This window comes from Calypte anna, chromosome 4B (genome assembly GCF_003957555.1).
Source record: "Calypte anna isolate BGI_N300 chromosome 4B, bCalAnn1_v1.p, whole genome shotgun sequence".
Lineage (NCBI taxonomy): Eukaryota > Metazoa > Chordata > Aves > Apodiformes > Trochilidae > Calypte > Calypte anna.
Window position 1 is genome coordinate 17,688,769 of NC_044249.1, and position 72,089 is coordinate 17,760,857.

The 72,089-nt window shown below is 36.5% G+C and overlaps 3 protein-coding genes across 3 annotated transcripts; all 3 read left to right on the forward strand.

Annotated features, from left to right (window-relative positions):
- The first annotated feature begins 19,889 nt into the window (after positions 1-19,889).
- On the forward strand, positions 19,890-25,019 carry SPON2 (spondin 2). Its single transcript, XM_008501856.2, has 6 exons — positions 19,890-20,057; positions 20,863-21,088; positions 21,586-21,809; positions 22,076-22,267; positions 22,438-22,615; positions 24,137-25,019. Exons 1-6 carry the CDS (start codon positions 19,890-19,892, stop codon positions 24,313-24,315), a joined length of 1,167 nt encoding a protein of 388 aa, XP_008500078.2. The 3' UTR covers positions 24,316-25,019.
- Positions 25,020-28,542: 3,523 nt separating this feature from the next.
- Positions 28,543-33,303, forward strand: LOC103535757 (transmembrane emp24 domain-containing protein 11). Its single transcript, XM_008501857.2, has 5 exons — positions 28,543-28,695; positions 29,568-29,668; positions 30,298-30,423; positions 32,150-32,296; positions 33,134-33,303. The coding sequence occupies exons 1-5, from the start codon at positions 28,566-28,568 to the stop codon at positions 33,281-33,283; spliced, it is 654 nt and encodes a 217-aa protein (XP_008500079.1). The 5' UTR covers positions 28,543-28,565; the 3' UTR covers positions 33,284-33,303.
- A 2,610-nt stretch (positions 33,304-35,913) lies between these two features.
- RNF212 (ring finger protein 212) lies at positions 35,914-53,215 on the forward strand. Its single transcript, XM_008501859.2, has 12 exons — positions 35,914-36,025; positions 38,123-38,184; positions 42,000-42,074; positions 44,809-44,865; positions 45,595-45,653; positions 47,325-47,389; positions 47,479-47,548; positions 48,380-48,425; positions 49,704-49,767; positions 50,932-51,004; positions 51,884-52,080; positions 53,178-53,215. The coding sequence occupies exons 1-12, from the start codon at positions 35,914-35,916 to the stop codon at positions 53,213-53,215; spliced, it is 918 nt and encodes a 305-aa protein (XP_008500081.2).
- Positions 53,216-72,089: the final 18,874 nt, after the last annotated feature.

Here is a 72,089-nt window from a genome sequence, read left to right on the forward strand (position 1 = left end):
CTACACATATATATCTAGAGGAACATGTGTGCATGTGTGCAGAGTTATCATGGAGCAATAAAATAGTTTGGGTCGGGAGAAACTTTAAAGCTCATCCAGTTCCACCCCCCCTGCATGGGCAGGGACACCTCCCACCAGCCCAGGTTGCTCCAAGCCCCATCCTACCTGGCCTTGAACACTTCCAGGGATGATGCATCCACAAATTCCCTGGGCAACCTGTGCCAGTGTCTCACCACTCTCATAGTGAAAAATTTCTTCCTAATGTTTAGTCTAAATCTACCCTCTTCCAGTTTAAAGCCACTGCCCCACATCTTATTGATGAACAACCCCAAATCTCTCTGCCTGTCTTCATAGGAGAGGTGCCAACAAATGAACTTATGTGGCCCTCCTCTGGACATACTCCAACAGCTCCATAGAGTTATGGAATACATGCTTCATAACAGATTTAGTACTATTTTCTACATTATTTTGTTTGTAACTAAGTGTTTAATCACCATTTTATGAGCAACCACTAAGTATTATACAAAAAATGTTGTTACTTTGGTCACAATAACACAAGGAACTTCTGGAATAAAAAATAACTTAGACTGGAGATTGGAGAAGCTGCATGAAAATCCAAAAGACTGACTCCACTTAATGTCAGTTTGACTACATCAGCAGTGAATTTTCTTTGAAAGAAACTTACATTTCTATATCTATGTCCCTTTGCAATGCCTCCCACTACCTTTAGTTTTGATTAATCCAAATTATTATATCCCATGTATCCCATGTGTGCTTTTTGCCTCCCCGTTGCTCATTCCTTTTCCCTAAAGATAGATAATGAACATAAAATTATTTCTCATACAGAATGAAAACATTAACAGCCTTGTTGAGCTTTTGTATTAAAAAACTTTAAAATAAGTTTTTAAAGCAGAGACAAATATAATAATGGATTCCAATATGCATCAGTTGCTTATTCAGAATACTAAGAAATTACTTATACAAATGTCTTCATTATTGTAATGGGAAACCATAATCTCCTACATTAATAAACAGTTAAAAGTCATTGGAAACTCAGAAATCCATGAATATATAAAGAAGGTCCTTTTGTTTATGCATGTGAATATCCCTTCAGCCTAGGAACACCAGGCAGTCTGAAAGGACCATAAATTTAATTCAAGCTTTTCTTGCTTTTCCCATTTCTGCCTCAAAAACCTCATATTGAAATGCTCATGTGAATTCCCTTCTCCTAGTGATTGTAACTTTTCCTAAAGGTCCAATACCTTTCCATCTACTCTGTAAATTACAACTCCCTTGTAATGAGTTAGTGTTCTAATGAAGACTCACTGGCAATACAGAGTATTTTAATCGAGAGATTACTCTAAATTAAGTTCTAACCATCTGTTCCATTCTCATTTATGACTCTAAAAAGAACATATTTTAAAATTACATCATTTAAAAATAATGTAAATGATTGAAGTCTGCAGCAAGGCTTCAGCATAATTGTTCATTCAGTGCAGCATACTTATGGTAATAGTAATGTTTCTTTTTTGCTCCAGGCATATATGAAGGAGAAAGTGGTTAATGCTTGATACAATAAATTTGCAGTTATTATGACGCATTAAGTGTGTCAAAAAAGATATTTTACTCCTAGAGAGTTACACTGCATGGAAATCTCTGCATTGGAGCATCCTGATGGGATACCTGGAGGCAAAGCCTTAGCTAATTCTACAACTTGTAGGGGGTTAAGGATATCAGAGACATTAAATGCTGACAACTGTAGTTTTAATATGCTGGGGAAATGGAGCTATTCCATATCACTTTCTGTATTTGTTAACAGTTATGCCACCACTAGGGATCCCGACAGGATTTATAGAGAAAGAACATGCTGGTAGCTATTTAGAGGGAAAACAGTAATTTTTTTTCTCCTGCAGTCACATTCAGTAGTAAATTGTGCTATAGATTGATAGAGCAGCAAGGAAGAGAATAGGAAAGACATGGTGGTCCTAAAGGATGCAACTGAAAGTCCAAGTAAATCCCTTTTCCTCCCGTTGCCTCTCTGCTCCACGCATGTCCTCTGTATATAAAAATATTGTGTTAAATACATACACTGATCTCATAGTTGTGATAACTTCATTAGTGTTGATTTTGACTTCAAAATAAGCATCAGCAATCTAAAAACATTTATCTCTGACTTGATGTGACCCATTGCCTGAGGAGGTGAGCTGGGGAAATGGCTGGGACAAGAATTACCACACATCTCTTCCCCTGCAGGGCTGGGGAGGTTTCTGATGTTACTGAAACATAAACCAAGATCAGCTAAAACTAAGAGCTGAATCTGACTTGCAGTTTGGGACCATATTCAGCTAATAGATGGCATAAGACTCACTAGCTTGCAGTTTAAAAAAATAGCAATTATGCCAGGGCTCAATAATGAGGCTGCCTCTGGAGACAGCGAGATGTGAGACAAGGTTGTTTCCTCTGTGTGTTTTTTAACAGGATGGATTTTCTTCTGGAAGTGTCACTTTCTATGGAGTCAGGCAGTTGTCTGAAGCAGGCCAGGCAGATGCTACACTGCTGAAAAGCTGAAGTTAGACCAGAAGAACACCAAAGTTAGCATTTCCTCATAGCACTCCATCTAATGTCTCTTCAGTCATTTATAGAATGACATGGATAATTATAAAGGGAACATCTGCTGATGCCTTTAGGAGGTATTAAGTTTGGAATGACTAATTTAGTCATATAGTTAACAGAATTATGGTTTATTTAGCAGAATAGGTAAAAAAAAAAAAGAAAAACTATGGAGATGCTGATGATAACTGTGAAGGCCAGTAATAGAAATCCAAATGTATCACTTTAGTAAATTACATATCTAAGACTTTCATTCCAAAGTAAGTGCTTCTTAAAACCAGATGCAATAATAATATCCCTCTGCAATATTTAATGTGTGCTTGTAATAGATAGGAAAAAAAAAAGATATTACATCTTTTGTTACCACTAAGCATCAAGGTCAGAGTAAACAAGGGTTTCAGACTTAATTATATATAAAATAATTCTGCTTAATTCCTGTGCAAATGTGTCTGCCTTTTGGAGCTTTATTAGAAGGCAGCATTTTGATATTGCTCATCTTTTTTTCATTTGTCAGGAGATATAATTTTTAAAATATGCTTTCTTTTGTAACCTTGTAAATAATAGGAACAAAACTCAGCTCTGTTTTGGCTGAGGGTGTATGGGAAGGATAATAATAGGATGCATGTGGCTACTTCTCACAGTGTAGCATAATGAAACTAACATAGATGTTGCTTCTCTAGAATATTAATCACTAGAATTACAAGATATACTAATACAGTATTTTACCCTATCTAAAAAAACCTTATTGACCTTTTGCTTTTTAAATAATAACATTTGTGTTCCCAGTATATTTGGAATGTATTTTTTTCCAGTTGCTTACTTACTGTTTAAAGTATGATTTCATTCCATCCAAATTTATAAACTAACCTTGTAACACCAAGCACTCTGCACTATATTCTTTTCCTTTCAATTTTCCACCCCAGGATTTGTAGTATTTTGTTTCGCCAGGCTTTTAAAATTTATTTTATTTCATGTGTTTTAATTAGGAAAAAATACTAAGAAATGAATCTTACATTTGGGAAAAAAAAGGCAGAAACCTCCCTTACCCTGAATTTTCAGAACTTTCCTATTGATTCCCCTCTCTCCCTTCCCCCATCTATTTTCACTTTGCAAATCAACTTTATGTTCAGTCTCATAGAACTCCCACTTTGGGTGGATTTCTGGCTGGTGCTTGTTCCACTCATCCCAGGAGAAATAGATTCATGAGCAAAGGTGAGGAGTTGAAAGCTGATGATAAAACAATGTTCTTATATTATTCCATAATTTATATTCTGGATATTACTGCTACCTAGATGGAACCTTTTCCTACATATGTGTCTGTTTTTGAAAGAATTGCATGGTGGATTTTTTCCTCTGTGGTAGATAAGCTTCTGCTAGTAAAGTTCTTTATCATAGAGGCTTTCCTGTGTTGGCCTTGCTCTAATTTTCTTCCTGTCCAAATTTTCCATTTGTATTTAGGAGGTGATAATTTTGGGGCCATAGTGGCTATTACTGTTGCTTTCTCTGCCCTTTGAGAGCTCAAACTATGAAATGAAGCCAAAGCTGCAGCTGCAGAAGCAAACATGCACATTTTTGGGTTTTTTTTGTTTTAATGGGAAACATCTTGTTGTTTTCCCCTTCCCCACAGTAAAACTGGCATGAGATGAAAAATATTTTCTGTAAGTTAGGTTCTTACTCTTCAGTTTTGTATCAGTATTTGTAATTGATAGTGATATTATACAGGAGCATCACCTTGAAATAAAATTTTGGTACTATTTAATGTAATACTTTTATATTATCAAGGTTTAAATTCAGTGTGCTGTTGCATCAGCTTCATGTGCTTTTTTAGTTTTATTATTTCTAACATTATCCATTGAAAGAGTAATGATTTATTACGTGTGGAAATTCCAGAGTACCCTTTTTTGCTTTGACAGCTGTATTTATCCCAGTGAGTTAATTAATGGGAATCCCAGTTGTTAAGATGATTTTCTGATGTGTTGACAACACCCAAAGAAACAACTGACAGCTACACACTTCTGTTGCAGAAGAAAAAAATGGTTTCTTTCCCTTTTCTCCCCTGCCCCTCTGTTACAGAATATAGGGATTTTCCACTGAAGAGAAGAAATAATCCAGGCAAATCTTTCACTTTTACTTTAAAATCCATTTTGGTTCCTTCTTAAGATTTGTCTGTAATATTGCTAAGTTGGTTCCAGAAAAAATAATTCTATTATTTTCTTAGCTATGTGAACTACTTCCTACAGTGAAAAAAGCAGTATGATTGAAGTGATTAATTTTCTTTCATAGTCTCCTTTGTACAGCAATCTGTGATCTGAGATGTAGGAATCTTTAATCTAGCAGTAAAAGGCTTACCAAGATATTCCTGTGGCTGAAAGCAGAAGTCAGAAACATTTAAACTGGCAATTAAATGCAACTTTTAAAACCAAGATGAATCTGACCTTATTTTTGAGCATCTCAGTACATTGAGGGCAATTAAAATTGGCATTTCTTCTTATGGAGAGTGACATATTCATCATCTTTTGGAATATTGAAATGAAAAGTAGATGTCTGTGAAAAAAAAGGGCTCTGTAACCCAGTCAAAAGGTAAGACTGATAATGGTGATTTGTGGTAAAAAGAAAAAATAGTATTTTCTAAATATGAAACAGCAAGAAATTCTTTGTTGCTTGTAATTTAGAAGTTGGATAATATGATTATAGTAGATTCTTGTCCACGGTCTGTGGATCTACAAAATCTGTTCAAATAATACACAAGATGAGCACAAGCAGGAGATAACCCATTCTGAAATGAAGAATTCCATTAGGGAAGCAGTCTGGTTTGGCAATTAGTGCATTGATTCACAAGTCAGAAATTCTGCATTCTATTCCCATATCTGACATTGATTAGCAAGTCACATTAGGACTTTTGGTAATAAGTCAGATATGCAGCTGATCATCTAATTAAGATCATCATGCTATTAGCATAACTCCATTTGCAAATCATGCATGCAGATCTTTAGGCCTTTGTTTAACCTTGATCTGTGATATGAAAGCAATCCATGTTCTGCCTCTTATTTCATTATTTGAACAGCTCACAATGTTTAATACATTTATCCTCATGAGACTTTGTCACACAGAGTATTACTAGGAGTAGCAGTATTTATCCTTATTTTAAGAAGTGCAGCACAGATACATATATCTCTGATTTTCAAAGATACTTAGGTATTTAAAGATGCAGATAATCAGTTAATGAATTATATTCCCCAAGAAGATAAAAACATTAAGTCCTATATACATTTCAGTGAAACCTTAAGGGCCTAAATCACCTCAGAATTTGATTCTGCAACATGAGGGCCTAGGAAGTCAAAGCCAGTTGGAAGGTGTCCATCATAGGAAGTAGCACAGTATATAAGCAGATATAGAAATAATTTAAGCAGATTAATAAACATAAGCAGATTAATAAAATGAAAGAGTCTGTACTAAGGATCTGTTTGTCAGAGATTCCATGAGGCTTTGATGCTGGGCTAGTTCCAGTCATGCTCTGATCTGAATTCTTCCTCCATGTCACCTCCTCCTCACTTTTATTCCAAAATGCAGCTTGTGTGGGGATCCAGAACCAGCCCATAATATGAATGAAAGCACTATGAAATGGGAATAATCATGAAAATTGGTTCAGAAGATTTCATCTGAACTTAGATGTTGATGGACCCTCCCTCTGTGGTTTGTAGAATGAAAGCAAGCTAGGAAGTTGATGAGTAATTGGAGTTCTCTCTGCAAAGGTGAAGAATATTTATGCCCTTGCTTGAAAAGTTGGCATTAATAAGAAGATTTGATCATCTGTAAAGTGTGGTAAAATAGGTTTGAAGCAGCCAACAGAAAAGCTGAACACAAACAGTTAAAACTATACTTGAGAAGGGATATATTTGATTTATGGAAGGTTAGCCAGCTTAACAAAACAAAATACTTAGCACCTGTCCAACTTTGAAAATATTGCTGCATTCTGGGATTATTTTAGTAAATATTCCAAATCTCTGTTGGCCAAGTTTATGAGAGAGAACAATAATTTTCCATCTACAGCACTGCTCTCACATTTTTATGATTTTTCCATATGATGAGAAAATGTAAGAAAAAATGTCAGTAGTAGTAAGTATCTGAGTAAACTGAAAAACATTTATGTAATTAAAAGACTTCTATGGAATAAGGAGAAAGAGAGATTAAAATTTCAAAGAACGAATTTGACTGAGAGATCAAGCCTGGTAAATATTTCAGTTTCTCCTGAAATTACTAAATTAGCCAACTGCTGTGTCATTCTTTAGAATAAATTAATTCTGTCACTCTTACATATACCAGAGAAATGTCATGGCCATATGATAGGTGCTCTGTGAGGTGATATTTCTAACCTAAGTATTTTAATTTTTCTAAAATATGAAACAAAATTTAATCACTCTACATATGAAAAAAAACCCAAAGCAAAGCAAACCATGTGACAACTGCAGATGATTTCCTCTCTTTTTTTCTTGTGCTTTGCTAATGCTGACATACTTAAGCAATAAATACACATGAGCATTACACAAGAGAGGTCAGTAAAAGAATGCTGGAAAAAAAACGTTCATTGTTACCCTAATAGCCTTTTCATGCCCTGAAATATTACATCAGATTTAAAAATACAGGATAGAAACAACAGATATTGTAAACACCCAAATGAACTGCATAGAGCCAGAGGTTAGTAGCACAACATGAAAAATCTACATGGATTTTAGACCAAAATATGACTTATTTGTACCAGGATTTTCTGTGTGTATGCGTTTACTTATTTATTTTCTGGGACTTCAGTTATGATGTAACTACATCAGTTTCTAGCATTTTCTTGCTATGTTCCATATCCTTTTCTTCATGTGTCAGTGAAAACTCAGAGCCTTGATGACATGTATCAAATACTATGGATGACTCAAGAGAGACTTTTTTCATTCCAGAAAATTAAGCTGCTTCCATAGGTTTTCCACATGTTACTGCCAAAAGGATTTGTGCTATCCTAATACCTCCCCTCAGAGCCTGCTGGACCAAGGGGGTAATTCTTATAAAAATATCCTTCTTTCAGTACTGCATATGCAGAATGCTTCAGCTGTCCTTTTAGTTTAAGAACCACTATGCTTATAAGATAATTCCATTTACATTATTAGTATAGCTTGAAAGGTAATTTACAAAGTCCAAATCTAACAGTCTACATCACCCTGTTTAAGAAAATATTTTAAACTAAGATATATATATATTTTCCCTTTTTAACTGGTGAGAATACTCACAGTTTACATTTATTAATGGTATAGCATTTCTTAGAATTTATTCTCAGGGTGTAACTTCACCTTTGGTTTTAAATTTGTGAAGACTTCTAGATTCAGCAGCAAGATTTTTTTTTATTTTATTTTTTTTTCAATCATGGTCTGTCAATTTGTTAGTGTTAGCCATGTTGCCTCTTCTGCTATGCAACAAAAGATCATCTCTAAATATAGAGATGCAATTTTAAAATTTAAAAGAGCACATAATTTTTGTGTTCTTCTACCACAGACTTCTCTTGTAGCTTCTCTAGAGAAATGCTGCCTCCCTTTTCTGGACACTGAACAGGGGGTATAAAAGGTGGGACATACTCTATGTTCAGCAGTCTGATCTCTGAAACCTCTGTCTTGGATTTCCCTCTAGAAATGGGAAGCTAGGAAGTGAACTGAAGATCTCTACAGATCTTAGAAACTTATGAGGATTTTTTTACCTTTAAGAAATAGTCTGTGTTCAGAAATGTATGGAGTTTATGAATGGCTATTATAATGCAAAAGTTGGAATGGGAAATCTGTTTCATGAAAGGCTAATAAACCTGGTATCTCTTAAATGCTCTCAATGGTTTCATAATTGTAGTACCATACCAGGTTTTGATGAAAAATTACTACCAATGGAATATGGAAAATCTCTATAGGAAAATGCAGTGATCCTTGACTTTTTGGGTATGAACATGAACGACTTGGTGACTGTAATCATATTTACAACAATAGATAAAAAAAAGTTCAGTGGGATGGGTTTTCAAGATAGCTTCAGGCAGAATTTACATCTGAAGGAAACATCAGCAAAGAAAAAGCCATTCTATGAGAAAGTGCTGTGAGGACATGATGAATCTGATTTGTTGGTTGAGTTTATAGACAACAAAAAAACCATGACAAGATGAAATGGTGAGTAGGGTTTTGACTGATGTCTACACAGATGATGGTGAATCCCAACACTGGCAATGTCTTTCACAGTTATCAAAGATGAAGCTGGTAAACTGCAGAAAAAAAAAGGGGTTGGAATCCCTCACATTTGAGTAGATGAGCCTAAATGATAGGTTTTTTTTTAAATCTAAAAGAGTCATTTAAGGTTTTTGAAAGGAAGAGCTACAAAAAAGGTGAGGTATGGTTGTGAGAGAGGCATTTGTGTTACCAAAATGGTTCACTTCCCTTTTCTTGTTTATTTTCTCCCCCAGCATCCCACAGTGGCACATCCCAGAGACTACTCCTGCTTCATGTCAGAACTTCAGCTCACAATCTAAGTCTTCATTTTCCTGCCTCAGGTGAGACCTAAGGGTGCACACCTGATCCTGAAAACTGAAAAAGCCTTTGCAGCTCAGGTGGTGGCAATTTCTCCAGTTTCTACTGCTTTTTGCCTTCATGGCAGGTGAAAAAATGGAGTTTTTTTGTTTATGGCTTAGTCTCTGTTTTATGGTTGTTAGTTGTTTTCTTTTTCTTCTTGTTTTTTTTAAAAGGGGGTGACACAACTGCAGTGAGCAAGGCTGCTCGTTCTTTTCTTTGCTGTAGCAGGCAGTGTCAGGTGGGCAAAAGGGGAGAAAAAGGAGATGACAACATCTGTATGCAGACCAAAGGCTCCTGACACAGCACATGGTTTGCTTCTTCCTAAGGAGCAGAGCCAGAGCCAGGCCTCAAAGGTCAAGGAGAGGATGCATTCCTAGGGACCTAGAGGGAGACTTTGTGAAGGTTACAGCAACCCGGGAAGGCAGTGCAAATTGCTGGACTCCAGAGCATCTGGAAGGACAGGCTCCTTCTGAAAGATGACAGAAACCAGGAAGATTTGCTTTTTGTTTATCTACACAATCCAGAAAATCTGCATTTGCTCTATTTCAAGGGGTTGTCTGTGCTCTAAGAATTAATGTAGTGTTTTGAGGTATGCTCATCCTACAGGTAAGATGGGTAAGTACTACTTCAAGGATCAGACCTCCTCAGAATCACATCAAAACGTCATAGAAGCAAGGTTTTTATATATAATCTTTCTGGGATGAAGGGCCTCTCTTCCTTATTTGGGACAGATTTCAGAAGTACTAGTAAATTATCCCTGCTGTAATTTATTTGGCCAGTCCTGCTGGTAGAATAGCAACAAATAGCTGCTATAATGGAATAGAAACCATGGAAAAACAAGCTTGCTGTTTAAACTCTTGAAGACAATCTAATTAATGATGACAACTGGTCTCTAGTTAGTACAAGATTTAAGAGCATACCCTAGTAGCTTTGTTTCCCTCAATTTTTGCCTGCCTTTCTATCTCTAAAAGCTAAAATGAAATATTTCTGTTTTCCAAGAAAACATTTATGAAAAGTATATTTTCTATTCTGTTTAAGACATAATTTGCTTATAAAATATGTGGTTCAACTTTACTAATTCATAGAGCTGTGGGACCCCATACAATCAGTCATCTGCTGTCCTACATCCTCAAGCACTCTTAGTACAACCCAGGAAAATAAATGTGTAAGGTATAGGACCAAACTATACACAGAAGACATTGATCCCTCTGTAAACTGAGCATAAAGCATCATCCTTTTTTGAACTGTCTTCCCTTCCTGTTCTAAGTGGCAGTGTCACCAAATGTGAAACTTCATCCCAAATGCCACATGCTTTGTAGAAGTGTTGTAACCTCAATCCTATCTGCATTGCCTTTCCTGTGCACAATCTGCACCATACTTGGCTTTGGTAATATCTGTTATTTTACACTAATTTGCTAAGATGTTAATGGACTGGTGTTAGAGAGTAATAGTTGGCAATAATTCTGAATTGTTCCATTTGCCATATGTGATGAGATGTTGTTGTGGTATTCAACCAAAAAAGTGTGTAATCATTTGCTAGTGTGAAATGATGGTGATGGTTGTTTGAGGTTTGTGATACAACACTTTTGTCTTGGGTTAGTAGGCAGAGTAAACCAAAAAGCAGAGAACAGAACTGCTCTCTGTTACCACCCTCCACCCTACCATGGGAAGATAAAAGGGGAAAAGGAAAGAGAGACCTAAATGTTGGAACTTTAAACTGGAACAGATTTACTGGAGCAGGAAAGGATAGTAACACATGGGAGGAGGAAAAAATATATACAAATGTATACAAAACAAGATCTTGATGCTCACAGAGACAAGTGTCCCTGGGGCAGGGAAGTGTCCTTGCGAAAGGGCTCCATGTCTCTTCTGGTCAGATCCTGCAGAGCATGTGGGGAGCTGATGAAGAAGCAGGACCCAAGATCTCTGGGTGCAGCAAATCAGCAAGGAAGAAGGGAGCAGGAAGGGGAAGACTTCCTGCACTCCTGGTTTTTTATAGGGTATAGCAGGAAGTGGAAGGCAATACTGATCCATCTCTGTTCTGCACACATCCGGATCCCTCAGGATCCTGAAGACCCTCTCTCTAGGTCCTTGTACTGGTACCATAAAATTAGCCTGAGACCCCTGAAACCACAACACATGTGCAGAAATTACTTCAGAAATTACTATGCAGTTCACATCATATTTTATAAACTGCTTTTTTTCCCAGAAATTTATTATATTCTTCTATTATTGTGGGAAAGAAAGCAGGTCAGGCATCTATAAAGGTAGATGCTTGTGCTAAATGTTGGGAAGTATCTAGTTACCTGCAGATGCAATAAAGTGGTTGTTTGTATTTATATCAGTTTTTGTAACACTGGGATAATTATTAAAAGACAAATATTGATATTGCTGCTGGAGATGGTCCAAAGTTTGGCAGATTGATGCTTCTGGGATTTTTCACTGTCGGCATCATGGTATCAATGACTATTTTACTCACAAATAGTAAGCTCCTTACACAACCTCATTTGCCAAAAGTTACTCAGCCAGAAGACATGTCAAAATCACTATTAAGATAAAGACATATGTTTCTGCATTAGAACAGCAGGGAAATTCAACACTGACGTAGTTTTTAAAACAGTGAACATGAAGTTAGGAGAGGCAACAGAAAAGAAATGGATAAACAGAGCACTGGTAACTATCAAAGGGCTGTTAAAAGGAGAAGACCCAGAGAAGCACTTCTGGAGTTCCAGAAAAGACAGGATATCCACATCTGAAAAAAAGGTAAAAGCCTTTTGATTTCTATCATACTGCAGTGGGCTATAAACATACAGCATTTGAGCAAATAGGGTACCATTGGTAAATTTGACAATACTAAGTCAGCAGAGTGGCTGACAAGACAAATGACAAATCTGCTGCCCAGGAAAATTATCAGAATCTTGAGGAGAAAGCCAACACCAAAAGCAAGGAGTCCATAGAACACCAAGCATCAACTCAGGATGGGAAGTGACTGGCTTAATAGCAGCACTATTGAAAAGGACCTGGGGTTTACTGTGGATGCCAAGCTGAATGAGAGCAAGCAGTGTTGTTATCGTCCTGAGGAAAGCTTTCTGGGCAGCACTAAGAGCTGCAAGGCCATCAGACTGAAGGAAGTTCTTATGCCCTGTACACATTGCTGGTGAGGCAACACTGAGTACTGGATCCATTTCTGAGATTCCCAGATCAAAGGGGATATTGAGAGACTGGAGAGGGTTCAGCAGAGGACACGTTAGATTAAATTATGTGATGTATGAGGAGAGTCTGATGGATTTGAGCTTGTTTAGTCTCATGAAGAGAAGGTCAAGGGTAATCTACTATCTGCCTGCAGTCACTTGAGGAATGCTTCCTGTCAAAGACAGCAAAGCCAAAACTCCTCTTGGTAATGGCAGAGGGGACAACAGGCACAGAGTGCACAAGGAGTGTGGTGTGGCACTGAACTGGTTACCCATGGAGGGGTGGAAATCTCCAACCTTGGTGCTTTTCATGACTCAGACACTCAAAGACAGAGCTGGCCTGACCCAGTTAGGTGACAGCTCTTGCTTTGGACAAGAGATCTCCAGAGCTCCCTCCCAAATGGTGTTCCTGTGAATCCTATGAGTCTATAAAATCAAGTTAAAACCTAAGGTTTGCAAGGTACTTAGTAATAAATTAGATCATTAAAGATTATTTGGCCTGTTATTTAGATGAGTAAATCAATGCTTTTTAAATTTGTGATTTTGATTTTTCTGGCTTTTTTCTGTTATATCAATTCTAGTGACAAAAATTTGTCATAGAGTAATGATCATACTGGGCTATTGCTGCTCATACAGCAAACTAAATGTGGGAGCTGAGAAAGACATGAATGGAATTGATCACTAAAGTCTTCCTCCAATTCTGTGCTTATTTACCTTTAGTTTTAAGGGAAACTGTAATACTCTAATGTAGTGAGAGAATTTTTTTTCCCTTCTAATAATACATTTTATTCATAATTACAGCAAGTTGTCCAAACAACTGCTAGAACTGTTTCTCAGAACCCATAACTGAATATATTCAGTAAGCTGCACTGTAACTTTGAAGAGCAGGTTAGGAAAAGAAGTGTCTTTTCTTAATTAAATCTGCAAATAGAATCCAGGGTGATTGATTAAAATGTGTCTGGGCAGTGTTTTTTCTATTGACAAAAGAAATTACCATATGAGTTTCACCTATTTTAAAATAATAGGTCAGATACTTATTTTGGCCTAATCATAGACTTTTTCTGTGGGTTCTAATTTATATTTGTACCAGTGCTTCAGAATTAAAAATCTATTAAAGTATTTTTAGCAATACAGAGCCTCATAGAAGGATACTTGACATTGATTTGGCTTTAGAAGTAAATGAAGTAAGTGAGCAGTTCAGCTTTCTGAAATATAAAATGATATAAATTTATCCTTAATTTGTAGTTAATGCAGAATATAATGGAGAGATCTTTAATTTGTAATCTCTTTGTTGTGTTCACTTTTCACTGAAATAATTCATAACTAAAATTTACACTCAGGAATTTAGGATTACTAATAATGCAGGGATCTGAAACAGCAGAAACAAGTACAAGAAATGATACAACCCATTATTTAAACAGCAGCTTTCTGCAGTTTCAAAATGGCATTTTTTTTTATAATCTCACTTTCTGTAAATATTCTGTAAATATTTCACTTTCTGGCAAATATAGTGATTTAGAAAAATTTGTTCTTTGAGTTCACATTCCCCTGAGTTTTGTTGAGAATCAAAGGGAGAATAAAACATTTTACTTCCTACATTATTTCTGGAGAAGAGCAAGGTTTTTGTCGTAGACAAGAGGTACTGTCCCATGGTCAGAAATAATAATGTCTTATACATTATAATCTTGTTTCTGCTGCTTTGTACTGCTTTTAAGACCTTTTGTGATCTGGGACATTTATGTCATGAAAGCTACTCTTTTTTCTGCTGTCACAGTTGCTTGTGCTGTTGAAAGTTTCTTTCTGTGCATATTTATAGCCAAGTTATAAAACAATTATTTATACATCCAGCACGATGCCTCTGTGATAACCTTACAGTTTCAAATGATTCAGATGGGGATGACTGACTATTTAATTTCTTCAGCACAATGATAGAAGTATTGTTAATTAAGAATATCCATTCAATAGTGTTGACTTCCCAACACTTATAAAAATACTGGTAATATTATTTATTTTGAGGAGGATCACAAAAGACTTGAAGTTTCCCATAATAGACTCTGTGTTCAGTTCTCTACAGTATTATTTCTGTTTCATCCAGAGATTCTCCACAAGCACGTGAACATTTCTCTGGGAGCTGCTGTCACTGGAAAATGTGCAGAGAACTGCATGGAGATTTCCCCAGAACTCAAGGGCTGTGTAACTGGGTTTGTAGGAACCTGTTTCTGAATTTATAGATCTCATCTCTCAGTCAATATTTGCCATGTTCATTTAGTTTTAGTGTCCCAGGTTTCAGTCAGGGAATTATGCACTGAATTCAGTTGTGTAGCATAGAAATGTATTCATGTCACCCCCAGAAACCAAGCCTACAGACCTCTCCTTTTACCAACCTTAATTTTGTAATTACATTCCTGGTTTTACTTACAATTGAGAAATCCCAGATGTGGAGAGAGCCTATGAAATTATTGGACAGCTGAAAGTTTTTTTGCTGTTACCTGAAGCTCTACTTTCATGTAAATTGAACCCTCTATTGCCACTGAGATGGGTGGTCCCACCTCCTATCCTGTTGGGAACTGCTTAGTCTAGTGCACTTCTTGTGTCAAATGGTAATTCATAGGAATGAAGAATTCTGATTGAAATTTTGAAAGACTGGGTGAGTTCTTCAGTTTCTCTCACTGTCTAGCCAACTTCTACTGGGGTAAAAGAGGCAAAAATAAGAAGCTGAGATGCAGAAAAGCATGGAATTCTAGGATCTTTCTGCAAATTATTTTGGAAAAGAGAACTGATGATACATTTGTTGTTGTTGCACAGTGTGGGTAAAATTAATCTGTGGGCAGGAGAAGAAGTCCAAAGAGAAGCACAGTCTCTGGTCATTGTCATAGGGAACCTTGGTTTGGCTGTCTAGTGCTGGCCTGCATATCAGGGGTTTTGGATACTGCAGGTGACTTAAATGCAGATGCAGGATAAATGCAGAATAGCACAGAAGAACTTTTTCTTGCATGCAAGATTCCTTTATCTGTGTCATTGTGGTCAATGACACTGAGGGACATATGTCTGACCAATGATGAGCTTATCAACAGTTATCAGAGACCAGAGAGCTACTCATCAGTTATTTATTCTGTCAGATATCTGACTGAATTCACTGAAGTTGAATAGTTCTCTAGAGATTTCTATAATAACTAGATCTCCATTATGTGTACTGGCAGTTAACATATCTAGTTCCTATGTATACAATCATTTTTAGGTATCTTAATCTGGTAAAAATCTAATAAATTTTTAGATCAAAAGCTAAATAGCAATTACAGGTACTTTTACTACTGCTGTACCATCTAATATTGGGAACACTTTATTCTCCTATGGAAACTTTTTATTTCATAAAGAATTCTAAATCAACACCACAATTTCTCCATAATAAAAAAATTCTGCTGGCACTGAGATTTTACAGATTGGAGCTCAGAGAGTTTTGACTCAATGTAAACCTTAGGGCATTGCTGAGTGTCCATAATTATATGTGTATCCATGGTAACTACAGGAGAGAAAGTATGGCTGTATAATCCTGCTTAAATAATACAATGTTCTGTTTTTCTTGGTAGGCAAAAACATCTTGGGAGATGCTTGATAGCCATAAGCATATGAAACTGCCTGTGAATGTCAAAAAGTTGCCCATATACCCCTTACCATCAAAAGGGAAATGGTTTTAGTAAAATTGTGTTGTGTGGTAATACTACAGGAAGATAACTGCAACATTTCTGGAGCTTCTGTTTGGAACAAAGGTGAGCAGATCAATTATTTTAGTTAAATCTGCTTTCTCTTAGTCTTACAGATGAATAAAAAAGTTATAATTAATCATGCCAATTTTGTTGCTTACCAGAAAAAGGCCTAAACAATCCTCTGACTAATCAAAATGGAATTTACATTCTTTTGATGTGCTGCATTTCTGTGTGATATCCTAAGCATGTTCATACAAATGTTTTCATCTGTTGCAAGTGGTTCAAGAATCAACATGGTATTGACTGGACTTCTATTTTTAAGTAGGGCTTTTTTCCTTGTTTTAACAATTATTTGTCTTTAGCAAAATACAGAATATTTTAGACATAGTTATGACTGTTATTTAAAGTCCAAAAATATCTAGACAATATTTCTTTTGTGTACTTTCCAGCTTTCATTCACTGGATCTTGGGGAAGCCTGCAGGACCTGTAAGGCTGTTGTCTTAATGACAAGAAACAGCAGAAACTGCACATGTCTGCAAGTAAAATTATCCATGAAGCAGACTTTGGCACTGATGCTTAAGTAAAAGAAGATTTTTATGCCTACTCCCTCTAGCATTTGGGGTCCATAGAGATATTAGTCTGGACAGAATGTAGGTGTACCTGCAGAGACAGAAACTTGAATATTGTCTAAAGCTATTGTGCTGCAAAAAAAGGAAGAAAAAGAAGTCCAGTTTTATATAAAGGCAAAATAGTTTCTAAATGGAAAGGGTTTTTTTCCAGTTTTCCAGGAGTTTTCAGCTGCTTTCTAATATGACAGACAAACCAAAGAAGGAATGTGTGCAAGCATAGGTTCTGAGCCCACAGCACTTTTTTCTCCAACTGCTGGCCCACAAAGTTTGGCATCTGTGTTTTCATAAAAGTAATCCATTGAGTGGAAATCTGGGTTATTTGGAAATCTGGGTTATTTTCTAGGTTTGTGCGGTTTTGGGGTTTTTTTTCCCTATCTCCAAGATACATTTGGTGTTCTGATGCCCTTCACAATGTCAGACAGATGATGTTTAGCATGGTTTCTATTTAAGTAGGACTGGGAGTCCTCAAGTTACTATTTTCTGACAACGTTACACAGTATTTTTTTCTCTGCTTTCTCACTCCTTCAGCCATATGGATGGAGGGTGGATAGAGAAGATATTTAAATAAATTTGCAGTCACTGTATTTTTTCCAACATTTTCACTAACGATCCAACCAAGATAAGAATGAGGCTGTAGGTCTTGAAGATTTAAACCCAGAGAAATCTGTCCCAGTAGAACCCTCACTATAATCAGGGATAGGTCCAGTGTAGGAATGGTAAGGAAGAAAACCTCTGTTTTGGACCAGGATCAGAGAATAAGGATTTATAATCCAGTGTCCTTGTAAGTATCTGTGGCCTTTGAGGAAAGAATCCCTCTTCAGTTTTTCAAGCTAAAATACTTTGAAATATCTCATTCCCTCACTGGTAAGGCTGGAAAAGAAAAGATCTAGACACAGTTTTATTCCATTAACTGCATACCTGATGTATGATGAGTGTGACAACCTCAAGGAACTGCAATAATGGAACTGTAGAAAAAGGATAATTCTGATTACACAGAATTGTAAAACTGGAAAGCCTGCTGGATGCACAGAACAAACCCTCACATACTCCTCTTCCAAGAGAAGAATTAACCATAAATATTGTGATTTTTGAAATTTGTTTTTCTCCTCTGAACTTAAAAACCTCAAATGACTTCCCAAGTTAATGACTTCCAATGATTCAGTTTCTTTTGTAATTTAGAAAGTTTTTCTTATAATAACTGTGCCAAATTATGCAGCCTGTCTGTATTGTCCTGTTCCTGGATACATTCGTAAGATGTAGTCATGGAACCAGAATATGTCTGGTGTCATTCCTTTTGGCAGTAATTTTTCCAGGCCAGTCTAATATGTTAAATAATTCTGTGCTGGATACACAGTTAATTGCTTTGTTCTCATCTTAACTGTTGTACTGGAAGTGTCATAAAATGTTTCAGCATATGAAGTTTGCTGGGTCAGTAATTGTGATGATAAACCAAACCTCCTGAAGTTTAAAGCTTCTTAGTAGTAAATAAGTAAGCCTTAAGTAATCTTAGGAGTGCTCTGAGCAATGTACTTCAAAGCTTGTGGGACTTTTGTGTACTTATTCTAGAGGGCTGCATGGGCTGGAAGGCTTGCCCACTTCTGATGAAAGTAGACTCAGTCCCTAAGGAGCCTGTGGATCTGGAATTCTGTGCTTAGGAGGGACTGATGTGGATGCAATTCAAATATCATCATTCAACAAACAGTGAAAGAACTGATATGAAAGTATCCATGAAGTCTCTTTGCTCTTCTTTCTTAGTGGAGTCTGACGCCTGGAACAGAAATAATTGATGGAAAAGATAGGATGGAGGAAGGGACCTTGGAAATAAAGGGTGTGTCCATATCCAAGGGGCTTAAGCTAATGCAGAATTCCCATAATCTATCCAGACATTCAGGAGTTGTGGTTATGAGTGCTGAATATATATGTTGAAACTTGTAATTCCATTTTACCAGGGGAATAATAAATGGAAATTTCATTCAGACATCCCCAGTTTATTCACCCCTTGGCTTTTCTTGTTTACCATCAATGTGGGGACAGAAGGGAAGGTAAATTTCCAGTTCAAGTGCCACAGATCTCAAACTGGTTGTTTGGTAACCCCCTCCTGGTGGACAGTATCTTACTTAAGTGGTATCTTACTTAAGCTCTATCCCTGTGATGGCCTGGGAGTTTCATCTGAAAAATAACTATTTTGTTTGTTTGTTTGGTTGGTTGGTTTTTTTCCCCATGTGCTATAGCATACTGGAGATGTGTGGAAGTACTTAAGTGACATTCCTACAGTTTCAAAAGAAGACCCTGTGAAAGATTTTCTTCATGGTTCACTGTAAACTTTTGAACTTAACTTCCTTTGCTGATTTGCCACAAGAGCATTTGTTAACCTTAGAGGTAAGACACAAAGCCCCTGTTTTACCTTACTTGAAAATAAGAAAATAATTTAGAATCACTATTAAACATTTCTTCTCAATTGGATTGCTGTATTATATATTATTTTTCATAGACTGTTTAAATAATTTTAGTGATATAAGTAGATGTACTGTCCTACAGAGGATTTATGACTTAACTGTAACAATAAGAGTTTTATTTGGGATTTTTACTCTGAAGACAGCTGAGAATAAAACTCAGAGCTTCCCAAAACCACACTTTCCAAAGAAACCACAATGTTACAGAGCCCTTTCATCATCCAGCATACTGTACTGTAGAATACAAAAATATACACTGTACTGCTTTAAATTAATTCATATTTGCAGGAGACACATTCTGAGTATGTGCAATTATGAAATGTAATTTTTTTTTCCCTCTTGACTTTTTTAGCTGCCTCACCCCTTTTATTTGAACACTTACATATGGTGTGTGAGAGTGAGCAAGCTCTCTGTAAATGTTTGGAAGGAGCATCTGTTAGACAATAAAACTCACAAGAAAACATGCTTCTCATTTAACTAGAACTATTTCAGGGTTGGAATCTGTTCATTTGTATAGCTTGGAGGCATTAATAAGAGCAGAGAACTGTAAAGGCACCAGAAAACTCGCCTGTTACTGAGGATCCAAGGGATTTTTTTGTTTTTTTTCTTAAAAGCATTTCGTCTCTTTGGCATCACAGTCTTCTGACAGGAACCTGAACCACTTGACAGACAGGAAACCTCTGATAGACCATCCAAAAAGATTGCAAAGGAGAAGATGGCATGCTTTTTGCAAACCTGGAAAGTCGAAAGATTACAATAATTGTTGGACCAAAGGGACTCTCTTCAGGCATAAATAGCAAGGCTCCTACTGTCTTCTCTTGCAGACCAACTCAGCTGCCAGCAAAAGCAGGTGCTCTCCCCCTGCCAGAGCTTCAGAGGAAACATTTAGTGAGTATTCACAGCTTTTTTTTTGCAAATTAATAGATTATTAGCACTTTAGTTCTATCTGTGTAGCTTTCTGGAAGGGCAACAGCATTTCAAAATGTTTCTAAGGCTGTTATTTCAAGCTGGAGTACAATAGTCTGATGTAATTAACACATTAAAAATTAAATTTAAATTTAAAACCAAAATTTGAACACCTCTGACAGGAACTTTTAAAAAATGCTGTTTTAACAACTGTGTTGTTTATACAATCTGAGGCAATTATGATATATTTTTTAATGCACAAATTATGACAGCAAAGTAATTTATATAAATGTGAAATGTATTTGATTTTAAACGTTATGCTATAAAAATGCCTTTGTAGAACACAAATTTAAAATAAATTATTTCTTTTGGCAAAATAACCTGCAATCTAATCTTTAGAAGAAGAATTATACCACTAATGTTTTCCACATAGCAGTTGCTGCTCTAATTAATTCAAGATGTGACTCTAATAAGATTTCAAAAGAAAATCAGAAACAGATTTTTCTCAGAGGTAGTAATATGAACGGGGTTAAGATATTTTTATTTTCAGTAGAAACACTTGTTCCAAGGAGATTTGGAGTTACAGATTTGGAGTATATAGCAAGGAAATATCAAACCTGAAAGCATTATAATAATGTTTTTGGAAGCATAAGGATTTTTAGTGTTTCAGATGCAAGTTTTCTTTCTTGTTATAACTTATGGTATAACTTTTATTAGGTAACTGTTATTCAATTTTGAGTTTAGAGTGACTAATGTGGCTAATTTTTTTTTTTCTTTTTGGTGGAAGGAAATGGAAAACCTGATGTTTGTCTACTACTCCTGTAAAGTTATCTGGACATTACTTGCAACAATATTAGGTTATGCCAGCAGCTTGCCTGTGGGTGATGATTCTATTTGCACAGCAGAGGAACTTGCTAAGTACAGTATAATCTTCACAGGGAAATGGAGTCAGACTGCTTTCCCTAAGCAGTATCCACTCTACAGGCCCCCAGCACAGTGGTCCTCAATGTTAGGTAAGTGAAGGATGCACAGTTTTAAGAGCAGATGAATCTCTAGATTGCTGTGGGGTTTTTTTCTTCTTAATAGTAAATTTTAAAATGACTGATTAAGAAGGACAAAAAGGGTCCAAGTTATTAAGTCCTCAGTGTTAGGTAAGTGAAGGATGCAGAGTTTAAGAGCAGATGAATCTCTAGTTTGCTGTGGTCTTTTTTCTTCTTAATAGTAAATTTTAAAATAACTGATTAAGAAAGGACAAAAAGGGTCCAAGTTGTTAAGGATTAAGTGCAGAAATTGAAGTATCCAGAATACTTCCAAAAAATGTGCAACTGTTTTCAATTGATTTCTGTATTCAATTGGATGGAGCTGAAGTAAACAGTGATAAGCCAAATGTTTTAGTGTTCACTCATTTTTATTCACCATTTTTAAACGTCAGTAATAAACCAGAGAAATTGAAGAAACAGGGACAATCTAAACCAGACTTTTATGTCATGCCATGTATTCACTCAAATAGGTGTTACTCATAGTTCTGACTACAGCATGTGGAAAAAAAATGAATATGCCAGCAATGGTGTACGTGATTTTGCTGAAAAGGGTGAAGCATGGGGATTAATGAAAGAAATAGAAGAAGCTGGAGAGAAAATTCAGAGTGTGCATGGAATCTTCTCTGCTCCTGCCATTTCCAGTGGTACAGGACAAACCTCCACTGAATTAGAAGTGCATCCAAGACATCCCTTAGTAAGTAAATGTACACATTAATTTTAAAAGTGTATTTTATATCACTAGCACACAAAATTAATATTTGAGTTCTCACATGTAGGAACAATATAATGAGAAGTGTTACTTAAAAGCACATTACAGTGCAGGGAACACTGTTCAGGTTCTGTAAAGTAGAAGAATATAATAATATTTCTTACAAAAATGGTAAATTAAAATTACTACCAGCAGGACTGGAGCATTTCAAAATAAGTGATGCAATCTTATTGGGTTATTTTTTTCATCAGGTTTCATTTGTTGTACGAATTGTTCCAAGCCCTGACTGGTTTGTGGGCATTGACAGTCTGAACCTCTGTGAAGGAGAACATTGGCTGGAAGAGGTATCAGTAGATCTATATCCATATGATGCTGGAACTGACAGTGGTTTCACATTTTCCTCCCCAAACTTTGCCACTATTCCACAGGACACAGTTACAGAGGTAGGTGCAGAAGTATGAAGATTCTGGAATTACAAGCAATAGTTCATAGAAACTGGTAATGTGCATTTTTTGTGCCAAAAAGTAGTGGCATTATTTGTAGCCATGATTTTACAGTTGTCTTTTTACTAATATGATGCAGTTCCTTTAAGGTTCCCCTTTTGATTTCACAGATCACTTGTTCCTCTCCAAGTCACCCAGCAAACTCGTTTTATTATCCCAAACTCAAGAATTTGCCACCTATTGCTCAAGTAACAATAATGAAATTGAAGAAACACTATCAGCTGGGGCTTTCTGCACCTTTTATTAATCCTCCAGCTAAAACCAACGAAATAATAGACACTGTCTCAGGTAAGTGATCACTATTTTGACATGCTCAGTTGTGTTCTTTCCATTTACTCAGAAAATATATGGAAATCTGGCAGGTGATGTGGATGAAATAGATGATTAGGCAGAATATTCTCCTATTTGCATAGGAATAATTTCCAGACTCACATATGGAAAATAAAACAAGCCACTTGACATAAAAGAGAATTCCTGACAGAATAAGGAAGGGATTGCATATTTGAGCTCTGGCTCCAAGGTTCAGTTTATATCCACAGCAAGCACTAGTCAAGCCTGGATCAGAGAATTTTATGAGAAATAAACAACACCTGATCAGAATTAGAGCTCCCAAATACTTTGCAGCTTTGAAGTAAATATTAATTCTTAACTATTTGCATGACAGTGGGGGAAAAGTGGAATAATTGTTGACTCTTTCTGGGTCAGAGGGTTTGATAGGTATGTGCAAAAAGAATTCATACTATTCTATTGGTTTGGACATATTTGTGGTAGACCCAACAATAAAAATCATGTTCTATCTCTCTCTTTCTTTTTTTTTTCCTTCTTAAAAATAAATAACAACCTTTTTTAGGTAGGAAGATGTGCAAACTACTGACTCAAGCCAATCTTCAGGGTAATTTTGAAATCTCCAAATTACCAAATACATATTCAACACAATATTTGCTTATAGGAGAGATAGTGGTTGCACAGTGTCCACTGAGATTTTCTCTTTACATTTTCTAGTGGATTTTTACAAAGAGAAAGGGTTAAGAATAAGAAGACTGACATCCTAAATACTATTTGAGAGATGGCAGTAGGCTGTCTCCAATGTATTCCTAGAAGAGCTGCCATGTTCCAAGACCTTCTTCATAATATCTGAAGATTGCATAGCTCCAACTCTGTGCTGGAGTCACCACTCAATCACTAAAATAAAGTTCATTTCCTAGACAGCTATTAATGCATGATTTATACTTTAATACAGGTAGTTCTCTGACAACTTAGTGTTTTCATGTATTCCTATTAGTAAACAGGACATATTCAAGGTGAGTGCAGCAAGTATTTGGCCCTGTTTTGGACATAAATTTAAAACAATGCTCTTAAAATATGGTATTTCCAAAACAATTTTTAATCATATATCCCCAAATTATTGTATACTATCCAGTAGGTCAGTCTGTTTAAGAACATATTATAGAGTCAAAAGAAGAGACTTAATCACCTGAGATCAGAGATGTTGTCCATGGAAATATGCATTGTGAAAAATAGTTTAGAATTTCTGACTTCTTACAGCAAATTAAAAATAAATTGACAACTCTTTTAGAATTAAAAAGCCTCTAATGACAGAGTATCTTTATTGGCAAAAGGAACCAAACAATAGCAAGAAGATCTAATGCTTTAAAAAATTCAGCTTTATTCCTGAAGCAAATTGGAAGAAAAGTTAAATGGAACTTTATTGGAACAACATCTGCCTATCTCCTTAATGCTTTGCCAACTGTGTATTTGCCTTAAAACAAAATAATGTAAAATTACCCTTTCTTTTGGTGTATATTGCAGAAACACCACTGGACTGTGAGGTTTCACAATGGTCTTCCTGGGGTCTCTGTAGAGGTCTTTGCAGAAAAACAGGGACCAAGATCAGAACTCGTTTTGTGCTTCTTCACCCTGCCAATAACGGGATGCCTTGTCCAAATCTGGATGAAGAAACAGGATGTGAACCAGAGAATTGTGTCTGAAATAAAGAAAAAGATAATAATTTAGATAATTTAAAAGTAGAGAAGTAGTTTTATAATTTGGGTATGCTGCACTGTTTTGCTGAAAAGGTATATTAGACTGGTTTTGAAAGTTGTATTTTAATACCAGGTTTTTGGGGGTTAAATTCCTTAGGTTTAGGTTGACAACAATACAGACCAAAAACCCCCAAAGAAATCCTTGCTCTAAATATACTCGAAGTTCTCAGAGTACCCTCTAGTGGCAGAAAAGAAGATATTTTGAAAGGCACGTAAAAACCTTCCAGTCACAAAATCTTAAAGTAATAACTCTTCAATACTGTAATTTGTTGATCTACAGCTATTTATACCTGAAATGATTTTTTCTCTAAATTATGTTTTATAATTTATTGGCATTTTTGTTGTCTTTCTAAACGTGCTTAATATGCATTTCTTGAAAAACTACTTCCATAAGTCAGAGTGACCAGATGTTTGCAGTGTGATTTAAGACAATAGCACAACTGAGTAAACTTGTAGTGAGATGTATGAATACATGTACATATCTTTTTTGTTTTATTTTGGTTTTTTGGTTTTTTTTTTCCTCAAAAGTGAGAAGAGTATCTGTCATGAGAGTTAAAAACTGATTGATTGCTGGGGTGTGTTCTTCATGAGTTAACTCTGTCCTCAATAACATAAATTATAACATATAAAAATAACATAAAAACATAAAATGACATAAAAAACGTTGTCTTGATACATGCAGTACCTGTGTCCATGTTTCTTTAAATGTTTGCTATTTGTTTCATCCTAATCTTTTTAACAATGTTTTTATAATATACTGAGTTATACACAGATAAAACACAGTATGTCAGAAACTGCTTCTGACTGCAAGCTTTAATACTCAATTATTGTTCCAAAACTAATGTAACGTTTGTCTTACAAAGAGTTGTGGCTACAAACTAGAAGAATTTTGGAATAACACTGTTCAATAGAATAAATTCACAGTCAGACAAAACCTTTGCAGCTCACTGCAGTTTTACAGACATGCAGCACAAATATTGAACAGGAGGGGGGTTGTCTTGAGTAGGTTCTTTAAAAATATGCCCAATATCTGGAAATTTATTATTAATTATTTGCTTAAAGGAGCATCTTGTATTCTTTATAGGGCTGCAACATTTAAAGGGTTCTCTGTGTTTTTTTCCAGGAGATAAATCTTGAAAAAGCCCCCCCAGAATTTGAAGCTTTGTCAGATTAGACTAAACTAGTCCTGCAAATACTGATAAGGACACAGTTGGTGGAGCTAACTATGGGATTTTCTACATCTTGCATTCTTCAGCTTCCCAGTGTTACCTGTCTTTCAAAATCATTTCACTTTTAAAATTATACCTATTTTTTCCAGATTCCCCCATTTCTTTTCCATATTGGAAACTGTCATTACACTGTCAGTTCTCTATTTTGCATTTAGTTTCTCTGCCTTTTAATTTCTTTTCAATTCTTTTTAGGTTATTTTTCATTCCTGCTATTTTTTTTCTTTTTAAAAATATTTACTGTGTAGTTGCACAGTTATCACCACCTTAGAAAACTAAACATATATTGAAATACATATTTAATTATTCTCTGAGAATAGGAACTAATTTCAGATTGAGTGATCAACTGCTGGTAGATTCAAGTCAATAAAGACTTAATAATGGGAAGAAATCAGATGCAAATAAAAATTATGACCTAGGTAAAATAAGTCCACAAGCCACAGCATATACTTGGAGGAACCTTCCTGGAAGCTCTATAAACACTGGAGTTTTGTTCTTCACATGTTCAGAGCAACTAAAGGGCCGGGTTCAGTAGAAGATTCTCTGCATCTGTAACAGGATACATGAGCTGAATATAGGATTTCAGTCCTACAAGATATAATACGGTATTGGAGCAGCCTCAGTGTTTATTCAAGCCAGAATTTTCCCAAAGGATACTGAAGGAGAAGGGATGAGAAGATGAGGTGCAGTAGAAATTGGAGGGAATATGTAAAAGGCCAACACATTTCAGGAAACTCACATTACTGATAATTAATTTTTCTATTTTAGAGTGTTTTTACATACATGAGTATTCACTGTAGGTTCCTTCAAGCAGAAGTTTCCTCTACAGTCAATTTTGTCTTGGATATGTTGGGTTTTTTGTAAGCAGTGACTCCACGAGACCTGGGTAAATATGGTGACCTTTAAGGGTGCCCTTGTGGCAGTATAATGTTTGGCCATAAATACTGTTCCAGGTATCCATTTGCAAATACCAGGGATGGAGAGAATTTTTGGCAAGACCATGGATACAGTGAATTCTAGTAAAGCACATTCTGATGTTGAGGCACACTTCTCATAATGTATCTTTATTAAACTGTGTAGTGGCCCCTGTGTGGATATGGAAGCCTTTGTAGCTTCTACTTTCAGCACAGTTTTGGATTTGTCTTAAAAACTTCGGAACAGCAAAGAAACACAGAGAAGCCTCCTTTTCCCTCCTTGGTTGGCAGCCAAGATGCTGTGAACCTGAACACAGGAGATCTAGGGAAGCAATGAGGTAAAATAATTTCTGGGTAAACTAACGTCCTGCTTTGGGCCAGGACCTGTCCAGGTTTGAACCCAATGTTAAACTGTGACAACTAATTTCAGAAATTACTTTATGATGAAACTTGGAGTTGTAAAGAAAATTTTCTTAGCAAGAATGTTTTGTAGGAAGGATCAGCTTTGATACTTTTGGAGCTATTCCTGAAGAACGGAAGACATGGTTAAAGGTAGGTGTAGCAGCAAAAAAAAAAAAAAAAAAAGTCACTGTAGACTTCAACAGTGGTCCTACAAAAGCCACAAACACCAAATTAAATTCCTATAGTGGAATATGGTACCTCCTTACTGAGAAGAGTTTGTCCAGTACCTGAAGGAGTTTAAGGAGCTTTCACTGTGAACACATGAAAACTCTTCCTCTTATCTCCTAGTAGTTGGGAATGCCAGCTGAAGCCATGTATACATTTATGCTTTTCTATGGGCTGTTTCTCTGCAGACATCCAATGCAGCAGCTTGGTTAATGACTAGGAAAAAAATGGGGTGCTTTTATAGATAAATAAGGATATAAAATATAAAATATAATCCAACTATCACCTTTCCAATCAAAATAAATGTAGGTGAAATTTCAGTAGTGAGTTGGCAGTTTCTGTGTGTATGGCACTGAGTACCCCATGTATGGCACGTGCCTATGTCTTATATCCTTATATCCCACACCCTGAAGCCAAGAAGACAACTCTGAACTGAGAGGTTCATCTGAGGCACATTCAAGGACACGAGTGAACAATTTCATCTGCAAATACTGCTGAGGAACACAGCAGGGGCAGAGGGAGTCAGCAATCAAACCACAGACTCAGAACAGGAGCATCACAATGTTCTGAAGGGGAAAATGAGCTCAAAGGTGGCTCCTCCCTGCTGGAGGATGCAGTGATCAGCATGAGGAACACTTGAGTGGTAACTGAGCTCATCATCAGGCTTATAGTTTGTTTGGTCTATCTAAGGCTAATAATAAAAACCTCAGTCATTATATGACCTATGCAATAACTGTAGCTCTTTAGATAATTTATTAGGTAGTATCCAACAGAAAGAAATTCTTATGTAAAAAATCATATTTAGAAATTGTTCATTCTATTTTTTTTTCCTGCTGTATCAGATCCATTAGTTTTTCAGAATCTCTTCTTTTACAAGTTCTTTTGGCTTTCTTCATATTTCTTTCAGCCCTTTGATGTAGTCCCTATGGTTTTTGTACAAGTGTACACATATGTCCAATGATTTAGTTTGGAAACTGCAAGATTTCTTTGTAAAAGAGAAGCTAAGCTCTGGAAAAATCACCCAGAATAAATGTGAAATGTAAGTTAACAAGTTCATTTAAGTTGAAAATGGAGCAGTTTATTGAAATAGATAGCCATTATATTTGCTTACAGTCATCTAGGGAACTGATCTCAAGTACCTGAGAGGTGCTTTCCAGTTTCATTTTCTGCTGTGTGTATAAAAGAAAAAATTAATCTAGCTGTGGGGAAAGAAGAAAGATTTTACACGTTATCTTTTTCATGTTATCTCATTCTGAAGAACATAACATAGCTATTTATAAATGTGTAACCACCAGCTGCCTTTTCTCACAGTTTTTTTTTTCTCCCTCAGAAATACCCTGATAAGGAGTGAACGAGGAACAACCCCAGGACTACATGGGTTTGTAAATGGTTGCCTTTGAAAGCAGGACAACTGGGATACATAAAAATCATGAAAAGCCAATTAACAGGATTTCTTATGAACTTCTGGATTTCTTTTTCACTTGCTTTATATTTTCACATTGGAGAAAGAGAAGAGAAATGTATAATTGAAGACGTTCCCAGTGACACGTTGGTAATTGGTAGGTACCTGTGGATGCTGCACAATCATCTAACCTATGCAATGATAAAACCAGCTTCTAATGTAACAGGAAAAACTGTGATTTATAAATATGGTAAAACCCTGGTGATAAGACAGAGGGCAGCCTCAAAATAACTCCCTGCAGTGGGAGATAGTCATAATGTCCTCACACATTGTGAATATGCATCACAAAAATAACTGGTTTTCCAGACTGCTTAGGTACTAGACAGAGGAAAGGACTCTCTTTTAACTGTACAGCAGTGCAATTTCTCCTTTAATGTTTGCTTCTATACATCCTGACTGATTTACTCATTCACACCAGTATTTCTGTGACATGGTTTTCCTCTTCTGAATGGGAAAGTTACTTTTTTGGTTAACACTGATCCTAAAAGAAGCAATTCAAAATACACCATAGTTCCATTTCACCTGGGCTATCACAAGGACACTAAATTTGTCTACAAGACAAATTGAAAAAGGACAGTAAAAAAAACACCATATAATTTTTCTAAATAATATCAGAAATGTCTAAAGCAATCCTAAAAATATAATTTGAATACAGCCCACATGCTTTCAGAGCTCTCAGCATGTATGCTAATCTTGCCAGAGCATTAGGAGTAATCAGAAAGCATTACTTGTTAATCAGCCATTAGTATTCTGTAGTATTCTAGAACATTTTCAAGTGTAGTAAAAATGTATTGCATTTCACACTATTATAAAGTGCCCCCCGAGTAATTTTAATCATAAGCATCATTAAAATGAAATACATATATTGTTTTACTCTCAATAATTTATCTCTATATTTTTGCTGGAAAAAGACATAAAGATATTTGATATTAAGCTTTTAATGAATGGATTTTCATCTGTTTTATTTAGGGAAATACAAGGTACAACGCTGGGACGTGCATACCCATGGCTTTCTTGAATCTGCTCCTGGTTTGGGGATGTTTGTGACTGTCTCGAATCCTCATGCTGAGGTAAGTGTGCTTTACAAGTATTCCTATAGGATTTATGAGCTGACTTTTGGCACTGACAGGCAGCACTATCTAAAAAAAATATATATTGAAGGAAAAATAAATCTCCAGTCTGCCAGCTTGTTCAGTATTTTGATGCTGAAAAGTGTAAGCACCTTGTGATTTCTGTCAAAATAAATAGGAATGAGAATGTTTGATAATAATGTGTTCTTGCATTACTGCTGGACTGGGGAAAAATGTGTTATTAAGAACAGTGACAACTGAGAAAATAGGTTAGATATTTGAAAAAGGAAAATTCCCTTAAGATGTAAAATGGTACAAAATATACTTGAGTAACAGAAAGAAAGGGCAGTGGTAAGCTGCAAAAGTCAAGTTGCTTTTTCAGCATCAGACAGTTTGCTTCTGTGCCAAGACAAGATCTTAGTTTTCAAGCTTTAAATGCTTTAGACAGCATTGACTTTCGTACATTACAGAAATGTGAAGCATTTCAGTGGTTCCTGAAAACTAAAATGTTTTATTTTTCTCTAAATCTACTCTGAAATTCAGATAAACTCATTCACAGTACTGTTTTTTGATTGCTTTATTGATATTTATAATATACATACCCAACATATGTAATATGTAAATTACAGGTACTCATGTCAAAACTGTATGGGTCCCAAGGAACATTTTCTTTTACATCTGAAATATCTGGGGAGCATATTATCTGTTTACAGTCTAACTCCACAAGATTTATTGCATTTGCAGGAAGTAAACTGGTAGGTGTATTTCTTAAATCTTCTTTGTTTTATTATTATCAGTTGTTTACAAACTGTGAAGATTACAAACTGCATTAGGAGTTGGTCTAACTTCCAACAGATATTCAACATTTCCTAGTGATTAAGGAAGACAAACCGACAATTATGAAGATGAAGAGATAAAAATACTCTGATATTTAGTAAGTCAAGATTAAAGAGGCAAGACTATTAACTATAGAGTGATTAATGTTTGTATAGAGTTTTGAATGTGGAAGACTCATATCAATCAGAACAACCATTTGTCTCAGAAAGATAAATATGTAGCTTATTCAAACATGTGTCATAAAGATATCCCATGTCTTCATTAACTTAGATTGAATTCCTGAAGAAAATTTAACATCTTAAATTTTGAAAGATATTCAAAATAGGAATATATTAGAACACTTGATATTATTTACCACAAACTAAGTGTCTGTTGGTCATAGTAAAGTACACACCATGAGTGTGATTCTGAGGATACACGAGGAGATTTTTTTATCTGATGTAGGCAGCCATGTATTAACATAATTTCAAATGATGTATTCACCTTGTACAGTTCTGGTCATCCTATTTAAAAGACGAGGTGCAAAGGAGAACATCAATGAATGAGTATTAAATAGGGTGGTTTGTTTAGCCTAACAATACAGAAGAAAGAAAATAATATTCTTTTCAATTAAAACTGCAGGAATAAAAATAAAAAAATGGAAAAATATTCTTTAGGTAATTTAAATCTTGAAGAAGTCTTCTGTAAAAACCAGATGTAGTGGCAGTGATCTGAACTGCTTCAAAACAAAGTTTCATATATTGAAGGAGAACTGCTGCAAGGTTGTGAGTTCAGTTAACTCTGTGAGTGCTAGAGGGAGGCATGCCCTTCATTTGTGCTTGATATCTCTGTAGACCAAATGTCTATCATGGTAATACCAAGCTCTAGTACTTCTGTAAATGTAAATGTTCTGTTACAACTTATTTTCTCTTAGGTACAAATTGGCTTCTAGATGAACTTTGTTCCATTAGTTTTAGTAAAAATTTTCATTCATCTGAAATGAAGTTGCACAGTATTACAAATTCCATTCTTCTCTTTCTATGGTTCTATTGCTTGGCAGGTTTGGGGCTTTTTTACTAGAGATTATACAATAGCTTATAGAATATTGAGAATTATTTCATACCAGATGGAATATATGTGGAGAAAGAAAAATAGCATTTTATGGATGGTTCTGCTTTATTACCTATGATAAACTGCAAATATTGACTCAGCTGATCTCCTTCCAGTCTTACATTCCTAACAGTTTGAGTGGAGGAAACCTGGAAGTGCATCTATAAAAAGCTTCCTGCAGTACTAGTGAGGAATGCCAGCTCTGCAATATTAAGATGGAATGTGAAATAAATAGTCCTACTGATGCTCATGCTTTTAACTAGTTCCAAAAATGAACAGAAAAAAATCTTCATAGTGGTTGAATCAATACTAGCATAAAAGAATCCCCTAGCAGTAGTGAACATTTTTAATTTGTGTAATTAATTTTAAAAATAAAATTAAGAAACACTTTAAATATGCCACCTGATGCTAATTTTAGGAAGGATTTCTATAAATGATTAAAACTATTTTCCTGTAATGAGCTTAAAGAGAAATTATCAACTGATTGGGGTTTTTTCTAAGGACTTTTTAAGACACAGAAAACACAGTAATGAGAATATTTTTTTCTGTCTGCAGCGTATCCATTTGGACATTAGAGTTGGAGAACATTTTTTTGATGAATCAGCTGTTCAAGCCAAAGACAAAGTGAATGAAATTAACCTCAGACTAGAACATCTAATTGAGCAAATTCATCACATATCCAAAGAACAAAACTATGAAAGAGTATGTATGTTCCTTAGTGGAAATGTTAAAATATTTTACCTAGGCTTATTGATTTATAAAGTATTATGATTTTTGTTGTTTAATTGCAGTGTAATTTTTAACTACCCCATAAAAATCTATATGTGTTTAACATCTATCATCTAAATTAATTTACAAAATATTTTTAAGCTCTAACATAAAAACAAACTACTCACTGTGAACTCATGCTTACAGCAACAGGTGTCGTATAACAGCAGGAATTTCTAAATTTAGTTTTCTTGGTCAGAATCTCTCTCAGCAGCTGAGCAGATGGCAGGTACAGTTGGTGGTGATGCTGCCAGCTGTGGTTTCTGTGCTGGTTTGTGTGCATAAGCTTTAGTAGAGTGGGTAAGAAAATGACTGGGTGTATATTTATGTATCTCCCTGCAGTTAGAAATCAAGTCCTCCTTCAAAGAAGAGCACACCCATTGTCTTCACTTTTCTATATGGCTGGAGGCTGTTAGACTGTGTTTGAAATATACCAGCTAGATACCTAAAAGAGAAATTTGTCTGCAAAAAGGTTCCTGACTGCAATATGGGAGTGACTGCAAACATAGAAGGGCATAAGTCTTTAGTCCATAAAAGGGCTAAAGGAACACATTTAGCACATACTTCATGCACAAGGAAAAGAGGAAAAGCTCCATTTGCCTTTCTGCTTCAGGATGTTTTGTCTACTTCTTAGTTACGATTTTAAAGGTATTCCCCACCAAGCTAAGAACAAGCTTTCATTTTTATAGATGTAAAAGAAGTGTTTGTTCACTATCATGCCTGTCACATATAGATGCCAGAAATGAATAATCCTTTCCCTATTTTCTTCAGGAGCGTGAAGAAAAATTTCGGAAGACAAGTGAAGAAACCAACAGCAATATTTTGTGGTGGGCTATTGTACAAACACTGATCCTCATCTCCATTGGAGTCTGGCAAATCAAATCTCTCAGAGATTTCTTTATATCTAAGAAGCTTGTGTAGGTCTTACAAAGTTAAAAAATAAGCAGACTGGAAAATTGAACATTATATAACACCTAACACCCAAAGAATCCCTCCACCTAGGAGAAAATGGGTTGTATATGATTCTCAAGCTTCTCTCATCTTCTCCTCTGGGTCTTACTTGATCTCTGGTTTGTCCATCTTTTTTGCAGCCTCTGGCATCCCCTTACATTTTATTTTTCAAATCCCATCTTTTATCCATTTACTTTCCTCTGTGGATGTAAAGCTTAACCTAGAAGAAGGGCTCAATGACTAAGGCAACATTTCAACTCAGCTCAGGATTGTTACATGTAAAATGGAACTCTAAAAGGAGTTTCCTATTTTTTCAGAGTTCTCTACTGTCAAGGTTTATCCCTAGCAAGCACCTAAGCACCACACAGCTGCTCACTCACTCTCTCCCACCACCTATCAGAAGCATAAAAGTGAGAAAACCCAAGATTTTGGATAGTAAGAGTTTATTAATGAAATAAATAATTATTTAATAATCAGATGATTAATAATTAAATAATTAATTGCTTACTTTGGTCAGGGTGTTTTGAACTCAACCTATGCACGTGTAACACCTACCGTTTCCTTAAATATACTTGTGTTTTCTTTTAAAATATTCAGTTTTAAGCGAAAATGAAGCCTACCCTTAATGTTTTGATTAGTGATTGCAGCAGTTACCATGGAAGAAAGAGACCCAGCAAACTATTCGGAATTATTTTACTTATTTTATGCTTTCAGATGCACCCTAAACATTAGGCTACAGAGTTTAGATCTGACCTTTCCCAGTGCTCTTTATATAGATTTTAGTCTTCATGAATATGGCAAAGTAAACCATATTGCAGGTTTCTTGGTAAACAGTGAATTCATGCCTATATATTTTATTTTAAGTTATTCCTACACTAAATTCTTCAGTCTGTTTCTGTGTTGGAGAATCATTTGGATTTTAATTGTTCAAAAACTATAACATGACTGTCCACAGACCCTAGCAGTTTTTACCCTAATCATCGACTTCCATTTCACTTACTGCAGCTTAGCTGTATATAACTTTATGACTTAATTTACCTAGTTTATGTAGAAATAGCAGAGTATCTGCAGTATCATGCTGAGGTTAAAAATTCAGATAATTTGTTTGACAAAGCAGTAGTGTAAGAAAGAATTGGAGATAGTTATCAGATGAGCCAACTCAGCACTTGGTTAATTTGTGAAGGGACATTCTTGAAAAACTTTCTAGAATATTGTAACAGCAAAATATTGTGGTTTGGCTTTCTACTTGTCTTACCAGACCCTTTGCTAGTCTAAAAGGTAGTGACCAATTTTTGTTTTAAAGTCTTCTTTTTTCTATCTTCTCATCTCTTGTTTTCATTAGCAAGGGAATGACATCTCCCTTGAAGCTCACTTACATTTACAGTACAGGAAAGAAAATACAGCTGTGAGCATGTAAAAATCCATAAAGTTTATACAAAGTGGAGACAAAAAGCAATGCTCTGCAGACCAAATCAATAAACATATTGCACTAACAACATATCTTGTAATAACAGCTTTGGTGGTGGGAAAGAAGGAAAGTGGTATATGGTATATGAAGTCCAAGAAGAAAGTTTAATGAAGGGTTTAATGAAGAGGAAGGTGATTAAGGCTTCAGCTAATATTTTAGTGTAAGGCTCCTAACTATATCCCAATGACAAATTTAACTCAGCTTCACTTAATACACTTAAGCATTTAAACCAAAAGGGGATGCATCATGTGAGCCTTTAGAAAGGAGTTGATTATTCTCCTTAGTTATAATTAGGTTTGTACTCAAACCGGACTAGAGCTTGGGAGTGCTTCATTCTTTATCTGCAGCAATAATAATAATAAAATATCCTTGCTTTGATGAAATGTTTTCAGTCTCCTTCCAGATTTTTAATTAACTCTATAAAGTGGGATCTGAATCATAGCTCTTTCAGGAAGCGCTTTGGGGACAGTAGTTTTTATGAATTAAAAGCCAGAGGTTTGTGGCTCTGTCATACCCAGAGGTCCAGCCTGCACGAGTAGATCCGTTGAGGAAACTTCCCCCTAAGATTTTATTCAATGGAAATCAGCAAGTGCTGGGTGTTTTTTTAGTGAACAAAATAGAAACTCCTTGCTTTGCACTTTTTTCCACACCAGAAGAAGCAACAGCAAACCTGTGACAAGAAATGGGTTACCTTCCCAGGTTCCTGCATTTGAAGGAGGGAAAAGCCACACACTGGATGCCATTTTCCACACACTGGATGGCAGCCCCTGCTGGGGCCACCTCTGTGGGGAGAACAGGGCAGGCGGTGAAGCCACCCCGGTTCAGTTGGGCTCAGGGAGGGAGCCAACTCTCTGAGAGCATCCACTGCATGGGCACTCTCTCCAGTTTGGCAGTGAGAAGCCAGAAAACTCCCTTTTTTTTTAGGGTGTGAGGGTCAAAGCCTGCTGCCCTCAGCCCTTTCCCCCTAGAGGGGTGCAGAGGTGCGACCGCCCCTCACCTCAGGGCCCGGGGCTGCCTCAGACCGGAGGAACATGGCGGAGCGGGGCCTGTAGGCATCACCCCGCAGTGGCGGGAGGATCGGCATCTGCCTCAGGTGCCTGCTCTCTGCTGGACCCTACTGTCCCTCTGCTTCATGGCCGTCCCGGTATTCTGCAATTCGTGCTTCTGCGAGCCCCGCAAGCCTACCCCCCGATTCAGCCTCACAAGCTGTGGCCATGTTATCTGTGAGGTCTGTCTGCAGAAAGGTAATGGTTGCTGTGGCCATGATGTCTGTGGTAGCAGTCTGCAAACAGGTAATGGTTGCTGTGGCCATATCTGTGAGGTCTGTCTGCAGAAAGGTAATGGTTGCTGTGGCCATGATGTCTGTGAGGTCTGTCTGCAGAAAGGTAATGGTTGATGTGGCCGTATCTGTGAGGTCTGTCTGCAGAAAGGTAATGGCTGCTGTGGCCATGATATCTGTGGTAGCTGTCTGCAAACAGGTAATGGTTGATGTGGCTGTATCTGTGAGATCACAGATCTCACAGGTAATGGTTGCTGTGGCCATATCTGTGAGGTCTGTCTGCAGAAAGGTAAAGGCTGCTGTGGCCATGATATCTGTGAATTCTGTCTACAGAAAGCCAATGGTTGCTGTGGCCACAATATCTGTGAGATCTGTCTGCAAACAGGTAAAGGTTGATGTGGCCATATCTGTGAGATTTGTCTGCAGAAAGGTAAAGGTTGCTGTGGCCATGGTATCTGTGAGGTCTGTCTGCAGAAAGGTAATGGTTGCTGCAGGCATGGGCTGCTCAGCCCTCTGCTTCAGGCAGCCAAGCTGTGCTGGCATGTACACACTTACCTTAGGAATTAGCGTTTCTGACTCACTGTGGAAAAATTGTTGTCAACTGAGTGTAATTGCTAAACTTTTCCATTCTTGCTACTGATTTTCTTTGAAGAATGAAAAAAAACCCATCTGTGTCTGCCCACAGATGAATCTGGATGGAGCAATGGGGCTTTAATTAAGAGCAAGCCTTAGACTTTAAGGCTTTAATTGTTGAGTCTGCATTCTTATGATCCATGAATGCATTGCAGAAAACATAAGATGGCATTCTGTTCTGTCTGATTTTGGAAGAGGCATGCTTTTTGTTAGTGAAAGAGCTATTTTGAAAAACGCAGGATTTATTTAGGGCAGGTTTTGCTAATGCTCTTAAGTGATTTTAAATATCACTCACTGAAACACTTGAAGATTTTTGGCAGCATTGAGAGTAGAAGGTGATGTTTTGAAGATTTTGTGTGTTGTATGTAATTCCTGAGTTATGTTCTGGGACTCCTGTGATACGCTTAGATGAAGATCTGTTGAAAAGATAATGAAGTAAGGATATTGTTTTCCAAAAGAAACAATATCAGACAAATATAAATGTTTTTCCCTTTGAGGGAAATGCTAAATGCCCTGTTTCTTGGAAAGGTAAACAGTGTAAATGATCAATCTATATTTCATAATTTCATAACAGAAAACTTCTGGCTAAAATTTTTCACAGCGTTGCTTTGAGGAGATAAGATCATAAGATGAAGCCTCTAAATACAACTTGCAGAATCCTAGAATCTAAACAACAGCTTTCCTTTCTGCTCTTAATATTGTTTGTCAGAAAAAACCCTGAGAGATTATATAATTTTTTTCTGTGAATTCAATAATAGCAATATCACACTTTGAATGTATTTGCTCTTTAAATATGTTTATAAACATTGATCCTTAGAATCCTTAGAAGGAAAGCAGACAGTAAAACTATCAATTATAAACATTGTAGTGATATCTATTTACTAGATATGTTTTGTGGTATATTTGCAAATTATCAAAGAGGCATTTTGAAAAGGATAATGGTTTAAAAATTGATGTGTTGATTTTTTAACTGGAAAAATTTGCAAGGTAAAATTATGAATTCTTTAAGTTAAGCTTTCATATATATTACTGAGAGAGACAGACTGGGCCCCAATCTAAAAAGTCATATGTTTGCTTGACTCTAACTCATTTAGTGCACTTAAGCATACGTTTAATTAAACCAGGCAAGTAGTCTTATTTAAATCAAAGGAACTAAAAGTCACCTGCATTCATTGATGCTAATGGTATTCATAAAATCATTTACATGAATGCTTCTTGCAGGAGGAAGACCTGATGATATTCACACATCTGGAGCTGTGTGTAATTTTTATAGAACAGATTTTTTTATTCATGTATATCTGCATTTTTTGTATAATTTTCAGATTCCTTCCACAAGCTCCAAACAAAGAATTAAGCACAAATTCTATTAAAAATGTATTGAATATCTATTGAGTTTGATGTATATTTTAAATGTGCCTTTACCTTACAGGCAAAAAAGATGAATGTTTGATCTGTAGAACTCCTTGTCGTACATTACTCCTTTCAAAACAGGTAAATGGAACTTTAGTATTGTTCTACTACATCAATCTCTTGTTTCCTTAACAGCTACACTATTTACATTACAGTATGCTTCCATTTTGTTTGCCAGCTGTGACATGAATATTTACTGATGATATATGGGTAAACTTTGGTACTTATGCACTATACAGCTTTTAATTTTGTGGATTTTTTCAAATAAAGGCCTGTGGAGACTCTTTAGGTTTTCAGAATCTGCTGGACTGTAAATCACTCCAACCTTTTCAAGAACCATGACTGACCACTGTGTAACATCAACAGCTAATTTAAAAATGTTGAGAAAATACTTATTGGCTTTAGCATTTGTACATCAGACAAAATGGACTTTAATGAATTATTTCATGGAGTGGACTAAATAAAAAATGTGCATGGGGGCACAGCAGTGTTTTCAAGTGTGTTTGGTTTACTTCCCCATTTTCACTTAAGCTTAACTATTGTCCTTATGGCCATGTGTTTAAAAGAGGATCCAAAAAGTCTTGGGAATTCTTGATATTCACTAGAGAATGAAAAGTTTTTCATTCCCTTTCTTGAGAAATCACTAGAAAGATTTAATTTTACCTTTTCTCTTAGGAATCCTCTTCTTAGCTGGTTTCCTAAAAAACATTTATGTTTTTTAAAATATTTTAAAACATTTATGTTTCCTAAACTGATGCTTACCTAAGAGGCAAGCTTGCTTCACAAAGATAGAAGAAAAATATGAAAAGCATTCAATATAGTTAACACACAAAGTCCTACAAGTCTATAAGATAATCATGTATATGAAATAGAGGACGATTTGGGATTAACCCTGAAGCAGTGACCTTGAAGAAGGGCATGATTTCTCTACAGATATATTTAGAACTCAGATGGTGTATATCAAAATACTGAAATCTCTACCTCTGCATACAGTATATAAAAAAGTAAAAAAAACTTCTTACACCATATTTCATATTTATAAGCACAGAATCTTGCAAAACTGAAATGAGGGGGAGAAAAAAGTGCTACAAAAAAAAAAAAAAAAAAAAAGAAAGGAAATATAACACAAAGGAAAAATTAACACAAAAGTGAACCAACTAACCAACCAGTTAAAAAAATCCAAAAAGCCCCTATTAAAATTTTAAAGGAGGTATTTTAATAAGCTTTCAATATCAGCCTACCCTTGGTACAAGTGCTGTTATTAATTTCAGTCACAGAAAAATTTAGGTTGTCAAGGACCTCTGGAGGTCATATTGTCCAACACTTCCCTGAAAACAAAGCTAATTTTGAAGTAAGATCAGTCCTAAATTGCATAATTTCAACAGAACTTGATAATTTTTGTAAAAAATAAGGAATTTAAAAATGCAATGCTTGGAATACTAACAAAAATATTACATCTTTCATTAGAACCTTCCACTGCTCCAGAGAACTCGAAGGAAGCAAATTACCATATTCTTTAAAAAAAAAAGACATTAATGATGATTGCTTAGCCTTGATTAAGAACAGATAAAATGATTGGAATGATAATTAAAGATGCATATAGAAAAGTGGCTCTATATTTCAGGAGCCTGAGTGGAAATAGACCTGGTAACCTTTATGAGCTTGACACTATGGAAGAATTTGCAATGAGTCAGAGGTCCTATAAATGTGTTAAAATTCCTCATTAAAGTGTATATTGGGGCAATCAACATCCACACATTAGATATTCTCATCTTTACAGTAATGCATGCTTGTCACCTTTGTATTTTCCTTCTTTGTCTCACGAGCCTCACTTGCTTTTTCCCAGAGAATGGTTTAGTGTTATGATAAATCAGAATCTTGTGGTTCATTATTTCAGAGTATCATGATAAGTTCTTAAATCAAGGTCATTGCTTTCTTAGGTTCCTACATAGATTTTCTATAGCTTGGCTCCTATGAATACATTTTAAATATGCCAAATGTATTTTTAGGAACACATTAATCTTTCTAGATTAAATTTTATTATCTTGTTAGTATTTTCTTTGCTTAAATACTGCAGACAGGTTAGACTGTGCTGTCTGCCTGCTTCTGTCTTTCTCAGTCTGCCAACCCACCCTGTGGAAATGTTTGAATGCTTTGGCTAGTGTCAACCAAATTCAGAATAGCAGAGGAAGTCTAAAATACAATTAATTTCCTCCTGTGAGTTCTATAAAAATGAGTATCTGGGGAAAGCAAGGAAGAGCAACTCAGTTCTCCTGGTGAGAGAAATGCAAGTACAGCTCATCAATATTCAGAAGTGGTTTGACAGCCACACGCACAGTTCTGCAGTCACCAAACTTTCTGCCATCTTTGTTCAGATAATTGATATACAGGACACTGAAGTAGCTGATGTCAGAATATGAGGAAAGAAAGATATAAATTTGTTTCTAATCCAAGTTATAAATTTAGCTCCTTACCTAGGAGATTCAGATGACTATAGTTATTAAAATATATAGAATGTAAGCACACGTTGAAAGTAGATTTGGCAAATGCAGTCGTTTAATCTTCAATATTTGACTTTATGCTAGGCTTATGCTATTTTTGGAGTAGGTAAATGTGCTGTCTGTGTGTATATGTATTTCAAGTGGAGAAAAGTCTAATTCTTTTTTATTTCACTTTTTAATTTAAGTGATAGCACTGGCCTGTCTGTTTTCTTAATGGACTAGAAAATGGTTGCTTAATTCACAGGTGGTTTACTTCTCATTTCTTCCATAATTCACCTTTCTTTACTTTTTCAGTTTTTTAAAACTTTTTGAGATTATTTTGTAATTCTAGGATTAATTTACAGTTTGTCTGACACAGTTTCCATTCCCTTTGATTGAATTTTGAAAGATACCTTTGAAGGATGCCTTTTTTTCTGTAAACAATCTTTTATCATCTAAGTATTTTTGTATTGGTTTTGATTTTTTATTCAGCTCTTGGCTTGCCATAAAGCTATCTTCTGTTACACAGTCACTGTTAGTTCTTGGTAATAAAACTATTTTAACTTAATACTATAACTAGGGTAACTATTTTGAGGTTGCATTTTGTTTATTTTTTGTAGGAATTTATGTATTTTGGAGTAAACAACACTTAAGGGAGTTACCTATATTGGGAGTTACCTATAAGGGAGTTACCTATATACATCGACCAGGGTGTATGTCCAAATGTCACTATAAATCTGAAATTCACTTGACATTCTTCACCATTTTTCTCAATGCAAATAACAAATATATCTTTAGTGTCATAATAGCTTAGGTATAGAGTACTTAGCATTTTCTAAAGACACAGTTGACTGTTTTTGTGAGGCCACATCATGATCTCTGACTTAAAGTCTCAGTCATAAAATAGGTGAAAAATTCAACTGTCATTTCAAGGTTTGTTACTTATTCTAGGCTGCTGCACAGCAGGCAGGAGACACAAAAAGGGATCCCAGTCAGCACTGGAATAATTCCAAAAAAGCACTTTGTAACATTACTGGTTATAAGATTCATCCGTATGACTGGGGATTCCAGAAGGGGACTGCTGGTTACCTAGCAGTTGGTCTGAAGCAATGCTTCTTCCAGGGGACCACAATATCTTCCCTGAATGTCCTCTGGAAATTGTTAGGTACAATCAGTATGTATGTGTGTAATGTTTTTAAACAAAAGCACAAAGCCTTCCAGGGGGTTAATAAGGGCATTAAATAAAACCAGGCTTGTTTTCAGTGACTCTACCTGTCAGTTTGTAGTTTTTTCTACACTTGATCAGTTTTTTATTTATATACATCAATCAGTTTAAGGAACATTTCACATATTGCTTTATTTAGTGTAACTTGCAAACAACAATGCTAACCTTGGTATACTTTCTTCTCTTGGTAGACAAATCCTGATATTCAATCACTGTTCATGGGAATAGATACGTTATGCAAGAAATATTCAAAAGAAATAACACAGGTGAATCTTCTTTAAAACTTTTAACTCTATAAAATAATCAGCAACTTCTACTGACTTTTATATACATGGAAAAATATATGAACAAATGCTTAAAAGTTAATGTATGCTCATTACTGTCTCTAATTCCTTAATACCACAGTTTCAAAGTTCTTAAAAAAGCCTAAATTATTCATTATGGTCACTGCTGATGTTTTCAAACTCTCTCTGAGGACCACTAGTCTGGTTATTTTAATGGTTTTAAATCATTTTTAATGCTATGCAAGGAAAAATTAGATCTGCCAGAACCTTAAACATGCCCAGATATCAGGCCCTAATTATAGCAATAAAAAGTTACACAGTGAAAACCTGAGCTGGCTAAAGTCCTGAGCTTTTTTTTTCTCTTTTCCCTCCAATCTGAACAGCTCTGCTTTTTTCAAGCAGATGCAATAAATGATTTCAAGGCAAATTTTTTCTCTGCCTTCTGTAAACTTCAGGCTCCCTTCCTTCAGGCTTAGTTTTTCAGAACCTGTGTGGGCTAAATGAATGCAAGATAATGCCAATTGCCTCCTCATTTTCTGCATCTCCTCAGCCTGGTTTTATAACTTGCCCTTCTCCTTGACCCTCTTACTGAGCATTTCCGTGTCAGTTTCAACCAGTCCAGATTGAACTGTACTATTACCTCCTCCCTGCACCCATCTGTAACCTTCATTTTGTACTGTCAGCTTCCTTGGGCTGGCACTTACCTGATCTTGTGGTGAGCTTCTTGATCCAAACAAAAGTACCCAAGGGAAGATCACCTCCTTTTCTTTCAGTGATGATCTGGATTCATATTTGCTCTATATACTTCAAAAACTTCTCCAAAGCTGAGTATGGTCCCTTTCCTCAGCACTCCTCCTAAGCTGCATGGTTGACCTGAGGTAAACAAGAAGCCTTCCTCTATCTTTCCATACAGACTCTCTAAAAATATATATGATGATCAGCAGTTAACAAATTAACGTAACAAATCCAGAGATCATATCACCAATCACAAGTGAAGGAAAACTTCTGTAATATGTCACAGAAAAAAAAAGTACACATTCTCAGAGGGCTAAGGTGGGTTTTCTGAAGCCTGAGATAACCTATGTGTAATGTAATTAATGCATAAAAGTATGTCCAGAACTTCTACCAGCATCAAAAGACAAAAGAGGAGTTTCTGCTCTGTCAGGACAAAGGTTTATCTACTCTCATATTTGTCACAACAATGAATGCTTGGGAAAGAGTATGAGAGCAAGGCTGGCATGTAGTGGTAGGACTTCAGAACAGCCTCCTAGCTTTCAACAGCTTGTGTCACAGGGAGTTCTCAAGGTGGGGTTGATGCCTTTGCATTCAGAAGAAGTGGTGGATGTTGTTCTTCATGTAACAGTCATGTTGTTTTCTGAATATTTAGCACCTATCACATAGTCTGGAAGGGAGGTTCATAAAATCATGTAATGTAGGGTTGAAAGGGACCTATAAAGGTCATGTAGTCTACCCCCTCTCAAGTGAGTAGGTTCACAGGTGTGATGATGATTTCCTTCAGGTTTTAACCTGCTACCTCCTAGTTTGATCTGATCTCCAATCCCATTCTAGAGGAAAAAGCAATCATTCCATGCATTCCATCTGTGCTAACAATTAGTATTAGACTGCTAATGCACCCCTTCTTCAGCTGTCTTCAGTCATGGAGAGTTCTGCTTTATAGGGCAGTGCTTTTCGTGAAGGTCTTTGACTAATCTGAGCTATTTCCAGACCTCTTATTTCCTTTCTGAGATGTTAAACAGGCTGAGGATATAGGAACTTATAAAAGTGTAGTAATTATGTTCTCCTCTCTGTTCCTTTTTTAACTGCTTGAAGATCTGATTTCCTTTTTGGAGTGGAGCTGAGCACTGAATTTACAGTTTCACATACTGTGACCCATATTGTCACATACTGTGACCCAAGTCCTCATTTCTGTGTGGTGGGAGGCAGCTCAGAGCCATTGGTGAGTGGCTCTTTCCTCCATCAGTTCTTCTGAATACACTTCTGATCCTTTAATGAATATTCAACTGGGGAACCTCCCAGGCTCTTCTACAGTGGATAAAAAATAACCTTTTGAATCTTCTACTCCACTGTGGATTTCCCTCCACTTCTCTGAATTTTTTTTTAATTCACTCTATTATTGCACATTTTCTATCAGTTTTCTGATAAAGAAGGAGAAGAAAGGTTTCTTAGTAAGTTATTGCTTGCTGTAATTTGTTCTTCCCTACCTTACGTGTTTTTACTTTTAACTTGTCATGGTTTATGACCCTCATTTGGACACAAGAAGTGGTTACACACCACCAGTGTGTCTAACAATTATTTTTTCATTAACAGGGTATTTTTACAAGGCAAGTTATAATTGCCAGTAAGATCCATTACTTTTTATGTTGCCATTAATTTTATGTGTTTGCTTAACACTAATGAGTAAGAAACACTGCAGCTAAAATGGCTTTCCAATGCCTTTACCTTGTTTCTGAACATATTGTTAAAACACAGTCAAATAAATCTACTAACTTCAGGGCAGGTCATGCTAGATTAAATAAATTTTATTATACTTTAACAACTTAGAATATTTTGTTGCAGGGGATTTCAAGAAAAGATGTTAAGTACTTATTAAAATATAGAAAAAAATTGAATACTGTGAAACAATTCTTCATCACTCTTTGCTGAAGTTGCATGAATATAATTAAATGAAGATTGATATAATTGTATTTATTTTTAGATTTCAGAATTTCAAGAAAAACATCGTAAACATTTATTAGCATACCAAAGACAAAAGGTAAGTCTAAATGTGATTTTCTTAGGTTTTTGCTCATGCTTGTCTTGTTAGTGTGGTTTATTTTAGAATAATTTATCAGGATTGCCTCATTTCTGTCATTATAAATGCCAGCTCATTATAGTTTGAAAGTTCTAAATAAAACACATTTTAGCTTTGGGATGACAGATTAAAAGGGAAAACAGGATGATAAAACTCTTTTTTTTTTTAAATTTATTCTTTATATATTAAAAAATAGGAATAGTGGGAAGTAAGGAAGGACTAATGTTACACAGTCAAACTTAGGAAAAAAATACAGACATAGTATTGAGGCTATTGAGTATTTTACATCCTTCATAAACGAATGCATTATCATGTGTCTGTAAAAAATAGACATTCAAGGGAGCTGACCTAATGTTCTTGACCTTAATGTTCTGTAATTTTGCAAGCTCCTAGCATTCTTGAATGGAGATATTTTTTGCTACATCTGTAAAATAATAATGAATACTCTTTACATAAGCCTACTACAAACCAAATCTGCAAAGAACTGAATGAATTTTGCATCTGAAATGAGAAATAGAAAAATACAAATAGCTATTTTTTAGCACTTTTCTTAGTATTCATTAATCCAATATTACCAGCACACTTAAAAAAGGGTAATTATATTAAGTCTCTTACTGCCAAAAAGAAGCATTATCTTTTTCAGACTGACTGTTTAATGGATCCACATAATAATCTATGATTATCTCACAGACTGCAAAGTTGGAAGAATCTCTCAAGAAAGTAACACAACAAATGCATCAGATACAATGGTAAGAGATTTAATGCAGCAAATGTAAATAAGAAATAGTCTTTGTAATCAGAGAAGAGTAAATTTAATTGATAAAATTTTAAAAGTCATGCTTAGTTTGCCTTCCTCAAGTATTTTGTATAGACATAAGAAGCCTATTTTTACAGAAATAAATGAACAATGATTGCTTTCATCAGATCCATTTTCTTCACATTGATCAAACCTGTCAGGAAGAAATCCTTTTGTATTTTTAAATTCAAGTCAGCAGTTACTATAAAAATTAACTTTTAGCAATATCAGTCACATAGATAGTAAGTTTTAAAGTTTTTATTTGTATTTATATGAACAAGTTTGTGCTTTTTTCCATTGTACTTTCCAGCATAAACCTGGATTGTACTATGATATATTTCCTAGTATCTAGCCCATCTACAAAATAACCAGAGTTTCATAACATGGTTCTCATCTTCTCTGTTTCTAGTAAAAATCAACTTATTGACTCATCTTAAATTACTTTTTTTCAAAAATGCATCAAAGAGATAGGCAAGAGGTGGTTCAACATTATCCCCCTGCTTATTGACTGATATGCCTTCATCTTTTAATCTGATTTATTTCTGATATCCAAAGTTCTTATTGATCCCTAAGTGAACTCTGCTACTACTTTTCATTTCATTAAATTTTATTGCAATTATTTGTTTGAAAACATCACATTTTAAAAACCATTATGGAATTTTCCTCAATACTGGTGTAATTTTCTGTCTTTAGAATATTTGTTTATATGTCCTATTTTATCCTTCCTATTTTCTAATATTTAAAAAACTTCTGGCTTCTGAGCTGCTTTTCCATTTCAGTGAATATGAGTATTAAGAGTACTTAGTGTACAGTTGCAATGGACTTGTCCCTGTAGATCCATCTTGAGGGAAGCCCTTCATGAATGTCACTTTCTGAATACCAGTGATCAAGGGTGCTGAAATCTGCTTAATAAGCCAGTTCATGAAGCCAGCAAATTAATTGCAAAATATTGCTGAGTTTTATTCCCTTTCTGTGTTTTTTTCAGTATAGACTTTCTCTTGACTCTGGCATGTACATGGTACTATATTGTGCTCTCTTATGTTGCTTGGTGTAAGAAAAAGGAAAAAAAAACCAGTATAAAGAAACCAATGTATATAATGGGTTAGAACAGTTTATATATTTTTACTCACTGCCTCATTTTTCTTGTCTGCATCTTAAATATATGCATCCTGCATATATCAAATACAGAGTTCTTACTAAATTTCAGATTTTTCAGAGCTCTCTTAAGAGAGTCTGACTTAAGGCTTCTCCTTGTGTGCACAGTAGACATATTCCTCTTATTTATGGTTATTGGCAAAGTCTGGGAAATGTATACTTAATAATGAAGATCTGTGGTTCAACTATAGCTGTATTTTAACATCTGCTGTTCCATAATTGCTTTTCAATAAGTTGTCCTGCATTGATGTTGTTGGACATCTAATGACTGATACAGATGTTTTGATACAGAGAAATAAATACCTTATCAAATAAAATCTTAGTTTGTCTCATGGTAAATAGTATGATGTTAAAACCAGCTATTGATGGATAAAATGCTTTGATTTTATGCTTACTGAGCAACTAGAGAAATGAGCTAAACAAAGGAGCTTTCACTTTATATCTGTTTTTTCTTCTGTTTCCCCTTTAGTATGAAACCTCCTGAACAAACTACACAGTTACCATTTTCCAGTACAAGTAGAAATCGACTTTCCAGTAAGAAGTGTGATTTTAAGATACTAACTCTGGAATACACATCACTGGATATAGATATGTTCTAATATTAAATTTATTAATGACTTTAGTTCCTTCAAGAAAACAGAATGGTTATTCTTCATATTCTCTTCATCCTAGTCATCCTTCCACTTCAGAAATGTAGGTACAAATCTGTTTATTTTAAATGAAAATAATGTCATGGTGACAACATACTGATATTTTAAAAGTAATTTTTTTGGTAGTGAGTTTAAGTTAAGTATTTTTTCTGATTTTCTGCTTTGTTTCTGTACACTGCATAAGCATGAAGGAACTGGGCAGGGTCTTACCAATGCAAATGTACATAATAGCTTCTTGTTTATATTGACTTTGTTCTCACTGGAAAAAATTATAAGACATGATGTAACTTCTTATAAAGATTTTCTGGGTGATAGGCTAGGTAGGTAGGTAGGCAGGTAGGTACACAGACAGATTAGTGAGGAATTCTTCCAATTGGGTGTAGAGAAAAACTAAATTAATTGTAGGAACACCTCAATGTACATTGTTGTGGTCTGAAAATAGATGGGATGAACTCCAGTAAGGCTCATTAATTTTAAAGAAATTGAACATACAGTTTGCTCAATCTGAAAGCACTCTATACTGTGACTGTGACTTCACTTATTAAAAAATAAAATTTCAGAATGGTCTTGTTGTGAAGACAAATGGCAAATTCATAAATATGCATATTTATTGTGATCTAAATACAAGAAAAGCAATGCTAATCAGAAAAACTTTCTGCATAAATATCTAAACCAAAGCTCAGAATCAATAGATTTTTTTTTTCCTGCTTGTGCGTTTGAAAAAGTCTTAAATACTTTTATGTGCTGTGGATTATGTATTATGCTTTTCTATTATCAGTCAAATTTAACATGAGCATATAACATAATTGTAGAAATTGTAATAAATGTGTTGTTTTTATTTCAATGCTACAATTATTTTGATCTTTGTTGTAAGAACTGAGTCAATGGAGATTGATCCTCTACCTTCACCAATAAGGAAGGTAAGTCTTCTTTTTAAATACATGTATTTATATATATATTTTTGATTTCTCCTACTCAGTATGGCAAAAATTAACATCTTCCCTTCTTTCAAAAGAGTCCTTATGTCTATGCTGAATTCAACTATGCATGATGTTTAGTAGAAGTCAGAAGGTCCCTCAAAAGAAATAAAAACCCAATAATGATTTCTGGAATAATATTCTCTGCATGACAAGCTTTTAAATTTATGATGCTAAATTAAATGGCAAATTCTTGTAAACTCAGTATGCTTATAGTATAAAATGTTATAACTCTTTCCAAAATAAATGTTGCTAATGCATGACATTGAGACTTGCAGTTAAATTTTACATCTACTCTATTAGGGAATGGAAAAACATGTAGGATATTCACCTTAATTAGATCTGTGCTAGTATTTAAGGGTTTCCTTTATAAACTGTGGACTGGTTATATCCATAGACAGACCTGCATCCATAGGTGTAATCTCTGGATTTGTATGTAGGATTAATCTCATTCTAAAGGAAACTCATTATCTCATCCCTTTTTATCTTTGATTGTAAAGGGAATTTTGGGAGATCAGGCTGGAGGTAAATGCTGTCATTGCAGATGTATGAAGTTAGAGGTGAATCACTTAATACTCTTCACATCATACTGATTTTCAAAGCATTATTGATGTGAAACATCATTTGAACATTATTTGAAACATTCAAAACATTATCCATTTATGATGGATAAAAAATCAAGCCAGTAATTATTGTCACCTTCTATAAACAATTTTGTTTGCTGCTTGACCATTGGTCTTGCTTCTGTCTGTGCTTACATGTTAACAAAAAGCTGTGTTTAGAAGTCAGTGGTCTGGAAGCAGTGTTAGAATCTGATTTTTGAGTAGGAAATGGCAAGATTTGAATGACATCTGTAAGATGAGAGTGATGGCAGAAACTTTTCACAGTATTAGTATTCTGATTAGGAGGGGTAACTTCCAGGAAGAGATGGTAGCTTAAGAAAGGAATCTCAGCACAGAAAATGGTGTAAGTGCCTAATCTTTTTCTTATCTGAATGTGACATGAAATAAACCTAAAACACCTATGCTACCCCATGGACCCAAAATAATTGTAACTTTCTTCCAAGGTCTTGCATTTTAGTGCTATAAAAAGGCAACTGGCAGTGCAGTGTGCCAGAAATCTGCAGGCTTTATAGACCTCAAAAATGTAACACTATTGCTTAAAATATCTTAATAATTAAAATGTTGATTACATGTATTTAATGCCTTGGCATTCATCTAGCCTGAGACACCAACTGGTCCAGCAAGATTATCTGTAATAACTCCACCACAAGATGGACGTATGGGTGAGTAAAAATAAAGTTCCAAACTGGATAACATTTGTATTACATTAAGAGGATTAAGACATTAAAATCCACACTGGCAATTTACTGAGAAAACTTGAATTGTGTTGAGGTATCATCATAGAATCAATCATGTAGGGTAGGTCTCATGATTTTTAGAATCATAGAATCATGGAATTGCTTTGATTGGAAAAGACCCTTGAGAATTTATAAGGTAGACATCAATCCAGCAGATGAGAAATGGTGAAAAATGAAGAATGAAGTAAGTCTTCCTAGTACTGACCTATTCTGTTCTGTGAATAATTATTTTAACACAAATAGTTTTTGCTGAGCAATCATAGCCAACAGCTGCAAAGAAAATACTATAATTATGTGTATGATTGAACGTAACAGGCATACATGTTATTGACTCTCTATTAACCTTCATAGATATATTTGGTTCTAGTTATTTATATTTTATATTTTAGTTTAGTTTTAGTTAGAAATGAATATTCTCCACAACATCACATAAAAGTATTTAATAACAAACACAAGATAATTAAGTTGAGATTAAGAATATCTTCAGAAAGGTGGTTTTCTTTTTCTTTTCCTTTTTTTTTTTTTTCACCATATCACTGTGGTAGGGTATAAGACATTTTACCTGCCTGTACTTTCTTTCATTCCTGGGTAACTGCAGAACTTGGATAGCACTCTGATATAAATATTAGCAACAGTCTGAAATCAGTGCTGTCACCCTGAGTACTGTTTAATTGTGAGGAGTTCCCCAGAATGCCCAATGCTCTGCAGGTCTTCCATTCGTGTGTCCCCCCCATACTTGATTCCACATTCAGGATGTTTCTGTATTGCTCCATTCTCAGGCAGTTTTTCACCTGGTTAATAGAATCCACCTCCAGCCACATAATGAGCTTTTAGCACTCTTATGATTTTAAAAGGTTTTTGGGCTACTTTAACATTTTCTCAAGTGACATGATGACTTTATTTTCTCATGCCACTCATCATCTTTCATTATCCAATGTAATCATGCAGAATTTTAACATCTTGAATAACCTTATCATTAGTTTGCCACAGATAATACAATTAAAGTACCAATTGTTGTTTCCAAAGTTATCTTTTAAATAGAAAAGGTATTTCATGTTGGTCCTGTTTTCAAAAATTTGATCATTACAGGGAGTGTGTCCTACAGGAGTTCTCAGTCATCTGGAATAATGTCAAGTCAAAACAGCAGAGCAGGATCTACAAGGTAATTAAATACCTTTCCAAGATGTTACAGTCTTGTAGGAGGGAATGGCCTCTATTGTGTACATTTGAAGTTATATTCTTACCTAAAGAAATGTTAATGTGCAGGAGCTATCACCTATATGACTGTGTTTGTTGTCATAAGGTTTTATTTTGAAATTACTTTCTTCTAGAATGTGCAGAGGGAACTTGAGTTCCTGTAGCTGTGGATCTGTACAGTCATGGTACTTTCTAACAAAGGGTAGTGATTTTATAGCATCAATGTGCAACAACATGTCTGCTTTGTTAGTCCTCTAAAAATCAGAGATGACAACACAATATCAAAGCAAGAGCTGTTCTCTGAATCACATCTTCATGCAGTGTGTAGCAGGTGTTTCAGGTTTCTCATCTAAACATTGAAAACATCTCAGACTGTGATAATAATTAAGACAAATTAAAAACATGAAAGAGTTTCAGAAAAATCAATGTCTTGTTCCCTATAATCATTAAACCAAATACATCTTCCAGATTTAAAATATTTATATATATAAAATTAAATACAAAATTTAATTTATATGTGTTATTAATATATAAATATATAATATATAAATATTAACACATAAATATATAAATATTTATATATAAATATATAAATGTAAATATAAAATATTTAATATATATATAAAACTCTTTTCTTCCATCTCTGATTCTCATATCATTTTTTTCTCTGTCTGCTTTGTAAAGTAAGTTAAAATCCTAAAGAAGTAAAAATTTGTTAAGTACTATATAGAACACAATAACATTTCCTAACTAAATATTAGCATTATGAAGTTGAGGGGTTTTGAAATCTCTTCTACTATAAGAATAGCCTCAAATCACACCCATGAATTAATTTCATTAATAGATCCACACCTATAAGGCTACCATTTAATGGATGTTCACTTACACCATCATCTGGATCACAAAGCAGCAGAAGAGCGTCATGGGCAATTTCTGATTTCAGAACCCCTCAGCTGTTTCCATTTACATCACCTTCCCCACAGTCATCCTTACCAAGAAATCCAATCACCATCTCTGGACTTCTGCAAAGACAACATTTAGGCAAGTATATTTTAGAAAATAAGATTTCATACTTCTGAACATTTTTCAGCAAAATGCATGTTTATTACTTATTTACTGAAGGAGAGTAAATAAGGCATAAATTAACCAGGACAAAAATGACATTTCAAATTGGAAGTAAGCTCTTAGCAAAATATGAAAAATGTTGAAGTTTTTGGTCATTACCTTGCCTTAGCCTTCAGTGCATTAGGATATCTGCTGTGAAATGTGTTCTCACTTCACCACAGAACAGCATTTTAACAGAGATTTAAATCTTATGATTTCCATAATTATTTTCCAGACAAATACCAGCGAGTTTGTCAAAAAATAATTTGTAACAGATCTCAAGTAAGGAAAAGAGAAACCTTAGTGGAGAAAGTCCAGTGAGCTCATGGGAGTCGTAGCAGACTGAGAGAGTTAATTTGAGTCCTTTGATAAAGCAAAATAGTTGAGCTGACACATGAGAAGGAAGGAGAAAAATTTGCTATAATTCAAAGAATGAATGGGAGATGGTTTCTGTGTAACTGAATGAAGGATTTTAGAAAGTGGATGACACTTGACATCTCATTGTGTCCAGCAGAGAAAAAAGCATAAAATGAAACTGTGGTATTCTGAGAATAAGTGAAACATTAAGTATTAGGCAGCTGAACAGTGCTATAGGATGTGGAATAATGCATGAGCCAGATAGAGTCTCTAAATAACATAGAAATCAAGGTTAATAAACCCACTTATTTTGAACTTGGCAGTCATCTTTGAGCTGTTTGTGAGTTCATTGCAGTTCACATGCAGAACAATGCTTTGGACATTCGCTTACATATTTGAAACTGGAATATGGCAAAAATGCTTTTACAGAAAGAGAAACCTAATTCTTTTATATAAATATAAAGGAGTTTATTTAGACTCATTAAAAGAGTCTTACCAAAAGCTCTTACCAAAAAGTATGGCTCATATTTTTAATATCTGATAGTTTTCACTTTCTCTCCTGCTTCAATAAATTCCCCATATAATTTACAGGACTAAAATTTTCTTTTAGTCTTACCAACTTTTCCTTTTTTTTTTAAATTTATTTTTTTTCCTTTATACTTGTATTCTTATTCTAGGATCGACTAATTTTGGAGGGCAGTCAGCAGAAAGATAAACATCAGTGATTTGTTTTGATCAATCAGCATCTGGAGAAGCCCTACAAAGCCTCTGGATATCAAAGTACTTCTAATTTCTGTAAAATCTCAAATTGGCATAAAACATCTAACCACTCAGCATGAATAATGTATTTAAAACATCACTGATCTTGCTGATTAACATCTACAAAAGTTTTAAACAGGAGTGCAAACAAAATCTTCTTGTTTTTAGAAATGTTGACTCAAAGTATATTGTACAAATAAACAGCCTTTATTAACTAAGTGTTAAGACAGAACATGATATATATTCAAGGAGTATTGCTTGCTGTAAATACATTGGGTTGTAGCAGAACTCAGTTTTTAAATGGTTGCACCTGTACATTATTAGAGATGAGCCTCAGTTTTAAAATAAAATGAATTTATGGGTTTTTTTAATTCCAGAAATTTGCATTTTTGTTTTTACCCAGTTACTTACAGGTCACTTTTTAATGGCACTGTTGCAAGGGGTAAGGTTTGGGGATAATATATTCTAGCAGGTTCTACTGAGCTTATAATACAGTATCTATTCTACACTCAAAGAAGTTTACCATTTGATGTAGTTAGCAATGATTACCTCCCAGAATGTAATGAAATGGGAGAACTGGGTTGAAGAGGCAGAACCCAGTGAAGACTGCCTTTGATTTCACACAGGAATAGCAAGTGGAGGTTCTGAGTGGGGAGTGCCAGGATTCTTTTTTTTCTGTTGAGAATAACACTTAAGTTGAAATTTCCACCATAACTGTGTATGTACAAATTTTTGTATCCCTGAGTCATCAAATATACACCTTTGTTTTATTTTGGTCTTAATTTTATCTAGACTATTTAAAAAAAGATTAAAAACTGGGGTTTTTTTGAGATCAAGTCCCCTAAATATATGACACATTTGATTTTGAAATATTAAAATAATTAATTAATCATTTCCCTCTTTAAGAAGTGGAGAAAGAAGAAAAACAAAATGTCCTCTGTCTGCCAATAAGCACAAAAGTTTCTCTAGTCATCTCTTAGGTATCCATCTTCAGTGACTTCTTGTTTTTGTGAGGAATTACTGTCGTTTGCTCAAGGAATTTTGCAGTACACTAATGATACGCCAGAGGGTGCTAACTTACCTCTAAACAAATTTATTTAGACATCACTCGGGTAAGTGAAGTAAAATCTGTACTATTCTGTCCTTTTCGGTTACTTAAAAATGATATGCAAGGAATTATATTATTATTAAATTTAAATAGAAAAGCTACTGATAATAAAAAGAAGGGAAACAAAGTGTTGTAGAGCCTGAAGATAAAACATCAGAAAAGCATCCAAAGATAATCAACAAATATGAGGGACTAAATGAGGTTAAAACAGTAATTCAAACAAATATAGAAAAGTAAAAAAAAGAGCAGGGATCAGTCGTGTGGTGGGGAAAGCAGCAGTGTTCTGAAGGAAGAAATTATTTATCCTTGAAACTTTCTTAGCAGAGTGCTTTGGCAATGCACTGGTCTCTTGGGGCAGGACCAATGCACAGTGGGGTATTCAAGACTTCAGGGTAAGGTGCCAGTGCTAAAGCTGTGGGGTACAGCTTTGAGAAACACAAAGAGTGAACTTGTCTCAACTTCTTTTCTGTGTTTCTATCTACAACTTTCTGTCTTTAGGAGGGTACTAATTTCAGTCTTGCAGGTTTTTAGGAAAGAACACAGGGTATTAGTTTCACTAGAAGAGTGTTTTGTGCACATATAAACAATAGCATAGGGTTATATTAGAAGCCAGAATCATGCTATTCATGTAGTGCAGTCACCAGGAATGCTGAAGGTATCCTCTTGTTTGTATTATCATTGCCAACTTCATTTCACATTCATCACTTCTCTTTTTCACAAGGTGAAACTTACACCATATAAGGTAGCATCATGTCTATTTATTGTTTTGTAATACAAAGGAATTCTGTTGCAGACAAATGCTTAGTCTGTTAGACGTAATACCTGATACTTGCCAAGCAGCATTTTCTACAATTGTGCCAATTAATATGTGAAATTGCTACCACTTATTTTTGAACTCTCATGTTCTAGCAGTCAGGAAAGAATGCCATAACTCATCAAGGTGCAGCACTGCAAGCTTATCTATGATAGTCCTATTTTTCTTCTAGAATTTAACCTGCTCATGACCTGAGGAAGTGCATTCTCTCCTTCTGTGGTCCCTGTGTCAAAAGTGCCAACACAGTGCAGTCTGGAGCTCAGCTCTGTGTGTCTCTGGAGCTGTTTCTGATGGTTAGACATCTGCAGGTGTGCTGGATTCTTCCTACAAATCTCTTCTGTGCAGGTAGAAACATCTGTGCAGATAGGAGGACACTGCTTATGTCCACACTGTGTTTGGGGTTGTTTCATATTGCACCTTTAGGACTGCTGGGTATTTCCAGCAAGCTTTAGAACTATGCAGTCACTATATCACCTGCATGGCTAGAACTCTTGAGTACTACAGCGTTTTGCAGGAAAACTGCCTGACTTACACCAATATGTACAAGTGCCCTTTGTAAGAAAAGGATCATCTTGCTGAATGTTTTAATGAAGAAAGTTAGCAATGTCCCAAGCTTGCTTTGGTTGGTGTGGCCCTTGAGCTCTGGTCATCTTTTCCCTCAATTACATCTAAAGACCTGATAATTTGCCCCTTGGGAAGTTACTAAATCTTTGTCCTGGACTCATGAGACCACAGTAGTAGCAGGGACTAGGGTGACAGCTGTCTGCAGGAGATACAGTAAGAGCTTTCTTGGGATAAAATTATATTTGTGTGGTGACAAGGTGGAGAAGGCTGTGACTGCATGTGTTGGAGATTTTTCAGTGTTAGGAGTCAGTGAACAAGCTGTGTAATCATGTTACTCACAATTTGCCACCAGCAGAAAAGGAAAAAATCTTTCTGTTCTGCAAATGAAAGTATTGCTTTATTTTTCTAAGCAGGACATGAGAAAGGTTCCTCACAGTCCTGCCTATGGCAAACAGTCCCATTGCTGCTGTAGAGCTACTCAGAAGCCACAAAAGCTTGTGGAAAGGCTGTTCTACGTCTTGGTCTACCTCACAATAATTCTGAAATCAAGCACTTTGCCCAGCTTCTCTGCCAAGGCTCATGTGCAAAAAGGCCTCTGCAGAAGATCAGCAAGGCTGAGAGAATCCATTTTAATTCTGGCACTCTGGAGAATCACTCCATGAAGCTGGTGTTTTGTCCTAACCAACACAGGGCCCCTCAAAGGAAGGAGAACAACACATTTTCAATCAGAACAGCCTCCATAACAAGTTCAAGGACTGTCTGTCTCCTTGTTAAGGCATCTGGAGGAAGCAACACAAAAGAGGAAATCAGTCCCACTAGACATTCCTAAAGGCTTTTCCTGGCCACTGTTTTAACCAAGCACACATTTTAGCCATGTTTGACATCCTTGCCCAGCTCAGTGTTGAGCCAAACAGAAGCTGACTTTGGAGATGATCTAAGTACATCTGTGTCTTTATGCATTTGGCTGTGCAGAATATGGTGAAAAAACATTTCAGCCACCTCCAGCTCCTCTGAACTCAACTGATTTGAAGCAGGCAGGACAGAGCTCCAAGAGTTACAGTGGGTGAAGACAGCCAAGCCTTCATGCCATGGGAGTAAGGAACAGATGGGCCATTTGGTATTACCCTGTCCAGTCTCAGCTATGTTTCTGACCTGTCTTTGCAAACAGGTGGTTTGCCAGCCTGGGACAGGACCAGCTCTCTGTGGGGTGTGCTTGCCATTGCCTGTAGCATTACAAATAGGAGAGAGTGCAGAGGAGAGGCAGGAAACCCTAGCTGGGAGATAAAGGAACATTTAAAGGAAAGAAAAAGAAAAGCATCAGTAGCATCAAGGCACGTTTTCAACAGAAATAACCTCATTCAGTTTGTTCAGCTTCTCTCCTTGTTTCTGCTCCCATGTCCATGCATCTGCTGTTGCTAATGCAGCATTAGAGGTGGACTGAAACTGCAAGGCATTTAAAGCAAGGAGAAGTTCTGGAATAACTAAGGGAGAAATGGCTGATTGCCCCTGCTCAAATCTTCTGCTGTTTTGTTCTTTGATACAATTCTTCTTGGGATAGACCTGATTTGCTTTTAAATTTTATTTCATTATAAGTTATTAATCATAATATTCATAATATTAATCATAATGTTCAGTGTAATGCTCTTTTTAATGGGCATTTCCACCTTCCTATGTATTTTTTTCCCCTTTTACTAGAATCTCTACAGTTCCTTTTACAAATTATGCAGCTTTTTAAACTAAAGTATAAACACATTAAAGTATAAACACATACAGGCATAAGAGGCAAAGCCAATAACCTTAATAATGCAGAGGAGTTGCACTTTTTCACAAGCGTAGTGCAGTTGCTGTTAACTTCTGACAGCATTTCACAGCTTACCAATACGGCCTATAGAGAGAGTGTGGATAAAAATAACAGCCTAGTAATGTTCCAGCACCATACCTTAAATCTTTGCTGAAAGAGAAAAAGAGAGCTCCAGATTGTGTGTGTGAAATTACCAAGTTTGCAGATTATTAGCATGAATGTAAAAAGCTCCTAGTGCACCATACGGTAAATACATTAGTGCTTTATTCCCTCATTTTCCCAAGCTCTAGGTCTTATTGACATATGTGGTGGTGGGGCTAATGCTGCCAGTTGTCTGCTTCCTTCAGATCTGCTGATTTTGGTGCAAGTTTAAAGCAAAATGCTTAATAACCTTAATCAAGTATTCTGAAAAACTGCAATACTATATCTCTGTATGGAAAGTCACATATCAATGACATTTGGTTGGCACGGTGGGTCTTGAGAAAAATGGCAAGGGAAACAGTTGGCACTGAGTTTTGAGAAAAAAATATCAGAAAGTGTGAGTCTGTATGCAGTAAACTCACATTTTATTTGCTCATATATCACTTTGTCAGGGCTTTCAATAGTTCTTGTGGAAAATGTGGAAATGAAATATAAAGCAGCTTTTACATATAGTAAGAAATTTTCCTTAACCTAGCTAGTGTTCTCACAGCCTATGCCATATTCAGTCTGCTGGGTAGTACATTATTATCCCCCTGAAAGAATTACATGAGCCTTCCAAGTAATTTCTTTGTTAAAGAGCACATCCCTTCACATTTTGCAGGCCATGTATACAGCAGGAGGTGGTTTGCTTGTGCATAGGCTGGACAACTTGGTACCCTGTTATGGATCCATGTGGACATGGTGGATCTGCGCTGCCACTTGCTCGTGTAAATATTGATGCCAGAGTTGCAGATTTAGAGGAAAGCTGCTGGATATTTCCAGTTCAACTGCACTTGGAAACTAGCAACCACACCAGGCTCAGCCCCTCTCCTTCACACCATAAATCACAGCCAGCCAATCATAGAGAGACCTGGGGCTGTTTAGTCTAGAGAAGACTGAGAGGGGACCTTATTAATGTTTAAAAATATCTGAGTATCTCTGGCTGTAAAGGAGAAGGGGACAGCCTCTTTTCAGTGGTGCCATTGGTAGGATGAGGGGCAATGGACACAAAATGGAAGACAGGAGGTTTTAACTTATCATGAGGAAAAACCTTTTTACTGTAAGGTTGATGGAACACTGGAACTGCTCAGGCTGCCCAGGAAGGTTGTGGAGTCTCCTTCTCTAGAGACTTTGAGGACCCATCTAGATGGGTTCCTGTGTGACCTCCCATAGGTGATCCTCCTTTGGCAGGGGAGTTGGACTCGATGATCTCCAGAGGTCCCTTCCAACCCCTCTCATTCTATGATTCTGTGGTTCTAATACTAATGCACCAGGCTGCTGTGTCCCCTGGATGAGCCAGCAGCCTTTTGGGATTCAGAAATAAGGAGTTCAGAGCCTCACTGATGGGCTGAAATGGGCAGCTTTTGTCTGTGTAGGAATGTATAGCTGCGGCAGAAAGTCCTCTTTATGCTGGCATATGAAAAGGTCCTTGCACAATGGTGCCCTTGCACTTCTTCTCCCATAACACTCAGAGTGACTTTCCTGCAGATTAATTGTTGTAAAGCTTTGGCAGTGAAACCTCCAGGCATCCTGGGCTCTGATTTTTGGATCAAGTGTTGAGACTGGGTAAGTGGTTTTCATATGAGTAAATTTTGTTTTAGTGCATTGCAACACAAGCACTCTTTCTTTGGGACAATCTTTGTTTCAAACTGCTATTCCCTTAAAAGCCTTGGGTGTTGATGGTGGAACTACAAATATTACATACATTATACCTTGTTTCACTAAAGGTGAAAAAAGCCACAAATATGCACTATACACTACACACACACAGAAAGCCTTCTTGTTGTTTGCAATGGATAATTCATCTCCTGTTCCTTGAAAATCAGTTAAGACAGATATAAATCAGAAAATCAGCTCCCTACAATATGCTGATAAGGTAACTGCAGATTTTCTACCTTGATTGTTAATATGGCAGCAGACTGAGGGGACAAAAAAGGTTGGGAAGAAGGGAACAGCTCTTGTAAGACTCAGCTGTGCCTGTCAGAACTGTTAAAAGAGTAATAGTTTTTGTTAGGCAATAAACTGGGATCCCTGCCGTGCTTCATTTAGTTTCCAAAATTCATAAATGCAGCCTGTTTCCAAAAAATTAATTAGATTGTGAGTAAGAAAAAAAAAGCACAGAAGTTTAGAGCTTCCTTGTGATATGCTAATTGATGTTTCATTTTACCTGAATTACCATTCAGCAGCATTGAGCTGTTGGCATGCACCATATGTAATGTCATATTACTGTATAGATCATGTTTAATGAGGTACTGCTGTACTAACTTTGTTTTTTTTCCCAACTTTATTCTGTGTTTAATGCACATTCTTTATACCCCAAGACAGAGAAATGAGTGACTATTCAGGGAATACAACCTCTTATGTTTTCCTTGTATGCACTAATTAGCAGATCTTGAAAGAGTCTATTAACATAGCACAAGTAAAGCCAAATCAGTGACCATGGGCCAGATTTTGCCATCGAAGAGCCTGGCACCCAACAGTGAATTTGTTCCAAAAATTTACTGCAAAAAAGGCTGTCAGCAAGCAGCTTGTGAGCCAGTGGTCTCCCACTCAAAACACAACCAAGCAAGGCAGAAGTGATACGTGAGCCTGACCATCTGAGCAAGACAGAATTTTATTCTCTGTGAAGCTTTTTGGGCAGAGGTGCCTGGAATATAACTATTTGCTGCCAAGAATTACTTTTAAAATAGAGCAAAAAGTCTCTTTTATACTGAAGGCAGGGAAAGGATTTCTATGAAAATCAAGAAGGGGTGAAACACTGTTGGCCACGCTCAGAGTTCTTACCCACATCCTGGGATTTGGTGGATTAAAAAGGGATATGTGAATGTATTTGGCCACATAATTTCATAAATAACCAAAATTTTGGCAATCTGATTGTTATAACTGGGAAAGTAACAAATATGAAAATTTGCTTGACAGTTATCAGAGGTTATGTTTGAATTCTTTTCCATAAACCTTATATTATCATTTTGGCAATGCCAAAGATATCTTTAAATTCTGGTATGTAGCTTAAAATAGTTTAAAAAAGAGGAAACAAACAAACAAACCAACAAAAAAACCCCACAACTTACTTACACCTTCCAATTTATTTCGAAAAGTTAGACAAAAGTTAAACTAAATGGTAGTAGCTCTGTATATCTGGGGTCCTGGTTATGCCTCCTTATTCTGTTTTGTCATAAATATTTGTGATGTATAACTGTCTATAACCTTATAGACTTCTCAGATATTTTCCAGTAAGAAAATTGTGCAAACCAGGAGGGGAGAGACAGCCTTATTAGTTCACCACTGAGGGAAAGCCATCAGTTGGATGCAGTCTGGGCACTGAAGAAATCCCAAGGACTGCAAAAATCCATCCCTATGTGGCTCAGTGACACCAGACAAGCCAGAATCCACTCCACCATCAAGGCTGCTTTGCCATGAGGAGCCTGGGATGTCTCATTAGCTGTGAACTCTGTCTGAACTTCTCCTTGAGCTTAGTGCTTCATTGTGTAGCCTTCCCAGTGGCTAATAAGGGTGAAATGGTTCTGCAGCACTAATCTAATTCAGGTAAAAACAAACAAAGCATCAAATAGAGGCCTGTTGGAGGCCAGCATTTTATTAGTTCCTGTACTCAAAGAGTAGCTTGTTCATTTAACCCAAAATAGCCCTTTTTGTCTAGTACTTAGTTTAAAAAACAACCTGCAAATCATTTATGGTATTGATCTGCAAAAGGGCCCAGAGAAGTTAGGTGTGCAGGCCCTGGAACCAGCACTGGTATTTAACTGGTTTTCAGGAGGAGAACTGGCCTTCTGGTAAGAGAAGTGAGTTTTTAAGGTGAGTTTTTTTAAAAAATTGTGTGCATTGAAAAATATGTGATTTTTTTTCATATTTTTCCACTTGTCAACCCTTAGCTGTGCTAAGCAGGATCAATGTAGGAGCAGCTACCTGCCCAGTTCCTAGGGGTCTGAGGTGGCATCTTCATATATGTTAGACCTGGATTTTCCTTTGGAAGATGTCCATATGACAGAAATATGGAAAACAATTCAACCTTTTGTTTTCAGAAGCAAAGTAAAACTTTCTCTGGTTGCTTCTACATCCATGAAAATACAGTGAGGTGAAAATAGGGCAACATCCATGAAAAATAAAAATGTCTTTTGTTCCTGATACGAATAGAATTTCTTTACTAAATTTCATGTCTAAGCAGATGTTAAACTTATCCAATCCTTGGGCCTGCTTTTGTGGGCCACAAAGCAAGATCTTAGGATCTAAACAGAATAACCAAGGAATTTATCTCATATTCATTTCTCTTAATCCCATGAGATTCCAGTGTTCATTTCAGCAGAATGGAACTGGTGTGAAACCAGCTGAAACCTCCCAAAAAACCCTTTACACTACACAAGTAATAATCTGCAATCTGATGCAAATCTGAATACTGTTTGCAAACCCTGCAATAAAGGGGAACAGCAATTCCTTGTGGCCCTAGTGGAGGTAACAGGGTTGAGGGCATGGAAAAGCAAAAGACACTTTAAATAGTGACCTGCTGAGTAAGAGTGAAGTCTGTATTGCAGTGTGTGTCTTGTGGCTATCAAACAGCCTTACAGTGATTAGAAACGGCCTCTGAAAAAATGTATTCAAGGGGGGAATATTGCCCCACCTATAGCTCATTAACAGGATTTAGTCCAGATACAAAGTGACAGTGGGTATTATTTGTTTAGGCAAAAAGCTCTCTCTCTTTGTAGCTTTTGGCATCTCCAGCTGGCTTTAACAATATGGACCTGAGACAGCTAGTGTAGCTTTAATGTTAAATTAGCCAGGGTTAAAAGCTTGCCAAAGGCAGGCAGAAACAAAGTGTTCCTTTTTTGCAAAGTTGGCACAGGGGGCCACTTGCATTTCAGTAGCACCGGTGTGGTGGGTACTCCATTTCCAGCAGCATTGTTCCAGGTATCCAGTGTCACTTTGTCTGCAGATCTGCACTCTCTGGGACCGAGCAAACTGTATAAAGATCTTCAGAAAGGCTTCTCTGTGCTGGGTGTGAGTAAAAGGGGGAATCATAGAATAGAATCATAGAATTGTCTGGGCTTGAAGGACCTCAGAGATCATCAAGTCCAACCCTTGATCCACTAACTCTGCGGTTACCAGCCCATGGTACTGAGTGCCACATCCAGGCTCTTTTTAAGTATCTCCAGGGATGGAGAATCCACTACTTCCCTGGGCAGCCCATTCCAATGTCTGATCACCCTCTCCGTAAAGAAATTCTTTCTAATGTCCAACCTAAACCTCCCCTGGCACAACTTAAGACCCTGCCTTCTTGTCTTGCTGAGACTTGCCTGGAAAAAGAGACCAACCCCCACCTGGCTCCAACCTCCTTTCAGGGAGTTGTAGAGAGTGATGAGGTCTCCTCTGAGCCTCCTCTTCTCCAGGCCCAACACCCCCAGTTCCCTCAGCCTCACGGGACTTGTGCTGGAAACCCAGAGCTTAGCCCTTTGTTTAGAGGAGACTCGGGGCTGCAGCAATCTGAGTTCTGCTTCCAAATCTAAACAAGAGATAAAGGCTCAAGCCCTCAGCTGGTAAAAATTAGTGCCGCTACTGTGAACTCCTCCTGGAGCTGCTGCTGCAGTTTAGTTTTATTGTAAGACAGCTGGAGTGTGGTCTGCAGCGGGGAACTGATTCATTGCTGCGGCCTTCCAGCTCCGTGCGAAGGAACCGGGGCTGGAGAGGCGGCTCATGCTCCAGCGCTTGCTAAATCTGGCTGGTGGTCTGGATTTAGCTTTGGAAAATAAGTATCAGAGGCTGTTCTAGCAGTTGTTACATTGCTATTTTAAAATGAGGCGGATCGGAGTTTATTTCCCCTTTTTTTTTGTATTTGGTATTTATAGATGTTAGATGGCTGAGTTTGGGTCAGTGTGTAGAGGGGAAATATTTGTGTGTACAACAGTACATAGTTCAGGTCATTATTTAAAGTGCCTTTTGCTTTTCCCTAGTGCAGAAATGTGTTTGTCATTAGTGAAGTGTACTTTCCTTTATAAATGCAAATTCTGCACGGTGTTCCCTTGCCTTTGCTGCTGCCACCACTCTCCTGTGCTGCCCAAGGCCAGCATAAACCTCTTCTTCACCGACACAATAATACAGAACAAACACAAACCAACCCAACCCCCAACACTTCTCCTTCTCCATCATTTTTTGCTATGCATTTTTGAGAGCTTAATCTAATGCCTAGATCTGGTGGATTAAGAAGAAATTTGCATTGGACTCCTAAACCTGCTCATTTGCACTTTTTCTGGTTTTTTTGTTTGTTTGCTGTGATTTTTTGTTTTTTCAGTGGCTGGTTTTTCAGAGCTGGAGGCCAGAGCAGACACAGTGACCATAGTGCTTCACTCCAGGAATCCTTCAGTGTTTATGCCTTTGAGGTAATCCAGCCCAGTGATGCTTAATATAATCTGGGTTTGAGACTTGTTGCATTTAAGAGGAATCAGCATTAAACATTCTGCAATGTCAGAATGTGATATATTGATATCTTAAATAAAACATGAAGTAAACATGGTAATTTAAAATCCCCACTGTGAACTTTGGCACTAAAATGGGCAGAAAATGCTGTAAATTTTACTCATGCCACAGCTTAGAGAAATCCTAATGGTTAAGACTCAAGGACATAAGATAAAAGGAGCTGTGATGAAAAAAGAGAAGACTGATAGATTTTAAAAGTTTGATCAAAAAGGGGAATATAATACTTGCCAGAGAGAATGCTGAGCTAGAGATGTGATCAAGCTGTACCAAATCTTGACAAAACAAACCTGTTTGTGCTCATTGATTTAGCATTGAAAGTAAACGGGCAATATAGCTCTATAAAGCACCAGAATCTGTCATCACTTGCAGCCAGAACAAGGCCATGGATAATGGGCTATAATGCAATCTAAGCAGCACTGCCATGAAACCAGAGTAATTTCATTTAGATCACAGGATTCAGTTTGTGTGGTATAGACTTATGAATATAATAATTCTTAGTCATGATAGATTAGCCTGCCAATGAGCTACAGCTCTCTGGGCTTTTATAGAAATGCCATCCTCAGTTACACATTTTGTTTTAGTCTGTGCCTTGTGGTGTGTATCAGATTTGTGATATATATGAGCCACGAAGGACCAAACTGAAATCCCTAAATCCAGTATAGTCTCAGAGATCATAATATAAGCTGCCCAAAATAATAAAAAAAAAAATGGTACCATTAACTCAGAGGATATAGGTGATCACAAGTTGTTTTTTGAACAAGTAAGAAATAAAGCAATGAAAGGCCCAAGGAACTGGGAAGAATTATCCTTATTGCAGGAGAATGTCTATAGTCAGCCAATGAAACTAACAATGTTCAGGTAGTGGCCTGTGTTTAAAAGTGCTAGAGTTTAGTGGTTCAACACACATTTATTTCTATGTGTGAGAAACAAGTAGGAAACCAGGAAAGCTTCCTGGTTCATCCACTAAAAATGTCATATTCCAGATCCTACAGCTGCTAAAAGATAATCTCTTTTCCTTTACTTTAATTACCTCAAATAATTCCTCTTTCTGGGATTAAATATTCCAGAAGGAAGGATGGCTCTTTCTAACCAAGGAAGATAATGCTCTCTGTTCCTCACAGACTCACAGCACCTTCACCTTTGCCTTCCACATGTTCTTCAAGAGGTTTTGAAACATTTTTTACTACTGTAGACTGGAGAACAAGTGTGATTAAAGTCACTTCCACAATCCTGATGCTGACCAGAGCAGATGTTGGTTCAGCTTCCTTTCTATCCATGTGCCAGGGTCTTAGAGACTAGAAAATCTGGGTAAACTGGGGGAGGGTAGAATAAGGAGATTGGGAATGGAGATTTGTACCTGGGGGACTTCCTGTGTTGAAGCTGAGATGTAACTGAAGCTCATACTCAGAATTAGAGCCCATTTCCCACTCAGCACTGGTTAAGAACTCAATTAATGAGAACTCCAATCTTAATGTGCAGAGACATCACGAAACACAAGCTGACATTTCTCATCAGTGTTTTTGGAGAGTGAGATCAATTTGCAGTTTTAAGCTTTGCACTGAAGTATGAGGAATCCACTAATGCCCATATCCATGTTTTATCATTGCTATTGTCCAAAGGTTTATTTAGAAAATATATGGAAAAAAAAAATAATCTTGGGGGACCTAGGACTTGCATTAGAAAAAAACCTGTTGGGTTTTTTAGCTACTGCATATTGGATCATTGAAGAGAAACTTGATAGTAGCACAGGAACATAGTAACATTTTTTTGACTTGTTTTTGTTCCACCTATTTTAACTCCACAGAGACTCAGGATCCAGTCACTGTGACCCACAAGCACAGTTAGTTCTCAGCTTGTAATGCATGTATGAAAAAAACCATTTGTCTGCTTAGCCAAGGTTCACTTGCATTCACAGCATATGGAGCTGAACTTTCCTGTGTTCTTTTCTGGCCAAAGAAGCATTTGGTCAAACTTTTATCTGGTGGAAGAGTGCTGGTTTCAGTTACTCCAGCAATGAATAAGACCCATGGCTTATTTTTAGGCCAGATAATGATAGCCATAAAACAATGGTGATGACTGTAAGTTTGGCTCACATTAATATATTAAATGTGGGTAGATGCAAACAGATGGCATTGGTTGCTTTGTTGCTTCCTGGCAGTGCTGGCCTCATTAAAACAGCAATTTTGCTGAAGCTTTTGTGCCTGTGATTAAAGTTGCCAAAACTTTTAAATAGGCAGAGTTTCAAAGTGATAGTTGGGATAGTTTCCAAATGTATCTGGCATAGTACAGCACTCCACATTAGACTTGTAAAGCTGGATGTTTTTGAGAATAAAGGAGATCTTTCATTTACCCAATAGGCACTTTTATTATTTCATATGTCATCTGTTCTATTTGTAAGAATGCTTGTTTCCCTCCAAAGAAAACAGTCAGTGGGATGTAATGAAGAATTATTTAGTAAACAGTGTGCTAGATGGCTGTAATATCACTGAGACTTCTTCTCTGAGCTTTGTCAGAAACAAAATAGGGTGAAAAATGTTCTCATAATTGAAATCTCACCAATGAACGTGGGCGAGAGGGAGAGCTGAATATTTGGAAGCTTGAAGTGCCACTTTTGCTGCTGCAGGGTGCTGACAATTACCAGGTTTTATTCAAACTTCAGTTTGCTTCTTTTGCAGTGGGAGGTGGAGCTGCTGGCAGGAAGAGCAACACTGAGCACACTGAGCTTGAATTCATGGGTATTTGCAAAAACATCAGTGCCTTTTGCCCAAAGAAAAGGTGGTTTTCAGTACTGCTCTGGCCCTCTGCAATATTCCTGAGCCACAGAGAATCCAGGGAAACCATGAGCAAAATATTTAACCTTTCTGTCCTCTGATTTTTCCACTTTCAAGGTCGTTTCATTTCATTTTATTTCTTTTTCTTGGGGATACAAAGGATTTAAATTTGCCTGAGGATAATTTGCTGCAGGATGCTAAGAGATTAAAATGACCTTCTAGTGACTGTAAAAGGGATGTATATAAATGTTCAGGAGAAAAGAAGTGGTCTGACATTTGTGAGTTGAGGCTGAAGCTGAGAGATGTTATATTAGCAGAAAAATATTTCTTATACCTGTAGTTTTGAGGAAGTTAAATGTGGAGGGGTTGCTTTTTTTCTGATAATTACCAGAGTAAGACTTGGATCTGATGGAGAGAGGTACTGAATGAAAACTCAGATGAATCTCTTGAGTGGGAAATTTATTTGACATTTGGAGAAATGAACCCCATCTTTTATAGCTTTCAAATATATAGCAAGCCTTTTAATTCCATTGGTTCCAAGAATATACCAAACAGGCCACAGAGAAAGCTCTGAAGCTTGATATACAGTATCTGGCTTTAGGAAGGAGATTATGCTTGCACATGTGCTGGGTCTATTGTAGTTAATGACATATGAGAAACCCAGTTTTAATGGGTTCACAGATTATTTATTACAGGAGCAGAACATCATAAATTTGATAACCAGATCCTACTAATTTGCCAAAATATGTGAGAAACACATTGATGTAATTGTGTTTGCACTGGATTCACTTGTGTGGAATAGTTTAATTTATAGTTATGGAAATTTCCACTCAAAGGCAAATCATGCACTGGTGTGTGCTTCTGTGCATACATGTACAAGATCTTACACAGACGTGCACAATTCTACTACAAAAATACTGGTGACTCCTGGAGGAAGGAAAAAAAGACTATTTTGCAATTACAGATTACAAGCTACTTATTAATTGGCAAATCTCTGAAAAGAGATTTTTGACCACAACCATGTTTCTGAAAATTTATAGAAAAATATTGACCCAGTAATTGAAACAGCAACCAACAAAACATCTAATGAGAATCTATTCCACTGGTTTATTTATTAAAACTGGTCCTGGAGATGTGAAGATCAGTCTGTCAGATGTAATTCTGTGTCATCCCACTGTCTGACCCATCTCCTAAGCAAGAAGTCACGAGCAGCTCAGCATGAGGGAGCTTCTAACTACTTGCTGAAATTTTTATGTCTTTTAAAATAAAATCAGAGAGTGGTTACATCTATAATATGAAACAAACCAGTAGTGGCAGTGAAAGGTAGTTTGACAAAGACAGAATACTTCCTGAATGGAAAAGCCATCTCCAGTTCTAAAATGAGAGGAAGAGTCCCATTCAAATCAGTGCACTGAATTGTCAGTAATAAATTGTCAGTAATTGTCTTGTGACATTGTTTTAGCTCTTTTCAGGAGAATCTGGCAGAAGAGAAAGGAACTCAACCAAACTGTGCAAAGCCTCTTCTGTCCATGCAGTGAGTGGTTCTTACATCAGGTCCCTTCCTGGATTTGCAATGGAAGTAGTGAACTACTTGATTTGGACACATGCTGTGCACAGACAAAATATGGTATCTTCAGGAAAGACCTCATATTTTCCTAAGGAAACATATTGTTTCCTTACATTGCTTAAGAGCAATTCAGCTGGGCTATTGGATGGGTGTTGCACATGATGAGAGCATGCAGGTTGCTTTCCCAAGAGAGAAACACATTTTAATGCAATAATATATAATTACTCTTTACTACTCATGAATTCCCAGCTGTTTTACCATGACAGATTTTCTCAAGCAGTCTCAATGGCTTCCCCTTTTCCTCACCTGAGGAACTGGTAGGAACTTCTCTCTGATGAGGAAATGGTGGGAAGTCCACCAGCTCAAGATGGTTCAGGGATCTCTGGCCTAGGTGTGGGTCTTGGGTCTACATAACAAAGCTGTTTGGCACCTTAAGCTGTCACGATAGCCAACCACCCCCAAATGCCCATGTCAGGAATTACACTGATGTGTTGTCAACAGCACAGACTTCATGGAGATGGAAATGTTTGATTTGTTCTTCAAAAGCCAGAAGCCTGACTCTAGTAGATCCAGCTCTGTGTGATCCATGTCCAACAGGCACTGCGTGGGGATGTGCACAGACCTGGTCCTGGAGCCCAGGGTTGATCTTGTGTTGAGAAGGGACAGGTTACAGGCTGCAGGACCCTCTCATCTTTTCATTGAATTTCCTTGAAAGTTATGCACAGGGTAAAAACCATGAAGAAATGTCCAAAGGGATATAGGAGGTAATAGATGAGTTTTGATTCCCTTACTACTTGGCTCCAAAAATGATGTCAGTACTAGGAATTGGGAAACCTGTCATCTCTGAGGGTTGCAGGACCAGGAACATAGAATTATTTTTCAGAAGTCACTGGAAACAGTAAGTTCTATCAAAAATTTTGAAGAATGGAAGGACTATTTGAATATTAAGGCTGAAATCCTTATCCTGAAACTGCTAGCAGAGTAGCTGGCTACCCTCCATGTACTTATGTGTATGTGCAAATATCTGGATATATATTTTCAGATTTCTGATTGCTATTTTATGCATGAATCATGAATGTTAGGCTGATTCCATGTGAAAGAGTGAATTAAGACTTAGGAGAAGGAACAATTTAGTTCTGCAAATAAGTAGAAATAGAGAACAGACCAGAAAGGAAAGAAAGAATCTGAAAGATTGTTCCCTGTTCTCCCTCAAACCTTAAAGGCCTCTCAGTTTAGGTGTTCCCTTTGGTCTTTGACAGCAAAATGTCCCTTGATTTTTGTGGTGTTTTGTTAAGCTGCTGTTTTAGGCGTGTAGTATTCCAGGAAAAAGAACAGTCAAATAACCAGACTTTCTTACATCCTCTTTCCTAGAAAACATGATGGTTCATTTGACACATGGTTGTGGTTACCAGCAGCTATTATACACAGGTTTTATTGGCTGTGTTTTGAAATGATTGACTGAGTTCAGAGCAAGCCTCTGTGTTGTTCCACTTTACAAATAGAGAAATTCTAACTCTCTGCAAGTAGATTCAATATTTAAACACTTTTCTATCCAATTTTGTCCCTCCAAAGCCATATGTCAACTTATGTTCATGGGTTGGTTATGTCAGTCATAGTCTGCCTGAAGCACAGCATGAGAGCAGGAGGGACAGCTGCCCATGAACAGCATTTCAGACCTGTTAAAAGACAATCACAGAAGGGATGGGTTGTGTCTCCTCCTTCCTTTGGCCAGGCAGAACCATGGCTTGCTAAACTAGCACAAAACAGAGCATTGTAGTCTGCCTGAAATTAAAACATTTGCTAATGGGGGAATAGAGCCCATGGTGGAAAAATGAGCCTCAGAAACAGCAGTCAGCTGTAGAAAGCTTTAATCCATCACTCTTCTGGTGTGCCAAGATGCCAGGTCAAAAACACAGGTGGCATATTTGTTGTTTGGAAATGGAATCCTCCCAGTGGCTTTCCAGTTTTCTTGCTAAACAAGAAGCAACATCACTCCTCCAAAAATTACCCCAACCCTATTTCCAGTCGCATTGGACACTGCAGAGGGTTGGGTTTGGGGGGGTTTTTTGATTGGTTTTTTTGGTTGGTTGGTTTGTGTTTTGGTTTTGTTTGTTTGTTTGGTGTTTTTTTGACTCTATTTTGTCTTTGAGGAAAAGTGGGAACTAAACAAAATTCTGATCTTGGAGGGGTATAATGGTCAAATTCCTCCTCACTCCAGTTTAAAGAGATGTCAGAGGTGAGCAGTGACCAGTAAGGAAGCCACAGCTGGTCTGTATCAGCTCTTAAACCAGTATAGAAATACCCTATAGGCTGATCTAGCCCAGCTGCTTTACACTTCTGTTCCAGTGATTCTAAAACTTGTATTTTGAATTTAGCATGGGTGCTTTGCATCACTGTAACAGAATAGAGCCACCAGTGTATACCAAAGAATGGAAAATCCACCTCCTGAGAACCTAGACACTTACTTTATTCAGAGAAATCCCTGCTTTGAGCTTTATTCCTCTTTATGAGGATTCCTTTCTAGGTGGATTGATTTTCATAGGAAGTGAAACACTTTTTCCAGGTTCACTTCCATTTATTTCTGTGCAGGGGACAGGGCATCCAAAGCCACTTTGCAGAAATGTGTGTATTAACTCCTTCTTCAGACAAAGGTCCTTATACATGCTGGGGGAAGCCTAAAGAGCTAAAAATGGATGCAGTCCCTCTCTTAATGAATACAACAGTGCACAGGGCCTCAGTGTAAATGAAAATCAGGCAATAGCTGGCAAAGTTGTGTTTCAGGATGTTCCTCCCCAGAAGAAGCCCTTGCTCATTGCTGAAACTGGAAAAAATGGAACTTGGAAGAAAATCAAGAGGGCAAAGAAGGGAGAAGAAAAGAAACATTTTGTAGATCAATATCCCTGTCAAAGGCAAATATTTTCTCCTGTTTTGTCTGGCACAGACAGTTTTGGAGGAGATATTTTTAGAATATGTTACATGAATTTTTGATTACCTTGAGAGATTTATTTTCTGCCTAAACAAAGGCTTCGTATTTCTCTAACCAGAATGTGGCACTTATTGTGAGGAGGGCCAACTCTTGCACATAATCATTGAGGTCATATGCAAATAAAAAGCACCATACTTTGTGTAAATTCCCATTTTAGCTATTCTTACAACAATCCTCATTTATAATATAACTATTTTATGAAAGGCTCTCTGGGACTAGTCTCTTAAACCATAGTAAGTCTATTTTCCTTCAGCTCCTGCTGAGGAAATGCCTTCAAGGAATATTTTGAGATTTCAAAATTAAAAAAAAAAAAAAAGAAAGAAAAAAGAAAATTCAATGCTTTTTAGAAGTTTAGTTTGAACCTGGGCTTTACATGCAGTAATATCATCTTCATCTGCAGCTGTCACAGCCCAATGAAACAGTGATGGATGGTACCTGCAGTGTGGGAGATGCAGGAGGAACTCCCTGTGCTGGTTCTTCTCATCCTTCAAGTGGCCAAATGCCACTGTGTGCTGCAAAACAGAGGGTGCCAAAGCCCTGCTAATCCCTCTGTGCT

Bases quoted from the DNA above. Each gene is read 5' to 3' on its own strand.
- SPON2 (XM_008501856.2), top strand. From the start codon at position 19,890: ATGCTTTTTGCAAACCTGGAAAGTCGAAAGATTACAATAATTGTTGGA. The intron at 21,810-22,075 runs GTAAGTAAATGT...TTTTTTCATCAG, and splicing joins TGCATCCAAGACATCCCTTA to GTTTCATTTGTTGTACGAAT. The intron at 22,268-22,437 runs GTAGGTGCAGAA...TTGATTTCACAG, and splicing joins CACAGGACACAGTTACAGAG to ATCACTTGTTCCTCTCCAAG.
- LOC103535757 (XM_008501857.2), top strand. From the start codon at position 28,566: ATGAAAAGCCAATTAACAGGATTTCTTATGAACTTCTGGATTTCTTTT. The intron at 28,696-29,567 runs GTAGGTACCTGT...TGTTTTATTTAG, and splicing joins CAGTGACACGTTGGTAATTG to GGAAATACAAGGTACAACGC. The intron at 32,297-33,133 runs GTATGTATGTTC...TATTTTCTTCAG, and splicing joins AAGAACAAAACTATGAAAGA to GAGCGTGAAGAAAAATTTCG.
- RNF212 (XM_008501859.2), top strand. From the start codon at position 35,914: ATGGCCGTCCCGGTATTCTGCAATTCGTGCTTCTGCGAGCCCCGCAAG. The intron at 36,026-38,122 runs GTAATGGTTGCT...TTTACCTTACAG, and splicing joins TGAGGTCTGTCTGCAGAAAG to GCAAAAAAGATGAATGTTTG. The intron at 48,426-49,703 runs GTAAGTCTTCTT...GCATTCATCTAG, and splicing joins TACCTTCACCAATAAGGAAG to CCTGAGACACCAACTGGTCC.